Source organism: Oppia nitens, unplaced genomic scaffold, assembly GCF_028296485.1.
Source record: "Oppia nitens isolate AA-2021 unplaced genomic scaffold, nextdenovo-longstitch-racon4-pilon3 scaffold33_pilon_pilon_pilon, whole genome shotgun sequence".
Taxonomy (NCBI): domain Eukaryota; kingdom Metazoa; phylum Arthropoda; class Arachnida; order Sarcoptiformes; family Oppiidae; genus Oppia; species Oppia nitens.
The window spans coordinates 829,000-892,498 of record NW_026533214.1 but is presented as its reverse complement, the minus strand read 5'-3'; the positions used below and the strand labels follow the sequence as shown (position 1 = coordinate 892,498).

The window sequence follows — 63,499 nt, the reverse complement described above, 5'->3', positions numbered from 1 at the left end:
ATAGTTTCAGACTCAACAGTTTAATCAGTACCGGTATTATGCATAGCATAGCTGTTATAACTGCTACTGAAATACCGGTACGTGTTTCTGCGTCTATCGCTATACATATTGATGATTGCGTTCACTGGATCAATAGGTCGACAATTTGTCGGCCATTCAATAATAGGGTCAATGGTAAATGCAGTCATGGTTTGTATAATATATGTCATATGAGCGCAGGTATGCAATAGTTGTAGAAATTTATATTTATGTCTGTAGTATTTTAGTAGTTTAATATTATTAAATAAAGTATCCAGTATCTTTATCAAATAGCATAATACTATTTAACATTATTGTTAATAAACATAGTATGTTTATTATTAGCCTGATACATTTATATAAAGTTGATGATGTATTATTGTCATTATTTTGATTATTATTATTTATGGTTATATAATAAACCAAAGTAGACGGATTACAAGTATATTGAATGTATTTACTGTAAAGTATTAGGTTAATCCATTAGATTAGACATATAATTATTGATTAATGCAATAATTTCATTATTAAATTATCTAATAATTACCTCTAACTAACTAAAAAAATGTATTTATTAATAAATGTTTTATAAGTTAAATACATATAGAAATATTATATATAAATAGAAAAATAGATTAATAAAATACAGTAAATTAATATAAATGGGTTAGTTTTGTCACAATAAATATAACATACAATTCAATATAAAAAATAATTCAAATTTTTTACCGACAAATTACTAATAAAACTAAGTTTTCTGTTTAATTGAAAATATTTTATTAAGTAATAAATCATTTTTTTATAAAGATATTTGTATTATATAAAAATAATCAACAATAATATTAATAAATAACAATTATAATGATTATTGAAAATAATATATAAAATTTATATACAATATAATAATTGACATTGACATATTACATTGTCAATTAATAATAATAATAATAACAAATTTTAATAAAAATAAATAATAACAATTTATATAATAATATTAATAATTTTTAATTTAACCAAAAAATAACTAGTTAATTAATTATTTTAATTATATATATAGTTTGTTAATGCTTGAACTAGTACAATCCGATTCAAATGAAAAGTGCCAAGTTGATAATAATAAAATTAATTTAAATTAGCATGCTGATTAGTTTGTGTAAATAGTCTATTATCAATATTAACAACTTGATTTTGATTTATAAATACCACATTATTATTATTTTGTTGATGATGATATTAAATATTTGAACCAGATAATTATTAATAACTAAATTTACATTGGTCAAAATTTTTTCGATAATATTTGAAAATTGATAAATAGTATAGCCATAGTATAGGCTCAATAAGCTGGCAATCATAACAAAATACTCGTCAAAATATAAACGATAATTAGTTTCATATAATAGTTCAGATTCGTGTGAAAATATTACGTTAATTGAAAAACTATTATTATTTTGATTATTATATCTCATTTCATGTGGTATCTTATATTTATATCTAATATAATCGTTAATATATTTACAATTGTTTCTACAAACATCATTAATATTATTATCATAACTATTATTACCAAACTTAAGCATATGTTTATAAAGTGTTAAATTATGCCATAAATATTGACGTGGATAAGTATTATATTTTTGATAATGTTTAATAGTATAGCACTGATGATAACAATTTTTATTTGAAATTAATTTATTATTATAATAATTGTTAATAGTATTATTTATCATTATTGTTCTCTTATAATAAATTAATAAATTATTATTATTATTATTATTATATATCTCAATATTTGCTCTATCGAAATTTGAGTATAATGTTTTATCACGATCAAAAACTATAATTGTAATTAAGTTATTATTAATTAATAAATTATTTAAAAATTTAAATATTATGGATGGATAAAAGTTATTGTTAGTTGTCTTAAAATTATTATCATTATCATTTTTATTATTAAAAATTAAAATACAAAATTTATCCTTATCTATTTTGTAGTCATATTTAGCTAATTTATCACAATTCGTATTATTTTCTTTTAGTTTACACGATATCATTGAATCTATTGGTATAAATTTTGTAATTTGTTTACTAATAGTATAGTCATTATTAAATTTTTCGTAATTAAAATAGCCAATTGTTTTATTTGTTATCATATATTGTTTGCTTACTGTTTGATTAACAACACTTGATTTATTTAAACAAATAGCAATTGCTGGCAAATCAATAATTATTGTAGAGATAAAATCAATTTTTGTTGTAGTTTCGTATAGAAAATATATATAACTTATTTTGTATGATTGATATAATAATCCACAAACAACTAAAATGTTTAAAAAATAAATTTTATAATTAATTTCCATTTTTATAAGTATATAGAATCTAATAGATTATTTAAAAATATATATTTATAATTTCTATTAGTAGTAGTTTTTTATATTATTTTTAATTTCATGGAGTTTGATTAAAATAATAAACAATACTAGTTTAAATAAAATTATTGTATAAAAAGTTTTATAAACATAATAATTATTATCATAAAAAATTTTTACATAATAAATATTTTTATGATAATAATATTTCATATTTATAATAATAATAATAAATGCATTAAAAATATTAAATTTTGATTTATTTTTAATATATAAATATACAATGTATATAATATAAACAATATTTAATAAAAATTTACATATTTTTTCAATTAATCAAATTAAATGTCAGATTATTTTGACATTAATATTAATAATAAAAATAAAATAAGATTTTATTTAAATCACAATAAAATTAAAATATCATTATTGATTAATTTACTAATAAAAATTAATAAAAATATATATTCAATCAAAAACATTTATTAAATAATTGATGACTTTATAATTAACTATATTATAATTAAAAAAAAATATTAAATTTTTTTAGTTAATATATATTGCAAATCAATTATATTATTTGAGAAAAATTTTAGTAATTTTATGTATAATTTATTCAATACTAGTACTGAATCCAGAAATAACAAGAGTTTTCATTGATAGCGATCATCTTATTGTCAAACCTAACATTAAGGGGGGGGGGGGGGGGGGGGGGGGGGGGGGGGGGGGGGGGGGGGGGGGGGGGGGGGGGGGGGGGGGGGAAATTATATATAATATCATATTTAATTTCTTATTGTAGATTGTTATCCATTATATCCAGTGTATCCATGATTACCAGCATCCATTTCCTCAATTTGTGTAGGAGAATAGTAAGCTTTAACTTTACTTGATACTATTTTTTAAAAAAAATATAAATAAATATAATTAAAATAAAAATATTATAAACACAATCTATAATATAATTTTTTATACTTACGTATGGCAACGATAATGACGGCCATTGCAAACAATACTATAAAGCGATTCATTTTATTTTTAAATTTTTTTAAGATATGAATAGAAATTTTGATTTTTTAATTGTGTTTTTTTTTTAAAAAATAACATTAATAATTGACAATCAATTCTAACAGTATATAAGTCGGATATTTATATAAATTATTTTTTTTGTATCCATCTGTTTATTGACGCAATTACTTAAAAATTATAATTTTGTTGTTGTAAATTAAAACTTAAGTAAATTTAATACATTAAAACTTTTACCTAAGCGTTTACCTAAACAAACTTTTAGTAAGTTTTAGTAATATTTTTTTTATTAAACTTACAGATAAAAACCAGTTAAGAATGTTAGAAAGCATTTCCATACGATCTCCTAATCCGAATTAAAAATTAAATTAAAATATGATTAAATATGACAAAATAAACACACTCTAGTTATGTTGGGTATCAAATGATTCAGTATGACAAAATAAATTCAATCATAGTCATGTTGGGTATCAAATGATTCAGTATGACAAAATAAATTCAACCATAGTCATGTGGGATATCAAATGATTCAGTATGATAAAATGAATTCAACCATAGTCATGTGGGGTATCAAATAATTCAGTATGACAAAATAAATTCAAACATAGTCATGTGGGGTATCAAATGATTCAGTATAACTATATAAATTACATATAATTTTTAATACTTTTGTCGCCATTTTTCCTAAAATTAATCCTGATTTATTATACCTTATTTTTGATGCTTAATCCAAATCTGAAGTCAAAATTTAAAAATTTAATCAAATGCGGTGGAAAGGAAGGAAGGAAGTAAGGACATATAGAATTCAGATACGTACTCCTTTCAGGAGTTCGTGAAAACAAATTTTCAGTTTTCAGTTTGACCATGTTGACCTGATGAGATAGATCATTTTTTGATGAAACTTTTTTTAAATACATTATTAGTATTTTAAAATTTTGAAAAAAATTAAAAACAAACTCAATAAATACTCGTACTCGTAGATTTCAGTAAACTTTTTCAAGTTTATTTTATTCAAAATGCTATATTTTAAAAATAATTAATTAATTTTGTTTGATTACAACTAACTAACTCTATTTAAAAAAAATCATAAATTCTATACGTAATTCAAAAACTAAAATAATTGCGTCAATAAACAGATGGAAAACCGTTAAACGATATCCTAATTCATATTGAATTAATGTTAAGCAATATATTTGAATTTATAGGGCCGGGGGTATATGGGGTGGGTATATATATATATTGGGATAACATTTATACATATATATATACATATATATATATATATTGATTAAAAATAAGCGATATTATAATCAACAAAAAAAATATTGATTATTTAAAATTAGTAATTTGTATTCATGAATATATTGATATATATTTAAATATTTTTTTAAAAAAAAATTGGGAAATAACTAATTATTTATATTAAAATTAATATCTAAATAATGTAAAATAGTTTTTTTTTATTAAAATCAATTAATAATAATTGATAATTAAATTGTTTAGATAATTGACACAATAGTTTATTCATCAACACTAAAATATCATTAAATTTTATAAAATCATAAAAAAATAATAATTATTAATAAATATCTGTTTTTTAATGTTGTTGTTTTTGTTGTAAATCAATTAGATATGTAATACAAAACTACTGTAGAATAATTGACAAAATAATTATTAAAGAAAAAATTATTAAAAAATTTTATATTTATAAATATATCAAATAAATTAAATGACACTAAATTGTTTAAAATTAATAAAAAGAGATTACATATTTATTTATTATATTGTAAAAATTAATTTTCAATTAATTGTGTTTTATATATTATTTACCCATAAATCTAATTAAATTATATACTATTTTTTATTTTATTTATTTATATAAAATGAAATATACTGTATGTAAAAAAAATATTTCATAAAACAGTAATAAATTTACTAATAAAAATATTTTTTAATTATACTAATAAATGTTGTTATATAAAATAAGTGAATATAATTTTTTATAATTTAGATAATTAAATGTCTATTTATTGTTAATTTGTAATAAATATTACAAATATATTTAAAGTCTTTTAAAGTAATTTAAAGTAATTATTAATTTTTGTGTTTCTTATTTAACTTTCTATAATAAGTTTTATTTTCAAAACATTTTAACTATTATTTATTATTATTATCTTAATTATAATTATAATCAATTGAAATCAATGTCCCAGTGATATATGTTTTATGGCTTACAGTTTGTATGCAATTAGAAAAAAATCAATTGTTTACTAAATTGTAATTTAACACTAATTTATAAACTATTTTTATCTCTAAATATATTTATTATAATATAAATATTGTTATCATTTTTTTTATACATAAATAAATTTAAAAAACATTTAAAAATTAATCATAAATATCCAATTACTTTCATTTACAAAACATTATAACTAATAATAAAAATAATAATATACAAATAAATTTATAAATATATAAATTATTTATTTATAAAACTAAAATTATAAATTATGTCGAAAATAAATTATTTAAAAAAAATTTTTATACTAATAAAATAAACTAGTTAATTATAAAATCAAATAATTTATTATCATTATTTTTTTTTAAAAAAATTATTGAAAAAAAATTTATACACCTAAAAAATAATACTTTTATTTATTTTGTGCACTAATGTAAATATATTTTAACATTATTATACAGTATTTAAAAAAAAAAATTATATAAATATTAATTTTAATTTGCACTAAAAATGTACTAAACATTTAATATTCATATTTTAATGGAGAGAGAGAGAGAGAGAGAGAGAGAGAGAGAGAGAGAGAGAGAGAGAGAGAGAGAGAGAGAGAGAGAGAGAGAGAGAGAGAGAGAGAGAGAGAGTGCATATATGTATAAAACAATTATATTATATACAGTATATACATGTATAGCGCATATATTAAATGCTTATATTATAAATGCTATTATTATTATTATTAACGGTATTATACTGTAGTCCATCTATAGCTGTAATCAAGGTTAGACTGTAGTTTATTTCTAGTTGTTCAATTAATTTTATTATATATATATATATATATATTGTGTAATTGCGCACATGTAGCTTATATTTTTGTCATGGAAACTCCCAGTACCGGCATATTTTTAGGGTATATCTTTAAAAATACTAACTACTAACCTACTAAAACAAACACAAATGTTAACCATATAAATATTATTATTATTATTATTATTATTATCAACATCATCATCATCAATATCACCCAATGATAAGTTTATCATCAATAGATATATTTTTTTGTTTTAAATTACAGGTAAAAATACTTTATATATATAACCACAAAAAATAATAAAAATAAATAGTTTATATAATATATATATAATTTTTTCTTAATATAGTATACTAAAAATTATATATTATATTATATATCTATATATAATTTATCTATATTTTTGATTGTCATTGTGATTGCACTGAAAAAAATATGGGACATTAAACTAATCAATATTATTTGAACCCAACTATTATTTTTTAATGTGTGTGTGTGTGTGTTATTTGCACAGTTGTATGTTAATGAGTGAGTGAGTGAGTGAGTGAGAGAGAGAGAGAGAGAGAGAGAGAGAGAGAGAGAGAGAGAGAGAGAGAGAGAGAGAGAGAGAGAGAGAGAGAGAGAGAGAGAGAGAGAGAAATAAGTGATCATTAAATTTCAAGGATAGGAATAATTATTAATAATTTTTTTAAAAATTTTATTTATATAGCTTTATATATTTATTTATCACTCTATCTATCTATTTATCAATCAATAAATTATATACTGTATTATTTATCTATTAATATTTTTTAGTGTTTAATAAATTAAAATATATTATATATATATAATTTATATATACAGACAGACAGACACAATGAAAATCAATATTTATATAATATTATATATAAACTATTGTTATATTTATATATAATGTTTAGTGTATGGCATGAATTGCATGAATTACGGATGTGTTAAACAAAATAATATATATATATATATATATATATATATATATATATATATATATATATATATGTTAATATAATAACTAAAATAATTTTTTTTTATAAATCCTAAATAAAAGTTAGTGTATTTACAAAATAAAATCCTCATTAATTTTTATTTTTATTTTTTGTACTTAAAACTAATAACAACCAAATGAAAGTACAATACATTTTATTATATACATTGAATATTATATATATATATATATATATATAGTATATTTTACATATATATATATTGTTAATAATTATTAATATATACTGTAATTCAATCAATTATATTAAGTAACTAAATTATAATTTATGCAACTTTATATATATATATATATATTTTTATTACATAAATTCAATTGAAATATTATATATATATATACAGTATATTAAACTTTTAAAATATTCAACAATTGTTTTAATAAAAAGCATAATATTCATACAGTGTGTGTGTGTGTGTGTATGTGTGTGTATGTATGTGTGTGTATGTGTGAATGTATGTATGTTTGTGTGTATGTGTGAATGTATGTATGTTTGTGTGTATGTGTGAATGTATGTATGTTTGTGTGTATGTGTGAATGTATGTGTTTGTGTGTATGTGTGAATGTATGTATGTTTGTGTGTATGTGTGAATGTATGTATGTTTGTGTGTATGTGTGAATGTATGTATGTTTGTGTGTATGTGTGAATGTATGTATGTTTGTGTGTATGTGTGAATGTATGTATGTATGTGTGAATGTATGTATGTTTGTGTGTATGTGTGAATGTATGTATGTTTGTGTGTATGTGTGAATGTATGTATGTTTGTGTGTATGTGTGAATGTATGTATGTTTGTGTGTATGTGTGAATGTATGTATGTTTGTGTGTATGTGTGAATGTATGTATGTATGTGTGAATGTATGTATGTTTGTGTGTATGTGTGAATGTATGTATGTTTGTGTGTATGTGTGAATGTATGTATGTTTGTGTGTGTGTGTGTCCTTCAAAAGACATTACCGCCAGTTATAATAACCAGTGAATGAGTGAGTGAGTGAGTGAGTGAGTGAGTGAGTGAGTGAGTGAGTGAGTGAGTGAGTGAGTGAGTGAGTGAGTGAGTGAGTGAGTGAGTGAGTGAGTGAGTGAGTGAGAGAGAGAGAGAGTAATAGGAGTGGGAAATTGAGTTAAAATATACAGTATTATTAGTATTATAAGTATTATTATGTGACTATGGGTGCAATCATATTTAAGTTTCAAATAATATATATTTATATATATATAGTATATAATTACTATCACTATTAATAATAATTGAAATAATAATATAATAAGTAATAAAATAAAATAAAAATCACTGAATTTTGTTTTATCCTCATATAAATTATTATTATTATTTATATATACAGTATATACAGTCAACGTTGATGTCGATGATGATAATTATTGCCATTTTTTTTATTGCTGTCTATTTATTGTGTATATGTGTGTGTGAATAATGTGTAGTATATTATAATATTTATTATTGTTATTATTTTTATTATTATTTAATAAAATTATTTATTAAATTGGTATACAATATACTATTAGAGTGCAGTATATTTTGTATGTGTTTTGTTTTAGTTTTTTAGTACAAAAAATAAAATGTGATAATGAAAATAAAATATTATTAATAATAATATAATAATTAAATAAAAAGTTTTGCCCACATATATATATAAATATAAATATCTATATCTTAATTATTATTATTGTAGACAATTTTAATTATATATATATATATATATATATATAATAATTAATTGTATATTTATATATTTGTAAAAAAAATTGTTTATCACAAAAATATTTTTATAWATTATTACTWMTATATTTAAATAATAATTATTATTATCATTTTTTTGAAAACTTATATTAACTAGATGTATTATAATAATTTTTAATTTATTATCATTAATTAATAATAAAGTGAAATAAAAGTGAAAACAATATATTTATTTAAACTATAAATTGTGTTTTATTTTTTTGTAAACTTAATAATTAAATAAAAACTGAGTAAAAATTTATTATTAATAGTTTTATTTTTTTATAATTTAAAATTTTGTATATAAATAAATAATCATCATTTTTTAAAAAAAATACTATTTAAATAATAATATATACTAAAATATACTAGTAGTTATMAAAAAAAATTAAATAATTTAGCTAGCAACAAAACTCAAACAAATTGTGCAAATGTGATTTTTGTTTTTTTAATAATAAATAATAATATTTGTATTTTTAAAAAATACAAAAATAAAAAACGTGTTTTTTTTCGGATAATCAATTGATAAATTATTTACAATTTTTTAAAAACTTAAAACATTTTTAATTATGACTGTTATAACAACATTGGATCCTATTTGTGATTCACCATTATGGGTTTGTATATAAATATTATTATTATTATTTATAAAAATAAACTAGCTCAATTATAATTATTATTATTATTAGAATACAAAAAATATTGAATATTGATTTTATAATAATTTTTATTTTTCTAATTTTTGTTATTACATTATTTTTTTTTAAAAAAAACTTTATACATATATTTTTTAAAGTTTAATTATAAGTTAGTAATTAAAAATTATTTATTATGAAAAAATATAGATACTAAACAGTACTTAATGTACTTAAATCTATATATATATATATATATATATATATATATATATAATATAATAAATAAATTTATGATTTAACCAACAATAATAATAATAATTATTATTATTATTGTTTTATTATATGATTGATATAAATAAAAAAAGAAGCATGCTAATAAATATTTTTTTTTAATAATTTTTATAACAKTTTTTATTGTAATTTTTTATTAAATGATACAMTWTAAGTGCATTTTGTTAAATTTAAAAATAAAAACGTTAAATAAATTTTTTTTTTTTTAAATTTATAATGTTAGGTGCATTTTTTTTGTCAAACTTAACCTTAATATAATTTTTATAATAGCAATAAAAAACAAATTAGTGCAGTTAATAAAAAAATTATTAATAATAATAATAAAAGTAGTGATGATATATATATATTTGTTTAATGATTTAATTAGATAATTTATTTGATGATACAAGCAAATTTTTTTTGAGGATACTACTACTACTACTACTACTACTAAAAATAATAATAATAATAAGCATAATTAAAGTGTATAGAAATATTTTTTTTTAAATATATTTTTTGTTATTAAAATATTTATATATATGTATATTTAGTATTACAAAAATAAAATTTGAATTAAACTAMTTAATCATATTTGTTATTTTTATAGTTTAAAATTATTAATTAATTTTTAAAACAAAAATCAAATAACATAACTAATACTGTCTACTAAATTACACTAATTATTACAATAAAAATTATTTACAGTAAATTACATTTTTTTAAGAAAAGATAGATTATATTTATTTATTAAAAATATTTATTAAAAAAAATCATAAATTAAATTTTTTTATATCACATTACAAAAAAACAATAATTTTTTGAAGTAATCCAATAATAAATAATAATAATATCTATTTATATATATATATAGGACAGCGACCAGAGCTGGAATACAACMTCACCACGACTGTCCTCATGTCTATTAGAAACTGTATTTGTTTGGCTACCATCCGGTTTTCTATGGCTATGCCTGCCCTACATAATCATCGATGCCTACCGTTCCCGTAAAGCGGCCATACCGTGGAACATCTACAATACATGCAGACTGGCCATTGCCCTGATCCTGGCACTGGTAACTGTTGGCGATTTCATAGCCTGTATGATCCGACAGTTCAGCAACTATGCCGACGATCAGCCAACAGTTGCCCACTCGATGGCCGCRGCTATCTATACGGTCAGTCGTGTAATACTGGTTCTGGTCTACTATGTTCATCGGGTATCGGGTATACACTGTTCGGGTAGTATATGGTTTTATTTGTTAGCCGAAACCCTGTTTATGACACTATCGACGGCCAGCTATTCGCTGGCCGCCGACRACGAGTCCGGACCGATGAGACTGACCTACGAGTACGGCCTATATCTGGTTGAATACTCGCTAACYATAATGTTGTTCCTATTGAGTTCGTTTGCCGACCGATACCCGCCATCATCGGGTAGTAGTGTTGTTGTTGTCGCCGATGATGTTGGCGTAGCCTATGATAAACTGAATGGCAAAGTCAACGGTATCGGTGATGAAAAACCAGTGACAGCACCGGCAGTATCTGCTAGTATAGCACCGTTAGGTTCGCGTATTTGTCCCAAAGAAACCGTATCGTTTCCGTCGAAACTKGTATTTGAATGGATGACCGGTTTGGTAGTRAAAGGTTGGCGAAGTCCGCTGACCAACGATGATCTGTGGGATGTCCGACGCGAAGATAAATGTCGTACAGTTTACAGACAGTTCAACAGGTATTGGACGACTACTACTGGCGGCGATCATAAAAGTCTGGCTACCGGTGCTGATACTGTCGATGGCCGCGGCGGCGATGATGATGATGACGATGATGATCATCGGGTAGTCAGCGAGCTATCGGGTAAAGGAGATATCAAGTATCAGTCGATCAAAAATTTGGATCAAAAAATGCCGACAAAATCGATGCCAGAGTTGGCCACTACTACCGGTACTACCGGTGCCGCCGGAAACAAGAAACTAATGTCGGTTATAGCCCGGACTTTTTGGTTTTATTTTCTAACACCCAGTGTACTGAAACTGGTAGCCGATACTATACAACTGGCCAATCCAATGATCATGAAGTATGTATACCCTATATACTGTATATATATGATATGATATACAAACAACAATAGTARYASTYTYAATGGGAACAGGTAGTTTTTTTTCTAATTGCTATTTATTATACTGTAGGTRYAAYCCTAATTAATTTTGTTTRATTAGCTATAATAYAGTAGTTATACTGTATATTAATTATGTGCTTGTWTAATTATACAAAAAAWAATTTAGCKCCCCATTTAAAAGTTAATMATTTTWATTTCAATATTATTATTATTGTGTTTTTCTATATTAAAAAAATTAYATKTAGTCTATAATTATGTTTTTGTTTTTTTTWATTATCTAAATTAATTAATATATATTAATTAACTAATTGTATTTATATATCATTATATACAAGTTTATGTAAATTATTATGCCTAAATATTTTATCAGTTTATATATTATTTTCAAAAAATATATAATTAGTATTTATTGATAGATATATACAGTATATAAAAATATATTGTACTTACTTATCAGTAAAGTATCATAAATAARTTTAATTAAAACATATAAACTTAGCCAGCACCCAGTTTTATAGTTTAATAATAATAAGTTTWATAAATTTAAATTTTCTATATATATATAATAATTAATTTTTTACATTTACTAGAATTTTTTTAAATTTTATTATCATTGTTGTTATGTATTATTTATTTTCACTTATTAATACTAACATGTAATCAATAAAAATTAATTTATCAAATCAATCAAACAGATTGCTAATAGGTTTTACCACTGACCTAACTGAGCCCCTATGGCACGGCTACTTTTATGCGGCACTGTTTGTCATAACCAATGTCTTCCAGAGCCTAATCAATGGCTATCAACAGCAACGTATGGCCGTATTAGGTAAGGGGTGTTTGATATACCTTATATAAACTATACATGTTTTTTATATAAATAAATTAAATTGTATATTAATTGTTTGTTGGGGTGGATGGATGGGGACAGGTATGCGTATCAGGACATGCCTAATATCGGCCGTCTATCGTAAATCCCTGGTACTGGCCAATCACTCGAAACGTGACACCACTACCGGCGAGATAGTCAACCTGATGGCCGTCGACTCCCAACGGTTTGTCGATATGTTACCGTTTCTCAGTTTCCTATGGACAGCACCCGTCCAGATCGGTATATCCTTGTATTTGCTATACAACGAAATGGGTGTGGCCACTATGGCCGGCCTGGTATTGATGATTATATTCATACCCGTCAACTATTGGGTCAGCTCAAGGGTCAAGACTATACAGACACAACAAATGAGGCTAAAAGATGAACGCCTACGCGGTATGAATGAAATACTCGGCGGAATCAAAGTTTTGAAAGTAATTATTAATTATTAATTAATTAATTATTTAATTATTATTATTATTAGTTTTATAATTATAAATAGATTTTTGGTTGGTTGGTTGATATGTAATAATAATTAGTTAGGTAGTTATAATTAATAGTTAGTTATAATTAGTTAGTTATAGTTAGTTAGTTAGTTAGTTATAATTAGTTAGTTATAATTAGTTAGTTATAATTAGTTAGTTATAATTAGTTAGTTGTAATTAATAGTTACTTTTTATTGAGTTTTTTTCTTAATTACAGTGTATTATAAATTTTTTAAGCTGTTTAAATGTTATAGTTAAAAATTTAATAGTTAAATATGTTTTTATAAAAATAATTAATTATAATTAATGTTTTTTTGTGTGATTATAGTTACATTGATACTAATAATACTTATAATATTTTTTCTAATCAATGTCTAATTTTTATTTTTTTTTGTTATTGAAATTATTATTAGTACTTTTTAGATACTTAAAAATAATCTATTTATTTTTTATAATCAATTTATTAAAGTAGATAGTAGTAATAGTATTAATTTTATTTTAATGTAAAAATACATTAAAAAATAGATACATAGAAACTAGACTAACTTTTCTAAAAAAAAATACTGTATAAATATTAATTTTCTTTAAAAAATTATAATTTACTAAATATTTTTCTGAAAAAAATTATATATATTTTATTTAAAAAACAAACAGTTATACGGTTGGGAGGAAGCATTCGTACAGTCCATACTGGGTATACGTAAACGTGAACTATATTATATACGTAAATCGGGTTTTATAACATCGGTGATGGTCGTCCTATCGAGTTGTACACCGTTTTTTGTAGCACTGGTAACATTTGCCTGTTATATCATATTGGATGGTCAACTGAGTGCGGAAAAAGCATTTGTATCGATTGCATTGTTCAATCTGTTACGTATACCTCTGACAATGGTTCCCAATATGGTTACCAGTTTGATATTGGTAAGTACCCCCTCCCCTCCACCCAATCCCTACCAATACACCCCACCCCACCACACACATACACACAAAACAGTTAGCAATTTTATTATTGATATATGATTTGTTTTAGTTAGTTAGTTATTATTAATTTATTATTTTAAGTATATGTTTGTTTGTTTTGTTTTAGAATATTCTGTAATTTAATTAGTTATTTATTTAACAAAAAAAAAGTTTATAATAGTTTATATGTGTATTAGATATATAACAGAATATTCTGTAAACTTAATGTTTATTTATATTTTAAGTTTATAATAGTTTCTATGTGTTAGAGATAGTTATAGTCAGTTATAGTTATAGATTTATATATCAATATATATATATAACAAAATTATATTCTCAACTAAGATAAAATTTATTTAATTTTTAAAAAATTATATTTTTTAATTTAAAACTTAAAATATATATCAATATTATAGACAATGGTTTCGGTAAAACGTTTGGGAAAATTTCTAAACTTTGCCGAACTAACCAATTATGTTGGCCACGACCGACATAACCCGAACGAAATGGTACGCATAGAAAACGGATCGTTTACTTGGGACAGGGCCGAGGATGTCCTAACCGGGTCGGTAAAACCGACACTCGACCGGATCAACTTGAAAGTAATGAAAGGCAAATTTGTGGCCATCGTTGGCAATGTTGGTTCCGGTAAAAGTAGTCTACTCTATGCACTGTTAGGCGAAATGGAAAAATGTTCAGGATCAGTTAACATAAACGGTGATTTGGGCAACCGTTTAGCTTATGTACCCCAGCAGGCATGGATACAAAATGCTACCCTAAGGGATAATATATTGTTTGGCAGGGATTATGATCATAAAAAATACCGACGCGTATTGCGTGCCTGTGCCCTGAAACAGGATCTCCTAACACTGGCCGGCGGCGATATGACCGAAATCGGCGAAAAAGGTATCAATCTGTCGGGTGGCCAAAAACAACGTGTCAGTCTGGCCCGTGCTGTCTATTCCGACTCGGATTTGCTACTAATGGACGACCCGTTGTCGGCAGTGGACAGTCACGTTGGGAAACATATTCTGGACGAAGTTCTCAGTTCACGTACGGGACTATTGCATAATAAAACACGTCTATTGGTTACCAATAGTTTGTTTGTGTTGCCCGATGTCGACTATATTGTTGTCCTCAAGAATGGCCAGATTACCGACTACGGTACCTACGATGAACTGATGGCACAGAAGGGCGATTTTGCCGAACTAATTGGCCAGTACTCGACCAATAATAATAATAATAATACCGACGACGACACCAATAGTTCACATTCATCCTCGACGGATGACCTGCGAATGGGTCCCCGATCGCATCGGGCGTCCACATTGATGGCTCAGGTCAGTGTCGAGTCGACGGGTAGCGGTGCGGCCGGCACTGCCGCTGCCGACGGTACTGATATGTCCAAACTGGTCGAAGCCGAAACATCGGAAACCGGTAGCGTCAAGTTTACGGTATGTGTCCACTAATTAAATATATAATGTATATATACAGTAATTATTTATGTGGGTGTGTTAGCTAACTGTCCTCATCCTCTTTAATCATACCAATAGATATATAAAAAGTTTGCCAAATCTATGTCCCTGTTCTGGACGTTCAGCATATTGATCGGCTACGCGGCTACCAATGCCTGCAACAGTGGCTCTAGTTTTTGGCTATCCTATTGGACGGCAACCAATGATAGCAGCACCGGTAGCCAAAGTGACAGTAGTAATCATGGTACTTGGTTTTATTTGGGTATCTATGCCCTCATCGGACTAAGTCAAGCCGTATTTGTTTGGTACGGTTATGTATCGATAGTATCCGGTACACTGTTGGCCTCCCGTACCCTACACTATAGTCTATTGATGAAAATCATGCATGCACCCATGCATTTTTTTGATACCACACCCATCGGACGTATTATCAATAGGTTTAGCAAAGATATTGATATATTGGACACTATGATGCAGATGACTATCAGGTTAGGGATCTAACTAACTAACTAACTGTCCAATTATTATTGTAGTCTTTTTTTAAATAAAATGTATTATTTTGTTCAATAGAGTCCTAATGAGTACGGCTTTCCAAACATTGGCCATTTTGGTGACCATTTCCGTACAGACACCGCTATTTATAGCCATTTTTATACCCGTAATGATTATCTACTATTTTATACAGGTAACTTTTTTTAATTAAAAATAAAATAAATAATTAACATGATTATTTTATTTTTGTTTTATATATTTTTAATTAATCTAACTATTGTATTTTTATAAATTATAGAAATTTTATGTAGCAACATCACGTCAATTAAAACGGTATGTATAGTTTGATGATGTGATTATAATAAATGCAACAAATGTTATATTAGCTATAATCCCGCCCACCCGCTCCACCCCCATAAATATATATATATATATACAGCATTTATATATGAAAACATATCTGTGCCTATACACTTAACCCCCCCCCCCAAACACGCACCCCATATAACTTACCATAATTTTTTCCAACTAAATATATTTGTTTGTTTGTCGCTTATGTAGGCTAGAATCGGTTAGCCGATCGCCAATCTATACACACTTTTCGGAAACATTGAACGGTGCATCGACCATACGAGCCTACAGTGCCAACGATCGGTTTGTACGGGTATCCGATCGGCGGGTCGACTCCAACTTGAAGTGTTCCTATCCGTCAGCACTGGCCAACTGTTGGCTAACCATGCGTTTGGAATTCCTGTCTAATTGTATCATATTTTTTGCTGCCCTCCTATCGGTTGTCTCCAGGGAAGGCCTTAATGGTGGCCAAATAGGACTGTCCATATCGTACGCACTGAATATAACACTGGCACTCAATTGGGGTGTCCGCATGTTTGCCGAAATGGAGAACAATGTCGTAGCCGTCGAACGTATCGAAGAGTATGCAAATGTTGAGTCGGAGGCCGACTGGTATTCACCGAATACACCGCCGACAGAGTGGCCACACGAAGGTCGGGTCGAGTTTGTCGACTACGGGACCCGATATCGACATGGTTTGGATCTTGTGCTCAAAGGTGTCGACATTAGTGTCAAAAAAGGCGAAAAGGTTTTGTTGTTGAATTGATTTTGTAATCCTATTTACCGATACTATATTAAAACCCACTATTTATATTAGATCGGTATTGTTGGCCGTACCGGTGCCGGTAAATCCTCTCTAACATTAGCATTGTTTAGGCTAATTGAGTCGGCATTTGGACGTATAGTTATAGATGACATAGATATCAGCAAAATAGGACTTATGGTATGCAAACATAAACAAACAAACAAATGTTTAACTATAAAGTTGTCTTAATTATGATTATGCTTATTATGATTACAGGAGTTGCGTTCAAAGCTGACAATCATACCGCAAGATCCGGTACTGTTTGCCGGAACTATAAGATCAAATTTGGATCCGTTTGGCAAATATAATGATGAGGAGGTGTGGCGTGCATTAGAGCACTCGCATCTCAGAGAGTTTGTTAAGAGTACTGATATGGGTATCAATCATAAGGTGTCGGAAGGCGGCGATAATCTCAGGTATGACTGACTGACTGATCTCTATGTGTATGTGTATGTGTATGTGTATGTGTATGTGTATGTGTATGTGTATGTGTATGTGTATGTGTATGTGTATGTGTATGTGTATGTGTATGTGTATGTGTATGTGTATGTGTATGTGTATGTGTATGTGTATGTGTATGTGTATGTGTATGTGTATGTGTATGTGTATGTGTATGTGTATGTGTATGTGTATGTGTATGTGTATGTGTATGTGTATGTGTATGTGTATGTGTATGTGTATGTGTATGTGTATGTGTATGTGTATGTGTATGTGTATGTGTATGTGTATGTGTATGTGTATGTGTATGTGTATGTGTATGTGTATGTGTATGTGTATGTGTATGTGTATGTGTATGTGTATGTGTATGTGTATGTGTATGTGTATGTGTATGTGTATGTGTATGTGTATGTGTATGTGTATGTGTATGTGTATGTGTATGTGTATGTGTATGTGTATGTGTATGTGTATGTGTATGTGTATGTGTATGTGTATGTGTATGTGTATGTGTATGTGTATGTGTATGTGTATGTGTATGTGTATGTGTATGTGTATGTGTATGTGTATGTGTATGTGTATGTGTATGTGTATGTGTATGTGTATGTGTATGTGTATGTGTATGTGTATGTGTATGTGTATGTGTATGTGTATGTGTATGTGTATGTGTATGTGTATGTGTATGTGTATGTGTATGTGTATGTGTATGTGTATGTGTATGTGTATGTGTATGTGTATGTGTATGTGTATGTGTATGTGTATGTGTATGTGTATGTGTATGTGTATGTCCTAAATAAAAACTTACCAAACAATTTTAACACCTACCTGTGTTCACCACCAGTGTTGGTCAACGACAGCTAATGTGTTTGGCTCGGGCACTGTTACGCAACACAAACATACTGATCCTCGACGAGGCTACCGCTGCCGTCGATCTGGAAACGGATGCCCTGATTCAGACAACTATACGCCAGGCATTCACCCGTTGCACTATATTGACAATAGCTCATCGATTGAATACAATTATGGACTCGGATCGGGTACTGGTGCTCGACTATGGACGGGTAGCCGAATATGATTCACCACAAAAGCTACTCGAAAACGAACGGTCCATATTCTATTCGTTAGCCAAAGATGCCGGTCTAGTATAGTAGTAGAAAACGGTCGGATCGGATCTCCCGGTGCTGATTGTCTACCCCTTACACCTCCCCCCCGAGGGGATGGGGTACAATATTAATAGTATTATCATTATTAGCATGTTAAAAAAATTTATATGCATTCTATTTTTATAATATAATATTTATATATATTTTTTTATAAAATATAAAATTTAAAACTAATTGTAAACTATAATTAAAAAAACAACATTTTTTTGTATTTAAAATATTTATTTCATTTGAGATTATATTCAATATATATATATATTCAATACAACATAAAAAACTATATAAATTTGTTTATTATTATTATTATTATTTGTTTTTAAATAAAATAAATGATTGAAAATAATTTATATATATTGGTTTTTTAATATTATTATTTATTATATATATTTTTATAACATACAATATAATATATTGATATTTCATTTGAAGTCAATTAAACAATTAATTTTTTATATTAATAAAATAATGAGTTAATAAACTTATTAATAATTTATGATAAACGTAAACTAATAAAATTAAAGTCAAATTTTTTTTTATACAGTATATTTATAAAGTATAATATTTTAGTATAATAATGACTAAAAAATTTATTAGTTCACTGATTTTATTTTAAAAAAAATATAATTAATTAGTTTATTAATTCAATAAATAATTAATTAATATTAATAGGTTTAAAGACATTGAATATATTTTTTATTATTATTTATTATATTAAATGATTTTACATATATATATATATATATATATATACAAAATAATAATTTAAAAATTAAGTTAAAAAAATAACTTTGTTTTTTAATTATAGTTTACAATTAGTTTAAAATTTTATATTTTATAAAAAAATACATATAAATATTATATTATAAAAATAGAATGCATATAAGTTTTTTTAACATGCTAAGGTATATAGTTTATTTGTATATTGTTGTATAAATGATATATATTTACACGTATTTATTAATTATATTCAGTATTTTATAAATAATAAATAATAGTTCAACAAAATAATAAATATAAATGTTGTAATTATAAATTAGATTTATTTAGAAATTATTTATGAATATTACCTTGCATAATTTTCACATACTATATATATATACAGTATTTTGTATGTGTGTGTAGATATATATACAGTATATAAAGTTATATGTATTAAGTAATTAGGTGTAGTTTACTTTTTTTATTAATAATATAATTAATAAAATTTTGTTTATTTTTTTATATTTAATAAAATAAAAAATGAACAACAAGTTTAATATTATGTTTATTCTAAGTGTATTGATTGTGATAACAATAAGTAAGTATTAATTTTCAATTATAAATTTATATTATATATATATATATATAAACTATAATTACTATATTACACAAAGTTAATTTTTTTAAATTTAATTTTTAATTTTTAAATTATTATTTTTGTATATATATATATAGTACATTTTGGTAATATTGCTGGCAATGATAATGATGATTATTACGAACATAATTGTAAATCTAATGAAATATATTGCGAACAAAAGGGTTTGTATAGAAATTATTGTTGTCCTAATACACTATGGAATTGTCCACGATTTCAAAACTTGAGACAATTGGGTGGCGTACTAAACGATTGTCGTAGAATTAATCAAAGAAAACCTAAAAAAAAAATTAATTGACATTTGTAATATTAAAAAATTATTTATATATTATATACTATCTAAATATATAACTTACATTGTTTACATATAATGTTTTCATTGATTATGAATATAATAATACTAATAAAAAGTTTATTTTAAATCGAATTGTAGAGTTTATGATTAAAATTATTACCAGGAATTTTCTTTTTTGTAAATAGTTGTTTTATGATGATGATGTTTATTTTTAATAATAACTTGTGCATTTATTGTTATACTGTTATAATTTATATAATTTAGTATATTATAAATATAATTAGTACATTTTTCATTTAAACAATTTAAAATTATGTTTCCGATATTTGAAAATTGATATATTGTATAACCATAGTATAGACTCAATAGACTGGCAATCATTACAAAATATTCATCAAAATATAATCGATAAACTGTTTCGTAAATATACTCCATTTAGTTTGAAAAAATTATATTAAATTCAAAAATATTGTCTAAATTTTTATCATAACTAACTAATCGGTTTGTTAATGTATATTTATAGACATTATAATCAATTATCGATGAACACTTTTCCAAACAAATATTTTGAATAAATATATCATAATGATTTGTGTCAAAATAATCCATATTATTATATAATGTTAAATTGTGCCAAATAATATAAGATGGATATTTATTATATTTATAATAAAAGTTAACAATATAACATTGATGATAACAATTTTGTAATGATAAAATATTATTATTAGTAGTAGTAGTAGTAACTGTTTTATTAATCTTAGTTAAACGTTTATAGTTAATTAGCAAATTACTTGTAGTTTTATTTAAATTTAAATTAACATTATTATATTCATGGCCATTATATAGTAGTTCATGTCTATCAAAAAATATAATGTTAATTAAATTATTGTTATTAATTAGTGATTTATTTAAAAATTTAAATGTCAATGATGAATCATACAAATTGTTTTTAATTTTATAATTTTCATCATTAATGTTTGATTTATCCCATAGTGAAAATAATATAATACAAAATTGTTCATGATCAATTTGATATTTATACGGTGCAATTTTTGAACAACTAGTATTATTATCATATAAATTACACGCTATAAGTGAATCCAATGATATAAATGTTGAATATTGTTGTTTAATAGTAAAATCGTTGTTAAATTTTTCAATGTCAAAATATTTACTACTATTATTATTATTATTTGTTTTTGTTAAAAAAATATTGATTACGTACCGATTGATTAATCAAATTACTTTTATCCATACAAATAGCAATACCTGGTAAGTCAATCAATATAGTTGATTGAAAATCAACCTTGGTTATTGTTTCGTATAAAAAATATATATTTGTTATTTTATACGATTGATATATTAATCCAGAAAAAATTATTAGATTTTTTCAAATAACTACTAAAATTAGTAATCATTTTTTTAAAAATAATATTTAATAAACACTTTATATTTAGAAAACTTTATTTTTAGAAAAATTTTATATTAGTTTTATTACTTCTATTAATTTTCAACAATAAACATATATATCATAATATGTTATATAAAATAATATAAACTATATTTTACTTATATATTAATATTATATATTAAAAAATATATTGTTTACAAAATAATTAATACAATTTTTTTTAAATGTAATTATCTATTTCTAATTGATTTGCATTAATTACTCTACTGTAGTAATAATACTATTTGGTTACCTAGGTAAAAATATTAAATAACTAAATAAAAAACAAAACAAACATGTTATTTATAAACAAAATAATTAAATAAAATTTATATATAATATATATAAATAAAAATAAAATTAATTGAAATAATTATTTTATAAATACATTGATATTGTTTATACAGTTATAATAATAATAATAATAATATTTATATAACAAACACTAAATACATTTTAAACGTTAAACTGATAATATTTTTTTTAAACAATCAATAAATAATTAAATTTGCTAATAAATTTAAAATATAAAAATATAACAAAATAATAAACTATTTAGTAACTATATATTAGCAAAAAAAATTTAATAAATTTTTTGTTATTATATTTAATTTTTAAAACAATTATACAATCTATTTTATCTATTAGTATAAATTATTTTATCATAATATCTTAATATTTATTTATTACATTTATTTTGTCATAATTGAAATTTTTGTTTAAAAAATTAAAAAATTAAATTAAATATACTTAATATCTATTAATTTTACTAAAAATTATATTTTATTAAATATTAATTATACTAAAATTTTTGACTATCAATTAAATAAATATTTTTTTTATAGATTTTACAAATAATAATCTTTTAATAATATTAATATAATTTATAACAAAAATGTTAAATAAAAATAAATTAACTAATGTTTTGATATTTACATTATATTATATTTTTATATATATATAAATAGAAAAAGATAAATTATTTTAAAAATGTTTTATTATTTACATTAACACTTGTTTACATAAAATAAATATATTTATTATTATTATACAGTAGTTATTATACATAAATTGTGTAAAAAATGTTTTTAATAAATTAAAAATAAATTTTATATATTAGTTATATTAGTTCAAAACTAATAGTATAACAAAACATAAATATTTTTAATAATTTTTAAATAAGAAATTACAATAAATTTATTTATAATTATGTATATATCTCGTGGACTAAATATATTAATAAAATTTTTTCAATACACTGGTAATCCTTATTTTGGTTATCATATTAGTACTAATAATAATAATAATAATAACAATTGCAATAAATTGTCAAAATATTTTAGACTAATTCTAAGTTTAATATTTTTATCAATAATATTGTTCAGCTATTTAAAAGAAATATTTGAAAATTTTATTGTTTATAATAATAATAATAATATTAATAAAATATTAGTCAATAGAGACTATAAGTATAAGTTATTACAGATATTGTATACAAGTGTTCGTATGGTATATACAGTACAGACATTTAGTTCAGTCGGAACTATACTATGGAATGGCCGACAAATCATAGACCTAATGGTCGCCAGAGATCATCAATACGTTGACGACACGCGCGAAACACGTGTCGGCTATTCAGTGGCTATTATTACGCTAATGTTGGCAATCGGTTTACAATTTGGTTACATAATTGGTTTAATACTAATCCATTATTATTTTAATGTATATGAAATTTTTATGTCAATTATTTATATATTTGCCATCAATTATAAGCTAATAATACCGGCATTAATAGCCTATAAATCCCATATAATTGCCCAACAATTACAGTATATAAGCAATAATTTTGATAGATTTACATTAGATTACATTTATAACTATTGTATTGAATTGAAACAATTTGTTAGAAAATTTGATAAATTAATTTCAGTTAATAATTTTATCATGGTAACAATTTTATCGATTCGTATGATTTTAAGTTTTATTAATTTATTTTTTCATAATTTCAATAGCCTACCAATTACATTAGTTATATTGATTGATGAGCTAGTACAGTTTACCTATTTGATATATGCATGCAATATTATACCAAATAGTTTTGAGCAATTTGTTGATAAATTAGAAAATCAAATTCAACATGATAATAATAAATCAATCAAAAATGTTAGTAATGTAAAAAAATTATTAAAACATCATAGAATTACATTGATAACAATTAATTCATTAAAATCATTGTCACGTGATATRTGTTTTACTGCATTTGATTTTTTTGTTATCAATAGACAACTATTTCTAACGAGTCTATCGCTAATAGTATCCTATTCTGTAATTATAATACAATCAAACATTTAATAATAATAATTATTATTAATAATATTTTTTATAACAAAAAAAATCTAAAACATTATAATAGTTGTAAACACGTTTATCATTAATCTGTAATAATAATACAATACACACACACACACATAAACATTTTATAATTTATTTATTAATCAATCAATTATAATATATAATAATAAAATCAATAATTGATAATTTATTGTTTGTTTGTAATCATTTAAATAATTTTTTGTTTTATATATATATAAATAATTTATTAGTATTTATTAATAACTTGTTTAAAAAAATATAGTTTTAATCAGTGATTATTTTTTTTAACTACTTTATCAATATTTTATCACTAATTACCTTTTATGTAATTTGTAATACAAACTAATATTTAACTAATAATTTTCAAATATTTAATAATTTTTATAGATTATAATTATATATTTGGCTATTAATAAAAATCAATAAAAAAACAATAATAAAAATTTATTGATTTAACAGTTATTACTCTGTTTACTAATATTGAAATTATTTTTTTACAAACAATATATTATGTTATCTAAAAAAATAATAATAATTAACTAATGTATTGATAATTAAAGTATTTTTTTTTTAATTTTTCAAAAATATAAATATATTAATAATTTTTACAAAATGTTATATTATTTATATTAACACTTTTATATATATATCATTAAATAAATAATATCATAATTTATTAACAATTTTTTTGTTATCAATAGACAACTATTTCTAACGAGTCTATCATTAATAGTATAGTTATTCTGTGATTATAATACAATCAAACATTTAAAATAATTAATTATAAAATCTATAATAATAATTATTATCATTATTTTTTTTATAAAAAAAATCTAAAACATTGTATTAGTTATAAAATATTTTTAGCATTAATATGAAATAATAACACAAAAAAAACATTTAAATAATTTATTTATTAATCAATCAATTATCTTATAATAAAATTAATTATTCATAATTTTTGTTTGTTTGTTTGTAATCATTAAAAATTATTTATTTTATTAATGTTTTAAGTTTTATCTAATAAATAATTTGAATAATTAATAATTATTATAGATTATAATTATATATATATAGCTATTAATAAATTTTTTTTATTGATTTAACACATATACTCCGTTTATTAACATAAAAATATATTTTTTACAAACAATACCGTATATTATGTTACCTTAAAAAAATAAAATAATTAACTAATGTATTGATATTTACAGTAGTTTTTTTACTTTTTTTTAAAAATATAAATATAATAATAATTTTTACAAAGTGTTGTTTTATTTATATTAACACTTTTTTTTGCAAATATATATTGTTAAATAAATAATATAAAATAGTTATTATAATTATTAAACATTGAGTTATTAAAAAATTTAAATAAAATGTTTTTAGTAGATTAAATTTCCGTGTTTAATATAAATATTATTTAACATATAAAATATTGTAATTAAAGTTACTATAGTTAGAAAAACTAATAGTATATCAAATTACATATTAAATATTTTAGTAATTCATATATAAGTTTTTTAATAATAATAATTATGTATAAATCTCGTGGTTTGAATATATTAATCAAATTTATTCAATACACTGGTAATCCTTATTTTGGTTATCATATTAACACTAATAATAATAATAATAATTGCAATAAAGTGGCAAAATATTTAAGACTAATACTAAGTTTAATATTTTTATTTTTAATATTGTTTGGCTATTTAAGAGAAATAGTTGAAAATTTTTTTGCATATAATAATAATAATAATACTAATAATATAAATAGTAATAAAATATTAGTCAATAGAGACTATAAGTATAAGTTATTACAGATATTCTATACAAGTGTTCGTATGGTATATACAGTACAGACATGTAGTTCAGTCGGAACTATACTATGGAATGGCCGACAAATTATAGACCTAATGGTCGCCAGAGATCATCAATACGTTGACAACACACGCGAAACACGTGTCGGGTATTCAGTGGCTATTATTACGATAATGTTGGCAATCAGTATACAATTTGGTTACATAATTGGTTTAATACTAATCCATTATAATTTTAATTTATACGAAATTATTTTGTCAATAGTTTATATATTTGCCATCAATTGTAAGCTAATAATACCGGCATTGATAGCCTATAAATCATTGATAATTGCCCATCAATTGCAGTATATTAGCAACAATTTTGATAGATTTACACTACAATTTGTTTATAACTATTGTATTGAATTGAAACACTATGTTAGAAAATTTGATAAATTAATATCAGTTAATAATTTTATCATGGTAACAATTTTATCTATTCGATTGATTTTAAGTTTAATTAATTTATTTTTTCACAATTTTAATAGCGTACCGATTACAATAGCTAAATTAATTGATGAGCTAGTACAGTTTACCTATTTGATATATGCATGCAATATTATACCAAATAGTTATGAAAAATTTGTAGATAAATTAGAAAATAAAATTCAACATGATAATTTTAAGAATATTAATAGTAATAATGTGCAAAATGTTAACAATGTAAAAATATTATTAAAACATCATAAAATTTCATTGATAACAATTAATTCATTAAAATCATTGTCACGTGATATATGTTTTACTGCATTTGATTTTTTTGTTATCAATAGACAACTATTTCTAACGAGTCTATCACTAATAGTATCCTATTCTGTAATTATAATACAATCAAACATTTAAAATAATTAATAATTTAATTGTATTTATTGATTATTATTTATTGATGATTATTATTTTATCAAATATACTTTTAATCAGTAATTATTTTGATTTATTTATCAATATTTTATTACAGTATATATATAAATAAATAATACAAATATGATTTCAAAAAAGTTTCAATTATAATCAATAATAATATTTTATTATAATTTATTTACTTTATATACTATATAAAATATTTACTATTTGTAATAATTTTACATTTAATTTGTCTTAATGAAAAATAGTTGAATAAATCAATTTAAAAAAATAAAGTAATCATTGTTTATAAATAATTATATTTAGAAATTTGTTTATTATAATTATGAAATAAATTAATAGTTACAAATGTTTTGACAAATAAAAAAAGCAAAATTATTTAAAAATTTAAAAATTAATTTTATTTATAAAAATCATTATAAAGCTAAATATTAATTGAGTTTACAGTTTATGATTATAATAATACTAATTAAATTCTAATTAAACAATAATAAATTATAATAATTAAAAACAATAATAAATTATAATTAGTAAAAATAATAATAATAATAATAATAATCATCATTATTAATGTACTAAATATTAGTTTGTATTAGTATAACAACATATGACAGTATTAATGCTAAACATTTTATAAACAATTTTCTATTAATTACGAAAAAATCATATCCAGTAAAACACATATCACTGGACATTGATTTTAATGCTAGAATTGTATTAATATTATTATCATTGAAATGATTATGATAACAATTATTTTCAAGTTTATCAACTAACCTATGATAACTATAAGGTATAATATTGCATGAATAAATTAGACTAATAAATTGTACTAGCTCATCCAATATAACTAGACAACTTAAAAATATCCTAATTGGTTTGCTATCATTGTTTAGAAAAAATAAATTAGTCAAATCAAATATCAATCGTATAGTCAACAATGTTAGCGTAATAAAATTGTTTAGCTTGATCAATTTGTCAAATTTTTGTACATATTGTTTCAATTCTATACAATATTGATGGATATATTTTACGGTAAATTTATCCAAATTATTGCTTATGTAATGTAATTGTTGACAAATTATCGATGATTTATAGCCTATAAGTGTCGACACCAGTAGCTTATCGCTGACAGCACAGGTAAGTATAATGCCTAATAGGAATTCACTGATTGTTACCTCATAGCCACATAGTTTCAGACCCAACAGTCCAATCATATTCAGTATTATGCATAGCATAGCCGTTATAACTACTACTGCAATACCGGTACGTGTTTCCCGTCTATCGCTAACATATTGATGATCGCGACCACTGATCAATAGGTCGACAATTTGTCGTCCATTCAACAATAGGGTCAACAATGAACTCACGGTTTGTATAATATATGTCATATGAGCGCAGGTATGCAATAGTTGTAGAAATTGATATTTATGTCCAGTATTTTTAGTATTAATACTGGTAGCATTAATATTATTGAATAAAGTATCCAGTATGTTTTTCAAATAGATTAATACAATTGCTACTAAACATATAATGTTTATTAGTAGCCTGATACATTTATTGATAGTTGATGATAGTGATTTATTATTATTATTATTATTGATATGATAACCAAAGTAGGGATTACCAGTGTATTGAATGTATTTAATTAATATTAATAATCCCTGAGATTTAGACATTTTTAGATATTTTTTAAATAAAATTTATATAAAACAATAAACTTAAAAATTTTGATTTAAAATATATGTCAAAAAGCTATATGTTGAAATAATAAAATAATAACTTAAATACATTAACGTAACAAAAAAATTTTAATAATATTAATAGATATTATGTTTTGTATATATAAATTATTTACATAAAACTATTAATATTCTATTAAAATATTAATATTTTTATGTAAATAATTTATATATATATATATATATATATATATAAAATCACTAATACAAATATTAAATAGTATTTACATATTTTTTAGTAACATTTTGTTATTTTGTATAATTTATTTTTCTAAAAATAAAACCTATAAAATCGATAAATAAACAATTTTATTAATTAGTAAATTAATTAAATTATTTAATAACATGAAAAAAATTGAATAAAAGTAATAAAATAACTAAAAAAAAGTTAATATTTTTAATCTATTAGTTAGTTAATTATATAATATTATTATAAATTTTTTTGTATATTTTAAATCAAATTTTTTATTTATAAATAAACATTTTATAGAAAACTTCATAAATATGATAATAATAAAAATAATACACATTTTTTTTTAAATTTGATTAAAATGTTTGACAACATTTTTTTTTTAAATTATATAAATATTATAAATAATTTTTTTATACAATAATCATTTTATTAACATTAATATAATTAAAAATTTATCAATAACAAAAAAATATAATCTAACTTAAATATTAGTTTGTATGAGTATAACAACATAGGATAAAATTAATGAAAAACAATTTAAAGATAATTGTCTATTAATTGGGAAAAAATTAAAAGCAGTAAAACACATATCACTAGACATTGATTTTAATGCAAGTAATGTATTAACTATTTTATTATTATTATTATCATCATCATAATTATTATTAATTTTATTTTCTAATTTATCTAGTAAATTATGATAGCTACTAGGTATAATATTGCATGCATAAATTAAGCTAGTAAATTGAACTAGTTCATCTAATATATCTGATAAACTTAGTATCAATGAATCAAATTTGTTATATTTAATGAAAAATAAATTAGTAAAATCAAATATCATTCGAATTGTCAAAATTGTCAAGGTAATAAAATTTGTAACCCGGACCAATTTATCAAATTTTTGAACATATTGTTTCAATTCTATACAATAACGATAGATATATTTTACGTTAAATTTATCTAAATTATTGCTTATGTATAGTAATTGTTGGCTAATTATTGAGGATTTATAGCCTATAAGTGCCGACACCATTAGCTCATCGTTGATAGCACAGGTAAATACAATGGTTAACATGTATTTACTAAATGTCAGTTGAAAGCCATATAGTATCACACCTAACAGTTCAATAAGCAGTGGTATTATGGATAGCATAGCCGTTATAACTACTACTGCAATACCGATACGTGTTTCGCGTCTATCGCTAACATATTGATGATTGTGTCCACTGATCAATAGGTCGACAATTTGTCGTCCATTCAACAATAGGGTCAACAGTGCAGTCATGGTTTGTATAACATATACTATATGAATACATGTTTGCAATAGTTGTAGAAATTCATATTTACGACTAATTTGTTTTCCAGTATTACTATTATTATTATTATTATCGGTATAATTATCTGATAAAATTATCATGATGCTTTTTGAATAGCATAATAGTATTGTCATCAAACATATTATGTTTACTAGTAGCCTGATACATCTATTAATTTTTGTTGATAAACTGTTATTATAATTATTAGTATTATTAATATGATAACCAAAATATGGATTACCAGTGTATTGAATGTATTTAATTAATATTAATAATCCACGAGATTTAGACATTATTTTTTTTTATTATTATTTAATTAAAATATTTATACTTTTTATTTATAATTTTTATATTATTGTATAAATAAAATTATACATAAAATGTTTTTTAAAAAAAATAATATTTCATTAACATTTTTAAAACTATTATTATTATTTAAATTTTGATTTTAATATTTTTAATTGACAAACTAATATATATATACATTAAATATTATTATTTTTTTTAAATTAGTCATAAACAATTATTTTTTTATTTAATTGAATTATTATATTAAATATTGTACAATTAAATACTGTAACAAATAATCATTTTTTATTTAATCCTAGTAATTGATACTATTTTTACTAACATAAATATAATTTAGTACAACTATAATATATTATGTTATTTCAAAAAAATAAATTAATTTAATTAAATTATTTTTTTATTATATATTTTATTTACCAAAATGTAGTCTTATTTACATTAATATTGTTATATAAATTAAATTATTATTTACAAAAATTTACAATAAAATAGAAATACTGTTTCTTTTAGTATCAATTAATCAATAAAAATATTTTAACATAATTTATATAAATTTATATTTATAAATAAAATTGTTTGCTATAGATCGATATTTGAAATATAAATTTAATATATTGTAAATATATTATTTAAATGCTATTAGCAAAAATAATATATTAGTATTATTATGCTATTATAAATTTTAATGATATTTAATACAACAAAAATTATTAAAAAATTAATTTTTTTTAAATATACTACCAATTGTTATTTATTTATAAATTTTTGATTTATTATAATTATTACATTTTCTAAAAAAACATTAATTTTTTAAATATTATACATATATTATCTAGTAGTTTAAACATATTAAATATTTTATTCAATATATTTTTTAAAATTTTAATAATTAATATTTTTGTAAAAAAATTTTTAATTTTTATAGAAAAAATATCTATAATAAATTGACTAATATTTTAATTATATATATATATTTATTTATTTAAAATCAAAATTTTTTAACTGTATTAAGCAATTGTATAAAATGTTTAAATAAAGATATTTTTTTTTTAAATTAATCAAAAATTATATATACTGTAAATGTATTTGAAATTAATATCAAAAAATAAATTCTAATTCATAGTAAATATTCATTTAATTAAAAAAACTGCCATTTTTTACAATACATTTAATTAATTAGTATTTTTATCATAACTTAAGTACATTATTAGTATTAATATTTTTGTTTCTAGTAATGTATTAAAACAAACCAAAAAATATGTCAAAATTTACTGTATTTTTCATAATTGTTATTACATTGTTAGGTAAGAAAACTTATTTAATTGAAAAAACAATATATATATACCGTATATATACATAGAGTCTAAATTACTTATTAATTATAAGTCAAATATTATATATATATTTTTTAAATTTAATAAATAATATTTATATATATATATATATATATATATGTATATTAATTAATTAAATATAGCATATTGAATTAAATAGCTTATTGCATAATTATATTTATTGTTATACTGTATATATATATATATATAGTTATAATAAATATTTTTGTTATAATTTTTGCTTGGTTTTAATATTATATAAGTTGTAATAAATGTTCATGGTCAAGTTAATTTTGGAAAACAACTTTATCAACAAGCTGTTAAAAATAAAAATACAAGTAATCATTTTTTTAAAAAATTATATTTTTATTAGATAAATTACTAAAAAATTATTTTTTTTTAAATTTATTTAATTATTATAAATAACTTTTATATTAATTTTATATATATATATATATATATATAGAATTATTAACCAAAATGTGCAAGCCAAAACTTGATAAATGTCAACAAAAAGATAAATGTTTACAATATTATTGTCAACATTTGTTTGATAGTTGTATGACTGGCCAGAAAACATCAATGGATCCGATAATGTGTACCAAAAAATCAGGTATAAAAATAAATAAATATATTTAATAATACTATTTATAATATATATATATATATATAAAATTTAGACAAAAAAATTATAATATAATAGCATTCTATAAAAAATATCTATAATTTAATTAATTTAGTTATATTATAGATTTTAATTTGTTTTTTTAATTAATTATTATTTATATTTTATATTATATTTTAATTTGTTTTTTTAATTAATTATTATTTATATTATATATATATATATATATATTAATTATTTATTTTATTTTATTTGTTTTTTTTGTGTTTAGTGCAAAAATTTTTAGATAATGGTGGATTAGGCTATGATATTAGCCTAGATAGTGATCAATGAATATCTGTAATTAATTATTCAACAGTTAACTAATATAAACATATTAACAATTATATAATTATTATTTTCTAAAATTAAATAATTTTCAAAAAAAAATAAAAATCTAAACTATTTTATTAAATTTAATACAAAATAAAAAAATAATTTTTAATAAACTGTATTGATTGATTTTTATTTATATTTTTTTTTATTTAAACAATTTAGACATTAAATTATTATTATAAAATATACATTAATAAAAATTTTAAACAATCATGTTTGTTGTTAAACATTTTAATAAAACAATTTTATAAATAAATTATATAACAAATATATAATTAATAATATATATATATATATATGTATGCTTTAATTAACATTGCTAATTCATTTATTATATTAAATATTTAATTGAATATAATTAATAAAATAAAGTAAATACAATTATAATTATAAAAGTGATATCAATTTTATTTGACATAGAGTAATAAATATATTTAAAATATGTAAATGTTTTATAAATAAATAAAATTAATTGAATTTTAATACAATAAACACAAAAAAATTTTAGTTATTTTTAGATAAAAAAACTAATTGTAATAACTATTAAAATTTTTCTGAAATAATTAAATGAAGTAATTAATAAAATATTTTTATTATTAAAAAAGCCAAAATTATTAATCATAATTAATATTAATTGAATTATAAGTTTGACAATTTTTATGATTACAATAATAATAATATTATTTATAATAATTAAAACAATAATTAATTATAATAAATAATTAATGATTACTAAATATTAGTTTGTATAAGTATAACAACATAGGATAAAATCAATGATAAACATTTGAAAAACAATTGTCTATTGATTGTGAAAAAATTAAAACCAGTAAAACAAATATGACTAGTCATTGATTTTAATGCAAGTAATGTATTAACTATTTTTTTATTATTATTATTATCATTATTATTATTAATTTTGTTTTCTAATTTATCTAGTAAACTTTCATAGCTACTAGGTATAATATTGCATGCATAAATTAAACTAGCAAATTGTACTAGTTCATCTAATATTTCTGAGAAACTTAATACTATTGTAACTGGTTTATTATAGTTGGTTAAAAATAAATTAGTTAAATCAAATATCATTCGAATTGTCAAAATTGTCAAGGTAATAAAATTATTAACCCGGACCAATTTGTCAAATTTTTTAACATATTGTTTCAATTCGATACAATATTGATGGATATATTTTACGGTAAATTTATCTAAATTATTGCTTATATAATGTAATTGTTGACTAATTATATAGGATTTATAGCCTATCAGTGCCGACACCAGTAGCTTATCAGAGACACCAATAGTAAATACAACGGTTAATAGGTATTCAATTAGTGTCAGTTGATGGCCATATAGATTCAGACCTAACAGTGCAATCAGGTTTGGTATTATGCATAGCATTGCCGTTATAACTGCTACTGAAATACCGGTCAGTGTTTCGCGTCTATCGGTAACATATTGATGATCGCGTCCATCGATCAATAGGTCGACAATTTGTCGGCCATTCAATAATAGGGTCAACAATGAACTCACGGTTTGTACAATATATGTCATATGAGCGCAGGTATGCAATAGTTGTAGAAATCTGTATTTATGTCCAGTATTTTTAGTAGTAATATTTGTAGCGGTAGTACTATTAAATAATGTATCCAGTATGTATTTCAAATAACATAATAGTATTGTCATCAAACATATTATGTTTAGAATTAGCTTGATACATTTATTAATTGTTGATGATAATTTATTATTATTATTATTTTGATTATTATTATTAATATGATAACCAAAATATGGATTACCAGTGTATTGAATGTATTTAATTAATATTAATAATCCCTGAGATTTAAACATAATTTTTGATTTTTTTTAAAAATTATATTATAAATTAAATTTTCATAGTATAAAGTTATAACATAAATTTACTTGATAACATGTTTTTTTGGTTTCAATTTAAATAATTATTTATCTAACAATCAATAATAATAACAAATATCATATAACAAAATTTTTTAATAATAAGATTATTTAACATTTAGATATTTTATTCACAAATACTATTTAAATTATTTAATAAACTACAGTATTATAAACAAATTTTAAATAAACAAATTTTTGTTTCTGATTAATTGAATAGATTTTAGTAATAAAACAATTTTTTTAATTAAGTAATTATTTTGAAAATATTGACAAATAAATAAGTTTAATCTAATAATACAAATATAATACCATATATTTTATTATTATGTCTATTTAAATATGCACTTTCATAAACTAAATAAATTAATATAATTAAATTTATTTTTTTATAAAAAATGATAAAAAAAGAAAAATAAATTCATAATTTTCATAAAATGTTAAATTATTTACATTAAAATTGTTTCTTTTTTAATTTAAATACTGTAACTAATATTAGTTTTTTATATTAATGTTTATTTAATTAATGAAAATAAAATAAACAAATGAAACATTTTACACAATATAACACAATATATTTTATTATGATTAATATAATTAAAAAAAATTACAACAATTTATCAACAATAAAAAAAATTTAATTAAACTAAATGTTAGTTTGTATGATTATAGGAAAATAAATCAATGATAAAAACAATTATTACTTTTAAAAAACAATTGTCTAGTATTTGTAGTCTAGTTATTATTGAGATTGTATTAATTAATAAAACAAATATTATTAGTTAAATATACAATACTATATAATAATAATAATAAATATTTAAAAATAATATAGTTAACAAATAATCTTCAAAATTCAAAATTATTTTTCAAAGTTTTAAACATTGAAATAGTAAGTAAATAATTACATATAAATATACAATATTAACAAAAATATTATTTTTTATTATTATTGATCTAACATTTTGATGTTTGAACTAAAATGTTTGACAAAATAAAATTATTAAAAAAAAAATATTTATATATATAAAATAATGATATAAATAAACAAATATTTATACAGTAGTCATATTATTTAAAATACAATATTATAATAAAAATAATTAAACTAAATGTTAGTTTGTATGAGTATAACAACATAGGATAAAATAAATGATAAACATTTTAAAAACAATTGTCTATTGATTGGGAAAAAATTAAAACCAGTAAAACACATATTATTTGAAATTGATTTTAATGCAAGTAATGTATTAACTATTTTATTATTATTATCATCGTTATTATTAATTTTATTTTCTAATTTATCTAGTAAATTTTCATAGCTACTAGGTATAATATTGCATGCATAAATTAAAAAAGTAAATTGTACTAGTTCATCTAATATATCGGAAAAACTTAGTATTATTCTAATTGGTTTATTATAATTGGTTAAAAATAAATTAGTAAAATCAAATATCATTCGAATCGTCAAAATTGTCAAGGTAATAAAATTATTAACCCGGACCAATTTGTCAAATTTTTGAACATATTGTTTCAATTCTATACAATATCGATAGATATATTTTAGGGTAAATTTATCTAAATTATTGCTTATGTAATGTAATTGTTGGCTAATTATTGAGGATTTATAGCCTATAAGTGCCGACACCAGTAGCTTATCGTTGACAGCGAAAGTAAATACAATGGTCAACATGTAGTCAATTAGTGTCAACTGATAACCATATAGTATCAGACCTAACAGTTCAATCAGTGTTGGTATTATGCATAGCATTGCCGTTATAACTACTACTGCAAAACCGGTACGTGTTTCGCGTCTATCGGTAACATATTGATGATCGCGTCCACTGATCAATAGGTCAACAATTTGTCGTCCATTCAACAATAGGGTCAACAATGAACTCATGGTTTGTATAATATATGTCATATGAGCGCAGGTATGCAATAGTTGTAGAAATTGATATTTATGTCCAGTATTTTTGCCAGTATTACTAGTTGCTGTAAAATTATCTGTTAATGTATCCAGTATGTTTTTAAAATAACATAATAGTATTGTAATAAAACATATTATGTGCAGTATTAGCCTGATACATTTATTAATTGTTGATGATAATTTATTATTATTGTTATTATGATAATTATTATTAATATGATAACCAAAATATGGATTACCAGTGTATTGAATGTATTTAATTAATATTAATAATCCATTAAACTTATACATTATTTTTAAAAAATAAAATAAAAATATATACTAATATTAATTATAAATTTTATTAATATATCAATTTCTAATTTCAACTTCAACTCAATAACTAAAATAAAAATAACATATTTTAATTAATTTATGTAAAACTATTAAGATATTAATATTTTTTTATAAATATTTATATTATTTATTTATTAACAAAAAGTATAACAAACTTTTTATATATATAATAACAAAACATTTTCATTTAATAATTATTAAAAGCTTTTATTATTATTAAAAAATATAAATACTTTATTTAAAAATAAACAAAATTTTAGTTGAAATTTTTTTTTATTTATTTGTTTAATATTAAATAATACATAAAAAACAAAAAAAAACAAACAAATTGCTTTTAGTAAAATTGACAAATCAATACAATAAAAATAAAGTATATATTATTGTTTAAAATAAACAATATTAATATATTTATTTCAAATATTTATTCTATAAATATAAAAATTTAATTATTATTTATAATAATAATAAAGTTATAATCAATAATTATACTAAATATAAGTATTACAAAAATATATGATAAAATCAATGATTAATACTTTTTAAATAAACAATTGTTTAATTATAATTATTGATAATAATACTACTGCTAATAAACATATTATGTTTATAATTAGCCTGATACATTTATTTAAAGTTGACGATGAATTATTATTATTATTATTAATATGATAACCAATGTAGGGATTACCAGTATATTGAATGTATTTAATAAGTATTACTAATCCATTTGATTTAGACATAATTATTGATAATAATTTTTTGTTTAAATTTTCAGATAATTATCTCTAACTAATAAATATATATATATATATATAGATATTTATTAGTAAGCTTATTTTATTCAAGTTGATTTACAAAAATTATATTTATAGAAAAATTTATATTTAACTATAGTTACTAAAGCTGTTTAGATAGTAATAAAATACAGTAAATAAATATAAATATATTAGTTTTGTCACAATTTAATATAATTAAATTATAAAAATAATTTTATTTACTGACAAAATATAACTGATTAATTGAAATGATTTTATTAATTTATAAAACATATTATTTTTTTTAAAGAAATTATTATATATAAAATTATACAACAATATTATTAACAAATAACAATTTTATTGTTTATTGAAAATAATAATAATAATAATAATATATATTATAATTTACTACAATCATCTTATGTTAAAAATTAATTAACTATAGTAATTGAATTTTATTTATTTTTATTGAAAGTATTGAAGTTATCAAAAAAAAATAATAAAAATAATTAAACTAAATATTAGTTTGTATGAGTATTATAACATAGTATAAAATCAATGATAAACATTTTTAAAAACAATTGTCTATTAATTGCAAAGAAATTATATCTAGTAAAACACATATATTGAAAATTATAAAATAATTTATTTTATTATTATTATTATTATTATTATTTTAGATTATTTATAATAAACACGTTTACAATTAGTAGTGTAATAATAATAATAATAATATTTATTAATTAATTAATACAATAATAAAGTATAATAATAAATAATTATATATTAAATAAAATTAGTAATATTAATTCTAAAAGAAAATCAATATTAAAAGTAAAAAAAAAATATTAACATAAAGTAGTTTACAATTTATATATTGACAATAATTTTTAATAAACTAAAATGTTTGACAAAACAAAATGTTTTTTAAAAAATATATAATTTTAATAAATAAATAAATTTTTATACAAGAATCATTTTATTTAAATTAATATAATTAAAAAAATATACAACAATTTATCTACAATAAAAAAAATTAATAAATTAAATGTTAGTTTGTATGAGTATTACAACATATGATAAAATAAATGATAAACATTTTAAAAACAATTGTCTATTGATTGGAAAAAAATTAAAACCAGTAAAACACATATTACTTGACATTGATTTTAATGCAAGTAATGTATTAACTATTTTATTATTGTGATCATCGATATTATTAAATTTATTTTCTAATTTATCTAGTAAATTTTCATAGCTACTAGGTATAATATTACATGCATAAATTAAACTAGTAAATTGTACTAGTTCATCTAATATTTCTGATAAACTTAGCACTATTGTAACTGGTTTATTAAAATTTGTTAAAAATAAATTAGTAAAATCAAATATCATTCGAATTGTCAAAATAGTTATCATGATAAAATTATTAACCCGGACAAATTTGTCAAAATTTTGTACATATTGTTTCAATTCTATACAATAACTATAGATATATTTTACGGTAAATTTATCTAAATTATTGCTTAGATATTGTAATTGTTGGCCAATTATATAGGATTGATAGCCTATCAGTGCCGACACCACTAGCTTATCGTTGACAGCACAGGTAAGTACAATGGTTATCATGTATTCACTAAGTGTCAGCTGATAGCCATATAGTATCAAACCTAACAGTTCAATCAGCATTGGTATTATACATAGCATTGCCGTTATAACTACTACTGAAATACCGATACGTGTTTCGCGTCTATCGGTAACATATTGATGATTGCGTCCACTGATCAATAGGTCGACAATTTGTCGTCCATTCAACAATAGGGTCAACAATGAACTCATGGTTTGTATAATATATGTCATATGAGCGCAGGTATGCAATAGTTGTAGAAATTGATATTTATGTCCAGTATTTTTGCCAGTATTATTATTTGATGTAAAATTATCTGATAGGGTATCCAGTATGTTTTTTAAATAACATAATACTACTGTCATTAAACATATTATGTTTAAAATTAGCCTGATAATTTTATTATAAGTTGATTTATTATTATTATTATTATTTTGATGATTATTATTTATATGATAACCAAAATATGGATTACCAGTGTATTGAATGTATTTAATTAATAGTAATAATCCCTGAGATTTAAACATAATTATTGTTTTTTTTTGTTTACTGTATTTACAATCTATTAATTTTTTGAATAGATTTTATTAATAAAACAATTTTATTTATTAAATAATTATTTTTTTAAATATTCTTTGATATATATTATCTACAAGTTTATAATGATATAATAAAAATATTTTATTTAATATAACTCTAATAACATGTATTTATTATTTGTTATTATGTCTATTTAAATATGATATTAAATTAAAATAAATAAATTAATGTAATTATATTTATTTATTTATAAAAGATTTAATTAACATTAAATAAATCTATTATATATAAATATACAGGTAAATAATTATTTAATATTTATATATCTACTAATTTATTTTATTTACAAATACTATATACAGTATTATAATTTTGAAATATTATATAACTATAATAACATGTATTTATTATTTTTTATTATGTCTATTTAAATATGCAATTTCATAAACTAAATAAATTAATGTAATTAAATTTATTTGTTTATATAAAAAAAAAAGTTTTATTATAATTATAATTATGAAAAAATGATAAATAAATTATTAATTTTCATAAATTGCATTAAATTATTTACATTAAAATTGTTTTTTTTAATTAAATAACAATTAATAGTTTTTTATATTACTGTTTAATTAATTAGCGATAAAAACAAACAAATTAATTAATTAAATAAAACATTTTTAATTTATATAATTCAATTTAGATAATTTATTAATTAACTGAAAATTCAATTTAGTTTTCAAAAGTTTGTATAAATAATGATATATATATATATAAATATAAAATTATAAATGCAAATCTTTATAAATAAAATAAAAATTTAATAATATTTTATAATTAATATATTGAGTTATAATAATAATTTTGATAATGATAATAATTATTATTATTATAGCTAAACGATTAGATAATAACAAAATCAAATGCTGTAAAACACATATCAATAATAATTTATAGTTAAAACATATTTTTAAAAATTAATTATTATAATTATTAACTATCAATAGTTTATTTTAGACAAAATTATGATATGATATGATTATTGATAAACATTTTCAAGAAAAAAACAATTGCTTATTAATTAGAATATTATTAAAACCAGAAAAACACATTAAATTACAAAATTAAACAAAAAATAATATGTAATACAACTAATACAATGTTAATAACAAAAATATTTATATTAATAATAATAATAGATTTTAATAATTTATTTATTTTTAAATGTTTGATTGTATTATAATTACAGAATAGGATACTATTAGCGATAGACTCGTTAGAAATAGTTGTCTATTGATAACAAAAAAATCAAATGCAGTAAAACATATATCATGTGACAATGATTTTAATGAATTAATTGTTATCAATGAAATTTTATGATGTTTTAATAATAATTTTTCATTGTTAACATTTTTGATTGAATTATTATCATGTTGAATTTTATTTTCTAATTTATCTACAAATTGTTGAAAACTATTTGGTATAATATTACATGCATATATCAAATAGGTAAACTGTACTAGCTCATCAATTAAAGCAGCTATTGTAATTGGTAAACTATTAAAATTATGAAAAAATAAATTAATAAAACTTAAAATCATTCGAATCGATAGAATTGTTACCATGATAAAATTATTAACTGATATTAATTTATCAAATTTTCTAACAAATTGTTTCAATTCAATACAATAGTTATAAACAAATTCTAGTGTAAATCTATCAAAATTGTTGCTAATATACTGTAATTGATAGGCAATTATCAGGGATTTATAGGCTATTAATGCCGATATTATTAGCTTATAATTGATAGCAAATACATAAGCAATAGACATAAATATATCGTAAAAATTGTTTAATTGATAACCAGTTAGTTGTAAACCAATTGTGTAACCAATTTCAATAATAATTGCTAACAATATGGTAATACTAGACACTAGATAAGCGGCACGTTTTTCGCGCGTGTTGTCAACGTATTGATGATCCCATGAAACCAATAGGTCTAGGATTTGTCGGCCATTCCATAGTATAGTTCCCATTGAACTACATGTCTGTATTGTATATACCATACGAGTACAGGTATATAATATTTGTAGTAAATTATGTTTATAATAATTATTGACTAGTATTTTATTTTTAATATTTTTAATATCATTATTATTATTGTTATTATTGTAAGCAAAATAATTATCAACAGTTTCTTTCAAATAGCCAAACAATATTATGGATAAAAATATTAATGTTATAATTAGTTTTAAATATTTTGCTAATTTATTAGTATTAGTATTATTATTATTATTATTATTATTATTATTTGTACTAATATGATAACCAAAATGAGGATTACCAGTGTATTGAATAAATTTTATTAATATGTTTAAACCACTTGTAATAAACATCATATATAAATTAGATAATTAATCAAAAAAAATTATTATTATTATTATTCGATTTATTATTTATATATTATTTTATTTTAGAAATTTTTGCATTTATGATGTTATAATTTTTTTATATATCATTATTTATACAAAATTTTATACAAAACTAAATTGAATTTTCAGTTAATTTAATAAATTAAATGAATTGAATTAAATAAATAAAATTTAATTTATTTGTTTGTTTTTTTCGCTAATATAACAGTAATATAAAAAAAACTATTATTAAATATTTAAATAAATAAAAACAATTTTAATGTAAATAATACAACATTTTAGGAAAATTAATAATTTATTAATTTTTTGTTTCATATTTATACTTAAAATAAACTATTTATTTAAATAGACATAATAACAGATAAAAATACATTAAATTACATTTTTTTATATCTATAAATCATATATAAAATTGTTTATTTTTTAATAATCAATAAAATGGTTATTTGTTAAACAGTATTATTGTGAAATTTATTTAATAAAAAAATTATTTTATTACTAAAAACTTTTCAATTATTCAACAAAAAATAATTATTAAAATTGAATAAAACATAGATTATTGTTATAAAAAAAATTAAAATATTGTAAATACAGTAAATGAAAATTTGAATAATTATGTTTAAATCTCAGGGATTATTAATATTAATTAAATACATTCAATACACTGGTAATCCATATTTTGGTTATCATATTAATAATTATCAAAACAATAATAATAGTAATAATAATAAATCAACTTTTAATAAATTTATCAGGCTAATTCTAAACATAATATGTTTAATGACAATAGTATTATGTTATTTGAAAAACATACTGGATACTTTATCAAATAATTTTACATCAACTAGTAATACTGGCAAAAATACTGGACATAAATATCAATTTCTACAACTATTGCATACCTGCGCTCATATGACATATATTATACAAACCATGACTGCATTGTTGACCCTATTATTGAATGGCCGACAAATAGTCGACCTATTGATCAGTGGACGCGATCATCAATATGTTAGCGATAGACGCGAAACACTGACCGGTATTGCAGTAGTAGTTATAACGGCAATGCTATGTATAATATCAAATCTGATTGAACTGTTAGGTTTGATACTAAATGGCTATCAACTGACACTTAGTGAATACATGTTAACCATTGTATTTACCTGTGCTGACAATGATAAGCTAGTGGTGTCGGCACTGATAGGCTATAAATCCTCAATAATTAGCCAACAATTACATTACATAAGCAATAATTTAGATAAATTTACCGTAAAATATATCTATCGATATTGTATAGAATTGAAACAATATGTTCAAAAATTTGACAAATTGGTCCGGGTTAATAATTTTATTATGCTAACATTGTTGATAATTAGAATGATATTTGATTTAACAAATTTATTTTTAACTAATTATAATAAACCAGTTAGAATAGTACTAAGTTTTTCCTATATATTAGATGAACTAGTACAATTTACTTGTTTAATTTATGCATGCAATATAATACCTAGTAGCTATCAAAATTTACTAGATAAATTAGAAAATAAAATCAACAATAACGATGATCATAATAATAATAAAATAAATAATACATTACTTGCATTAAAATCAATGTCTAATGATATATCTTTTACAGCATTTAATTTTTTTCCAATCAATAGACAATTGTTTTTAAAATGTTTATCATTGATTTTATCATATGTTGTAATACTCATACAAACTAACATTTAGTTTAATTATTTTTATTATTTATTTTTTTGATAAATTGTTGTAAATTATATTTATCTTAATAAAATGTAAATTTTTTTTTATTTATAACATAATTACATAGTATAGTTGTATTAAATTATTATTATTTTCAATAATCATTAAAATTGTTATTTGTTAATAATATTATTGTATATTTTTATATATATATAAATTCTTTATACAAAAAATGTATATTTTATTAATTAATCAGAAATCTTAACCAAATTATAATAAATCAATTACAATAATATTAAAGTTTATTTGAATTTCCAGATGAACTAGTACAATTATTTTTATTTAAATTTATGCATGCAATATTTTATATCTAGTAGTTTTCTAAATTTTACGACAATTTAAACAATATTATAAATAAAAATATTTTAATGTTATAATTAGTTTTAAACATTTATTATTATTATTATTATAATTGATGCTAATATGATAACCAAAATAAAGATTATCAGTGTATTGAATAAATTTATAATCAATATGTTTAAACCATTTGTACTAAACATTATATATATTAGATAATTAATTAAAAAAAAATATTATTATTATTATTACTCGATTTATTATTTATAATAAACTATTAGTGTTATTTTATTTTAGAAATTTTGCAATTATAATTTTATAATTTTTTTATATATCATTATTTATACAAATTTTTTGAGATCTAAATTAAATTTTCAGTTATTTAATAAATTATTTGAATTGAATTAAATAAATAAAAATGTTTCATTTAATTTATTTGTTTGTTTGTTTTCACTAATTAAACAAAACAGTAATATAAAAAAACTATTATTAGTTATTTAATAAAAAAAACAATTTTAATGTAAATAATACAACATTTTATGAAAATTAATAATTTATTTATCTTTTTTTTCATATTTATAACTATTACTTTTTTTTACATTAATTTATTTAGTTCATGAAATTGCATATTTAAGTGAACATAATAACAAAATATATGATTTTTTTAATTAAATTATATTTTTATTATATCATTATAAACTTGTTTATTTGTCAATAACATTATGAAAAATAATTACTTAATAAAAAATTGATTTATTAGTAAAATCTATTCAATTAATCAGAAAAATAACAATTTTTTAATTCAAAATTTCTTCAAAGTTTATTAAATACTGTACAGTAAAATATAGATATATAAATGTTAAATAACTATTTACCTATATATTGATATATACTAGTATATATATAATTTTATTTTTGTATAATATTTATTATTATTAATGACTGTTAGATAAATAATTATTTAAATTGATCCCAAAAAAATTAAAACATTTTATCAACTAGATTTATATGTTATAATTTTATACTAGCAACAAATTTATTTATAAAATAATTTAAAAAGAAATTAATAGATTGTAAATACAGTAAAAAACAACAATAATTATGTTTAAATCTCGGGGATTATTAATATTAATTAAATACATTCAATACACTGGTAATCCATATTTTGGTTATCATATTAATAATAATCAAAATAATAATAATAATAATAAAAAATTATCATCAATTATTTGTAAATGTATCAGGCTACTACTAAATATAATATGTTTGATGACAATACTATTATGTTATTTGAAAAACATACTGGATACTTTATCAGATAATTTTAAAGTAACTAGTAATACTAGCAAAAATACTGGACATAAATATCAATTTCTACAACTATTGCATACCTGCGCTCATATGACATATATTATACAAACCATGACTGCATTGTTAACCCTATTGTTGAATGGCCGACAAATTGTCGACCTATTGATCAGTGGACGCAATCATCAATATGTTAGCGATAGACGCGAAACACGTACCGGTATTTCAGTAGTAGTTATAACGGCTATGCTATGTATAATACCAAACCTGATTGAACTGTTAGGTTTGATACTATATGGCCATCAACTGACACTTAGTGAATACATGTTAACCATTGTATTTACCTGTGCTGTCAATGATAAGCTACTGGTGTCGGCACTGATTGGTTATAAATCCTATATAATTAGCCAACAATTACTATACATAAGCAATAATTTAGAAAAATATACACTAAAATATATTTATCGTTATTGTATAGAATTGAAACAATATGTGCAAAAATTTGACAAATTGGTCCGGGTTAATAATTTTATTAGATAATTATCTGAAAATTTATAATAATAAAAAAAATTATTGCATTTATCAATAATTATGTTGTCAATAAAAAAAATTAAATAATTTTTATATTGGATTGTATTTTATTGTAATTATATTTACAGGTAATTACTGTATTTTATTTACTGTAAATTTATTTTTTATATATATAATTTTTGTAAATCAATTTTATAATATTATGTGACAAAACTAATATTTTTATTTATTATTTACTGTATTTTATTACTATTCAAAATTTAAACATTAAAAAAATTAATTAAATATCTTATCTGAAAATTATTAAACAATAAATTATTGCATTAATCAATAATTATGTCTAAAACTAATGGATTATTAATACTTATTAAATACATTCAATATACTGGTAATCCCTACTTTGGTTATAATATAAATAATAATATTAAAAATAATTATAAAAATAACAACAATAATTCATCATCATCAACTTTAAACAATGTATCATATGTTTATTAGCAATAGTATTAATCTATTTGAAAAACATACTGGATACTTTATCTAATAATAATACTACTAACAGTATTACTACTAAAAATACTGGACATAAATATCAATTTCTACAACTATTGCATACCTGCGCTCATATGACATATATTGTACAAACCATGACTGCATTGTTGACCCTATTATTGAATGGCCGACAAATTGTCGACCTATTGATCAGTGGACGCGATCATCAATATGTTAGCGATAGACGCGAAACACGTACCGGTATTTCAGTAGCAGTTATAACGGCAATGCTATGTACAATACAAAACCTGATTGAACTGTTGGGTCTGAAACTATGTGGCCATCAGCTGACACTTAGTGAATACATGTTAACCATTGTATTTACCTGTGCTGTCAATGATAAGCTACTGGTGTCGGCACTGATTGGTTATAAATCCTATATAATTAGCCAACAATTACTATACATAAGCAATAATTTAGATAAATATACACTAAAATATATTTATCGTTATTGTATAGAATTGAAACAATATGTGCAAAAATTTGACAAATTGGTCCGGGTTAATAATTTTATTACCTTGACAATTTTGACAATTAGAATGATATTTGATTTAACTAATTTATTTTTAACCAATTATAATAAACAAGTAATAATAGTGCTAAGTTTATCGGAAATATTAGATGAACTAGTACAATTTACTAGTTTAATTTATGCATGCAATATAATACCTAGTAGTTATCAATGTTTACTAGATAAATTAGAAAATAAAATCAACAATAATGATAATTATGATAAAATGTTTAATACATTACTAACATTAAAATCAATGTCCAATAATATGTGTTTTACTGGATTTAATTTTTTCTAATCAATAGACAATTGTTTTTAAAATGTTTATCATTTATTTTATCCTATGTTGTAATACTCATACAAACTAACATTTAGTTTATTTATTTATTTTTTACTGTTGTATATTAACTTGATGTATATTTTTAATTATATTAATTTAAATAAAAACGATTATTGTATAAAATTAAATTTATTTATAATATTTATATATTTTTTTTTTTGAAAATCATTTTGTTTTGTCAAACATTTTATTTTTTATAAAAAGATTGTAAACTAATTTCACTTTTAATATTGATTATGTTTTATACTTAATATATATATAATATAAAATTCATTGACTATAGTTAATTAGTTTTTAACATAATATTTAAATACTAAATTATTTTTATTATATATAATATTCAATAATCATTAAAATTGTTATTTATTAATATTATTGTTGTATATTTTTATATATAATATAATAATTTTTTTATAAAAAAATAAAATAATTAAATAATTAATTAAATCTTTTCAATTAATAAAAAAACTAAGTTTTATTTTGTCAGTAAATTTTTTTTATATATTGTATTGTATGTTATATTGTGTGACAAAACTAATAATTATATTTTTATTATTCACTGTATTTTATTGTATATCTAAACTGCTTAAAAGCGACAATGATTTAATTTATTTTTCTATATATATATATATAATTTTTATCAATCAATTTAACTCAAAATAAAAAAAATTTATTTTACGAATAGGAGATAATTATCTGAAAATTTATAATAATAAAAAAAATTATTGCATTTATCAATAATTATGTTGTCAATAAAAAAAATTAAATAATTTTTATATTGGATTGTATTTTATTGTAATTATATTTACAGGTATTTACTGTATTTTATTTACTGTAAATTTATTTTTTATATATATAATTTTTGTAAGTCAATTTTATAATATTATGTGACAAAACTAATATTTTTATTTATTATTTACTGTATTTTATTACTATTCAAAATTTAAACATTAAAAAAATTAATTAAATATCTTATCTGAAAATTCTTAAACAACAAATTATTGCATTAATCAATAATTATGTCTAAATCTAATGGATTAGTAATACTTATTAAATACATTCAATATACTGGTAATCCCTACTTTGGTTATCATATAAATAATAATATAAATAATAATAATAATAAAAATAACAACAATAATACATTATCATCAACTTTAAATAAATGTATCAGGCTAATAATAAACATCATATGTTTATTAGCAATAGTATTAATCTATTTGAAAAACATACTGGATACTTTATCTAATAATAATACTACTAACAGTATTACTACTAAAAATACTGGACATAAATATCAATTTCTACAACTATTGCATACTTGCGCTCATATGACATATATTATACAAACCATGAGTTCATTGTTGACCCTATTATTGAATGGCCGACAAATTGTCGACCTATTGATCAGTGGACGCGATCATCAATATGTTAGCGATAGACGCGAAACACGTACCGGTATTTCAGTAGCAGTTATAACGGCAATGCTATGTACAATACAAAACCTGATTGAACTGTTGGGTCTGAAACTATGTGGCCATCAGCTGACACTTAGTGAATACATGTTAACCATTGTATTTACCTGTGCTGTCAACGATAAGCTAATGGTGTCGGCACTGATTGGTTATAAATCCTATATAATTAGCCAACAATTGCATTACATAAGCAATAATTTAGATAAATTTACCCTAAAATATATCTATCAATATTGTATAGAATTGAAACAATATGTCCGAAAATTTGACAAATTGGTTCGGGTTAATAATTTTATCATGCTAACATTGTTGACAATTAGAATGATATTTGATTTAACTAATTTATTTTTAACCAATTATAATAAACCAATTACATTAGTAGTAAGTTTATTTGATATATTAGATGAACTAGTACAATTTGCTAGTTTAATTTATGTATGCAATATTATACCTAGTAGTTATCAACGTTTACTAGATAAATTAGAAAATAAAATTAACAATAATGATAATTATGATAATACAATAGTTAATACATTACTTGCATTAAAATCAATGTCAAATAATATATGTTTTACTGGATTTAATTTTTTCCCAATTAATAGACAAATGTTTTTAAAATGTCTATCATTAATACTATCCTATGTTGTTATACTCATACAAACTAACATTTAAATTAAATTAATTATTATTTTTTGCTGTTGATAAATGATTTTTAATTATATTAATTTAAATAAAGTGATTATTGTATAAAAAAAGTATTGTATAATATTTATATATTTTTTTAAAAAATAATTTTGTTTTGTCAAACATTTTAGTTTATATTTTAAATATTATACTTTTAATATAAATAATATAGCATTTTTTCTCTCTAAAAAATAATATTAAAGATTAATCGATTCATATTAATAATTATAATTGTAAATAAAAAAATAAAATATAATTCAAGGTCATAAATTAATTAATTTTTTTTAAACATAATATACTTTTTTTAGTAAATTATTTCTATTATATTGAAAAGTTTTCATTTTTATTTTGTCAATAATCAATAGACAAAAAAAATTGTTATTTAGTAACAGTATTATTGTGAAAAATATTTATATATTTTTATAAATGTATAAATGTTTATCAATTAATAAAAAAATTTTCAATCAATCATAAAAAATTTGTCAATATAAAAAAATTTTACAACATAATTTAATGATAAATATAATGTTATTATTATTATTATAGTGAAAATAAAACATTTTGATAAATTTGAATAATATTATAATAAATTATTTTTTTATCAAATTGTTGTCAAAACTATATTCGTGTTATTGAAAAAATTTTAATGATTTTTGTGATCTATATATTAAACATTTTTTCAACTAAACGTATAATAAATTTTAGCAAATATAATTTTATTAAATAATTATAAATTAATATATTGTAATTATTTTTTTTTAAATCAATAATTATGTCTAAATCTAATGGATTAATAATACTAATTAAATACATTCAATATACTGGTAATCCCTACTTTGGTTATCATATTAATAATAACAATAATAATAATAATAATTGTCAAAATAACAACAATAATACATCATCATCAACATTAAATAAATGTATCAGGCTACTAATAAACATCATATGTTTATTAGCAGTAGTATTATGCTATTTGAAAAATATACTGGATACTTTATTCAATAATAATACTACTAACAGTATTACTACTAAAAATACTGGACATAAATATCTATTTCTACAACTATTGCATACCTGCGCTCATATGACATATATTATACAAACCATGAGTTCATTGTTGACCTTATTGTTGAATGGTCGACAAATTGTCGACCTATTGATCGATGGACGCGATCATCAATATGTTACCGATAGACGCGAAACACGTACCGGTATTTTAGTAGCAATTATAGCGGCAATGATATGTGTAGTGCCGTATTTGGTCGGATTGTTAGCACTGAAACTAACTGGCCATCAGATAACCATTATTGACTACATGTTAACCATTGTATTTACCTGTGCTGTCAACGATAAGGTCATAATATCGGCACTGATTGGCTATAAATCGTCAATAATTAGCCAACAATTACTATACTTAAGCAATAATTTAGATAAATTTACCGTAAAATATATCCATCAATATTGTATAGAATTGAAACAATATGTCCGAAAATTTGATAAATTGGTCCGGGTTACAAATTTTATTACCTTGACAATTTTGACAATTCGAATGATATTTGATTTAACTAATTTATTTCTAACCACTAATAATAATCGTAAGCCTGCTAGAATAATTATAGGTTTATATGATTTATTTGATGAGCTAGTACAATTTACTTGTCTAATTTATGCATGCAATATTATACCTAATAGTTATCATAAGTTAGTTGATAAACTAGAAAATAATTATTATCATAATCAAGATAATGATAATAATGTTAATACATTATTGGCATTAAAATCAATGTCCAGTGATATGTGTTTTACTGGATATGATTTTTTCCTAATTAATCGAAAATTGTTTATAAAATGTTTAGCATTAATACTATCATATGTTGTTATACTAATACAAACTAATATTTAGTAACATTAATAATACTGTAATTATTAATTATTATTATTATATATTATACTTTATTATTGTATTAATTAAATAAATTAAAATGAAAACCATTAATATTATTAAAATGTTTTATTACTTTATCATAATTTATTTATTACTAAATATTTTATTATTACTAAATAAATAAAATATTTATACATTAATGTAAATAAAAAATTCTAAAAAAAATTAAATAAAATTAAAAAAATTAAATTTCAATGTTTTTTTTTTGTTATACAATATAATATAAAACATTTTCAATAATATATGACTATAAAGTATATTACAAATTTATATATATATATATTAATAAAATTTATAAATTTTGTTTACTATAATTGATTTCAAAACTATTATATTTATATAACAATAACATTAATAAATATTTTTGATGTAATAAAGTATTTATATTATTATATTATGTAAATATTGTGAATAAAAACTTATAAATGAAACAATATGTCCGAAAATTTGACTAATTGGTCCGGGTTAATAATTTTATCATGCTAACATTGTTGACAATTAGAATGATATTTGATTTAACTAATTTATTTTTTAACAAATTATAATAAACCAGTTACAATAGTGCTAAGTTTATCGGAAATATTAGATGAACTAGTACAATTTACTTGTTTAATTTATGTATGCAATATTATACCTAGTATCTATCAATGTTTACTAGATAAATTAGAAAATAAAATTAATAATAACGATGATAATAATAATAAAATAGTTAATACATTACTTGCATTAAAATCAATGTCTAGTCATATTTGTTTTACTGGTTTTAATTTTTTCACAATCAATAGACAATTGTTTTTCAAATGTTTTTCATTGATTTTATCCTATGTTGTTATACTCATACAAACTAACATTTAGTTTAATTAATTAATTATTTTTATGCTAGTTTTTTTACTTTTAATATTGATTATGTTTTATTCATAATATATTATTATTATTATTAATTGTAAGCATGTTTATTATCATTAATTTGAGATAATAATAATATAATAAATCATTATAATTATTTATTTATTTTTTGTTGTTAATAAATTGCTATAAATTATATTAATCTTAATAAAATGAAAAATGTTAATCTAGCACTAATACTATCATATGTTGTAATATTAATACAAACTAATATTTAATACATTAATAATATTGTAATTATTATTATTATTATTTATAATACTTTATTATTGTATTAATTAACTAATATTATTATTATTACTTTTTAAATATATTATTATTATTAATATTATTACAATAATAATTGTAAACATGTTTATTATTGTTAATCTAAAATAATAATAATAATACAATACAATACAATGCAAATAAATTATTTTATAATTCTCTATATAAAAATAAATTGAAATAATATTAATTTTTTCTAAACATATATTATTTAATTTGCATATTTAGTTTTAAAAAAATAAAACTCATTAATTACAATAATAATAATTATATTTATTTGAATTTTGTTTGATTTTTTTGTTGTCAATTAATCAATATAATAATATCATATTTAATGTTATTATTATTAATAATATTTAGATATACAGTATATAATCATTTATATTTACATAAACTTGTTTTTATTTTAAATACAAATATTATACATATATAAAAGCCAATCGATTTACTAATAGTTTTTTTCATAATATTTATAAAAACATTTTTTGCTTATTAATCATATGATATGATTCATATAATATGTTGTAATACTAATAAAAAACTAATATATTATATTTAATATTTTTTAAATAATAAAACATAATTAATTTTACATAAATCTATACTGTAGTTGAAATAAAAATATTATTTAATAATTTTTTTTAAATAATGTCTAAATCTCGGGGTTTATTAATATTAATTAAATACATTCAATACACTGGTAATCCCTACTTTGGTTATCATATTTATAATAATAATTACAATAATAATATTAATAATATTAATCGCAATAATAATCATAATAAATCATCAACAATTAATAAATGTATCAGGCTACTACTAAACATAATATGTATATTACTAATTGTATTATGCTATATGAAAAATATTCTAGATACTTTTTTAAATAATAACAATACTAATAATACCAATAATAATAACAATAGTACTAATAATACTAATAATAATAATGATTATTTTACAATACTAAATGAACAGCATAGTAAATATGAATTCCTACAACTATTACATACCTGTGCTCATATGACATATATAGTACATACTAGTACTACATTGTTAACACTAATTATCAATGGTCGCCAAATTGTCGACCTATTGATCGATGGTTACAATCATAATCATCATTCACAGCATCAGTACATTACCGCTAAACGTGAAACATATACAGCTATTATTGTAATATCAATAACAGTAACGGTATGTCTAATACCGTTTCTGATTGAACTGTTAGGACTGATACTAAACGGTTATCCTCTAACACAGGGTGAACTATTGATGTCGATTGTATTTACCATAGCTATCAACGATAAACTACTGGTATCGGCACTTATAGGCTATAAATCCTATATATTAGGCCAACAATTACTGTATATAAGCAATAATTTAGATCAGTTTACATTGAAATATATTTATCTAAATTGTATACAATTGAAACAATATGTTAAAAAATTTGATAAATTAGTTCAATTTAATAATTTTATTACCTTGTCCATTTTGATAATACGTATAATTTTTGATTTAACTAATTTATTTTTTCAAACTAAACCATTGAATCGTATACTAAATGTTGCCGATATATTAGATGAGCTAGTACAATTTACAATATTAATATATGTATGCAATATTATACCTAGTAGCTATCAATGTTTACTAGATAAATTAGAAAATAATATTAATTATAATGATAATGATAATTATGATAAAATTTTTAATACATTATTAGGATTAAAATCAATGTCCAATGATATGTGTTTTACTGGTTTTAATTTTTTCCCAATTAATAGAAAATTGATATTAAAATGTTTTTCACTAATACTATCCTATGTTGTTATACTAATACAAACTAATATTTAGTATAATAATAATAATTATTATTATTGAATAATAATTTTAATTTATTTAAAGATTAATTTTATAGACTTTAAAGAAAGGTGAAAAAAATTATAATTATATATTTTTTTAGACTTATTAATTTTTTTTAAATGTGAAAAAATAATTTATTTATTTTATTGATTTATCTATTGTTTTGACAATTATAGCAAAAACAAAAAAATAATTTGTTTGTTATACAGTACATGTATATTAAATAAATAACAAAATTAAATAATAATTTTTATTTTATTTATTTTGTTTTGACTAAAAATTGATTTCTAAACTTTAATATATAGTATATTATTATATATAAAAGTTTTCAAAATTAATAACATTAAATAGTTTTTTTAAATGATAAAGTATTTATATTTTTTATGTAAATAAATTAAAATMAAAACCATTAATATTATTAAAATTGTTTATTATTTTAACATAGACTTCAAAGCAATTGATTTATTACTAAATATTTTATTATTACTAAATAAACAAAATATTAGTACTTTAATGTAAATCAAAATTTTTTAAAACATCACATTTTTTTGTTGTTATACAATATAATATAAAGCATTTTTCAATAATATATGATTTATAAAGTCTATTACAAATTGTTATTTATATTAATAAAATTTATAAATTGATTTGTATGTAAAAACTAAAATTGATTTCAAAAAACTATTATATTTATATAACAATAACATTAATAAATATTTTTTTATGTAATAAACTATTTATATTATTATTGTAAATATTGTGAATAAAAACTTTTAATATTATTAATAAATAAAAAAGTTTAGTTACTTTATAATGACTGATAGATTTATAAGTTAATATTTTTTATTATTATTATCAAATAAATAAAATTCAATTACTTTAATATAAATAATTTCTATTTTTTAATAGTAAATCAATTATAATAATAAAATAGTTTTTTTGTTGTTGTGGTTTGTATCTAATATAAATCATATTCAATAATATTTATAACTTATAAATTTTAGATACAAATTAATATTGTAAGGGAAGTGGGGTTATCACGGGTATATTTTTACTTGTGAACACTCTATGAGTGTTCATCAACCCGTGATGTAAACCCTACTATTGCTTAAGACTAAGCCCTTACTGTGCCTTGTACGTACCAGCATTATCATCTCTATCGGTGTGTGGCTTAAGGAGCGAGCGGATCTCCTATCACTGGTTGTGTACAAAGCTATGTGTTGTTTTGTGTAGTATTTAGTCGACCGACTGTTTTAGTTTATGCTGTTCCTTGCATAAACTATCCGTATAATACTACCGTACGGATATCCAACTGATTGGTACAAAGTCTAGTTTAAGGTCTGTTTTGGTAAACATGTTTTCCTTGATATCTCCATAACCATTTGTCCTACTGATCTCCAACAAGTACCATTGACATCAGTACATAAAACCCGATTTCCAGTTCTCGATGACCTTGACCTTGTATAGGTGACCTTGACCTTGGAAATGTGACCTTGACCTTGGACGTGTGACCTTGACCTTGGACGTGTGACCTTGACCTTGGACGTGTGACCTTGACTTTTGACATGTGACCTTGACCTTGGACATGTGACCTTGACCTTGGACGTGTGACCTTGACTTTGAACATGTGACCTTGACCTTGGACATGTGACCTTGACCTAGGGTCAGTAGGCCAGTTGTAGGCCAGTTGTAGGCCAGTAGTAGACCAGTTGTAGGTCAGTTGTAGGCCAGTTGTAGGCCAGTTGTAGGCCAGTTGTAGGCCAGTTGTAGGCCAGTAGTAGACCAGTTGTAGGCCAGTTGTAGGCCAGTAGGTCAGTGTGACAGTAGACTAATGTGTCTAGTCACTTATTACTATATCTGAGCTAACCTATCATTGCGCTTACTTTTGCATACCATATAATAGGTTACCCAATAATAAGGTTTACTCAACGTCGTCACGTGTCAACACTAGTCTTTGGTCGGACCGGTCAGATCCTACCGTGTAGCGGACACAGTACCGGAGTTCCCCTCTAAATAGTATTCGCTTACGTAATTAGTGGTCGACTTCCATCGGCGCGGCGTTCGATAGCTGTCCATTATGTTAACTGTAGCCTGTAGAACCGTTGGGCCTGTAGTGAACCCATATGTGATCCATAATGTCATCCGCGACGTAATCCATGGTTTATTTCCATGACTCAATCCATAATTTTATCCATGATGTAATCGTGGTCAGCTTCCATCAGTATAACATCTATAATGTAATTCATGATGCAATCCAAGTCCACCAGCCGCGACGAGTAAGTAATAGACACAAAGTAATATGCAAATACTTTATTTCTTCTTAGAGTCAGTTATACACTGTAGCACTCCAAGAGAACTCTCGGGAGAGAACTCTCGAAAGAGATCTCCAAAGAGAACTCCGAAGAGAACTGATTTTGATGTCTGAGAGACACCACTATTTATACTAAAGTGTACGTGAGAAATAATTAGGTCGTATTGAGTCAGCTTTAATCCCTAGGCGTAAACTATTCACTTTTCTGTATAACATTTTAATACATTATTTTAACTGTGAAATATAGAGTAAAAATAAAATAAAACTTTGCTAAAATGTAGGAGTATACTATTCACTGTTTTGTATAACATTTCAAATCATTATTTTAATAGAGAAATACTAAGTAAAAATAAAATAAAACTTTACTTAAAAGTAGGTGTTTACTATTCACTTCTCTGTGTAACATTTCAATGCATTTTTAAAAGTGAATTCTAGAATTTAGTATTAAGCAAATATAATTATTTAAATAAAAATAAAACAGCGTTGTGTTAAATTCACTTTAGTAAATTTAAACACAAACAAAAATCACTTTTGTATTGAAATAATTATAGCATTAAAACACCAATCAGTATAGCATTGAAATGGCAGTGACTACCTATAACACTTCCACCCCTTCAAGTCTGCATCTGTCCTCAGATGCGTAATTAAGAAATTACGTCTGGTTCATAACTACCCCTCATGTACACAATAGTTTACAATTAATTTTTATCAACTAATTACAAATTTCAAAATTTCAAGCATTACATAAATAAATTTAAGCTATTTTATTTAATGACGTACATGCTGTCCGTTTGTTTGTTATCGTTGCCTCTTTCATTATTCATTTTATTTATAATTTCTAGTCAACATCTTCATACCCATTACCAACCAATATAATATTCGATTTCTTACTCAGCTTCGTATCGGTTTATTCATTTTATAATAAACCAACTATATTTGATAAATTCACCAATGTCATCTTTCTTTTTCTTATTTATAATAAACTTGTTTTTCATTTGATTCCTTAAATTATCCTTCAATCAGTTTATAAAAGTGGACTATGTTGATAAATTATTTTGTAGTTGTCTTCGTATCGTTATTCATAATAAATTGACTCTATATTCGGTATTTAATACCAATTTCTTTCAATTGCGAATGTCTTGAAATAATATTGCAGTCATCTTCAAGTCAGTGATTATTAAATATTCACCAGTTTATTTTTCAGAATTTATTATAATTATAAAATCCTAATCCAATTATTTTACGAATTTTCAATTTTCAAATATCCATTAACATATATTCTTGGATTATTAAACTTCATTTTAGTTGCTTTAAATGGTTTAGCCAAATAACAGAAATCATCTGTAATACGATTTTGAATTAAGCGTTGGCTTCTTGTGCTTGATTCTTGACCCATATTTGCCAAAGGTGTCGTTTGGTTGACCATTATTATTTTTTATTATTTCTTAATAACATTTTTTAATTAACAACTAATGTTAACAATTATCTCTTTATCTCTAACTTTAAATTTAATTATTAATAATCTAAATTTAATTTTTACTGATCACGTTATAGTTTTAACAAATCAAATAGTTTAAAGTTGTGTACGATTATACATTTTACTAGGCCTAGAAATGTATTAATGTACTGACTTCTCTAACAAATGATTCCTATAACAAATTCATTTTCATAACATTTTTAACTCATCTTATATAACTTAGAATTCTAAATAGTGATCACTTGTTTATTCTCATTATATCTCATTGAATTGCCTCTATCGGCGATCTATTCTCTCAATGTTATGTAATTTCATTGCAAAACTCGACGAGTGAAATTAACTTATTTTCTTAATCATCATCATGGTCTCTAAGCCATGTGAAATCTATATCTTATTGAATTGCCTCTATCGGCGATCTATTTTCTCACTGTTTTGTTATTCCATTTCAAGTCTCGTCGAACAACACAATTATTTTTACAATTGTCATTTTTATCACGTGAAAGTTAAATCTCATTGAATTGCCTCTATCGGCGATCTATTTTTCTCAATGATTTGTAATTGCATTGTAAAACTCGTCGATCGACACAATTACATTTTTTCTTAATTGTCATCTCGATGGTGTATAAATTTGCCGCTTCTTAATCATGTATGGGCCTACCAATTGGTTCCATAAATGGGTATTAAGACCCTACTCCGAAGGATTGTGTAGAGACACCAAATCTACTCCTTGTGTGTAACATCGCGATGTCAGCGCTATAACGGGATTTATCATCGTTAAACGCATTCATTATATTTCTTTGAACCAATTATCTTCCATCCTCCAAATAATAATACCAAAAGCAAATACACGCGGACTTTATTAAAATACGTCTATTGGTACTAGTCTTCACATCCATATATCGATAAAATTGCGATGTACAGTTTCAAATTTTTTTCCGCAAATTTATTTTACTGTTGATTATATGGTGTATGCAAATGGAGGAACTAAGATCTGACCAACTTTATTTCGTTATGGCGCCATATCACGTCAGAACTTCATCAACAAACCATTTTACTTTACTAGGTTTGCACTCTTTCTCACTATGTCTTCATTTTTAATAAATTAGGTCAATCATTAAAATCTTTTATTTTGAAATTCTATTTCGGAGGAACGGCCCAATATGTCAGCTCCGATTATTTCAAATAATAAGTGGTATCCATCAGCTGCAGCAGTTCTTCATTTAACTGACATGACTCAGTTATTTAATAACTTATGATTGTCTACACAGTGAGTTCAAAACTTTTTAATTTTCCATGTCATAAAATCCTAATTGAGTTCCGGATTGCTCATTGTCATGTTAATCTTTTAGGATTTGTCTTTTAAAATCTCTTAATAATCATGATTATCTTCTTCTATTAAATCTCGTCTGATGAAGCTTCTTTTATTTCACTTTTGAATCCCATTCATTGTATTCTGAATGTTTTTTCGTGTTTTGATCCCCAAAGAAATGTAAAACTTTCTTTGTTAATGCTGTAAAATGTTTAGCTTTTTTCTTTAATGTTAGTTTTTCTTCACGTATCTTAGTATCTAATATGTCAGCAGATATTCATTATGGTTTTCATGTGTGCCAAAATCTGTTAAGTCGTCTGAACCATTTCGATATGCCAGTAACCCCAAGTCACATCAAGTGTTTTAAAATAACGAGCGCCTTAAGGCGGTCTAACACTTCAGTGATTCGTCATCCGCAATTTGTCATCTATAGCAATATCGTTGTCTTCTATAATTTATGCTTAATTGTTCTCCACCGTCTTTCTTTGATACCATAATAACCAGGAAAGCATACTGGCTATTCTTAATTTTACGTCCTTTGCCTTCTCTCGAATCATTTTTACAATCACGTCGTATTCATTTTAATGTCAGCGGTAAGGACTGAGTCAAATTGCGAAACCGTAATAATCTTGTGCTTAACAACTAGAATTCTTCAAATGTCTGTGTCGTGCTGTGTGAAAACACGTCTATGTTTACATAATGCGAGCGGTAACGTTACGACTGCTGAAGTTTACAGTTAAACCAAGTCGTATACCAACATCAAGTCCAAATAAGAGCAGGTCCAAATTAACTAGTACGTGAAATGTAGTTTGCGTTGATGTACCAGTAGATGGCTTCGTAGCATTCGTGTTTACATTTACTATTCTCATGACAAGTTGTATGGTATCGTTATCGTCAGCCATTATTAAAATAATTACTTATGTTTTAACGTAGTGTGGTTGTTAGGTGTTGGCTTCATCTTGATGCTCATGCGTTTAAATGAGCATTGTGTACATAAAATGGTTTATCAGTTCAGTATAATGTATTGAATATAAGCAGTGATACATGTATACACAGCGCTATCGGCCACTACAATAGAGTTCTATAGTTTATGATTACTTTGCTTTGTATTTTGGGAGTGCAATAGAACTATGCCTCACGTCCCATAGACTAGCGTTTTGTCATAAACTATGTGTCCGATAACATACGTGAATGTATAACCGATATACCAAATGTATAGCTATACTGATTTAACCAAATTATGTAAACGGTTTAATAATTACCAATGTGCTTTAATCAGTATATTCGATCCACGACGAAAGGTTGAAATTCAATGTATGTATATACCAGCTACGCCCAAAGCCATATGGCTCGGACTCAGCGCCAGTCTGGTTATGTTAATCTCTTTTATTCAAATTCTTTAGTACTGTCACCAAATGCGAGTGACTTTTGGTTTATACGTCTCTAGTAATTACGTATTATTCGGATATTTGGTTAGTTCATTTCAGTAGTTTGTATAACATATCGGTGAATCCATCAATTTGTATTTTGTGGAAATTTGCATCCTCCACTGCTTCCACCAAATGTAAGCAACATTAGGTTAAAACGTATTTTGTTTCTTTTAGGATTTCGTATCCTCCAACGATGTAACCAAGTGTAAGGAACATGTGGTTAAGCGTGTTATGTTTTTTGTGGAATATCGCATCCTCCACTGCTGCCACCAAATGTACGGGACGTTTGGTTAATTTTTTGTGGCAATTCATATCCACCATCGCTGCCACCAAATGTAAGGAACATTTGGTTTATACGTCTTTAGTTTAATGAAATTCGTATCCTTCAACGTTGCCAACAAATGTAAGTCATTTGGTTTATTTTTGTGGTGATTCGTATCCACCATCGCTGCCACCAAATGTAAGGAACAGTTGGTTATGCGTGTTATGTTTTTTGAGGAATATCGTATCCTCCACATTTCCACCGAATGTAAGGCACATTTGGTTTATTCAATTTTAGTTTATTTTTAAAATTTCGTATCTTCCACTGCTTCCACCAAATTTGGTATATACGTATTAAGTTTCTTTTGGGTATTCGAAATCCTCCAACGCTGCCACCAAATGTAAGGGAAGTGGGGTTATCACGGGTATATTTTTACTTGTGAACACTCTATGAGTGTTCATCAACCCGTGATGTAAACCCTACTATTGCTTAAGACTAAGCCCTTACTGTGCCTTGTACGTACCAGCATTATCATCTCTATCGGTGTGTGGCTTAAGGAGCGAGCGGATCTCCTATCACTGGTTGTGTACAAAGCTATGTGTTGTTTTGTGTAGTATTTAGTCGACCGACTGTTTTAGTTTATGCTGTTCCTTGCATAAACTATCCGTATAATACTACCGTACGGATATCCAACTGATTGGTACAAAGTCTAGTTTAAGGTCTGTTTTGGTAAACATGTTTTCCTTGATATCTCCATAACCATTTGTCCTACTGATCTCCAACAAGTACCATTGACATCAGTACATAAAACCCGATTTCCAGTTCTCGATGACCTTGACCTTGTATAGGTGACCTTGACCTTGGAAATGTGACCTTGACCTTGGACGTGTGACCTTGACCTTGGACGTGTGACCTTGACCTTGGACGTGTGACCTTGACTTTTGACATGTGACCTTGACCTTGGACATGTGACCTTGACCTTGGACGTGTGACCTTGACTTTGAACATGTGACCTTGACCTTGGACATGTGACCTTGACCTAGGGTCAGTAGGCCAGTTGTAGGCCAGTTGTAGGCCAGTAGTAGACCAGTTGTAGGTCAGTTGTAGGCCAGTTGTAGGCCAGTTGTAGGCCAGTTGTAGGCCAGTTGTAGGCCAGTAGTAGACCAGTTGTAGGCCAGTTGTAGGCCAGTAGGTCAGTGTGACAGTAGACTAATGTGTCTAGTCACTTATTACTATATCTGAGCTAACCTATCATTGCGCTTACTTTTGCATACCATATAATAGGTTACCCAATAATAAGGTTTACTCAACGTCGTCACGTGTCAACACTAGTCTTTGGTCGGACCGGTCAGATCCTACC

The 63,499-nt window shown here is 22.2% G+C and overlaps 1 protein-coding gene and 1 long non-coding RNA gene across 2 annotated transcripts; both read left to right on the top strand.

Moving 5' to 3' along the window:
• Positions 1-9,774: 9,774 nt before the first annotated feature.
• On the top strand, positions 9,775-19,294 carry LOC128956929 (multidrug resistance-associated protein 1-like). Its single transcript, XM_054302641.1, has 13 exons — positions 9,775-9,826; positions 10,989-12,190; positions 12,928-13,061; positions 13,164-13,537; positions 14,243-14,512; positions 14,968-16,005; positions 16,105-16,514; positions 16,597-16,711; positions 16,817-16,851; positions 17,080-17,617; positions 17,687-17,812; positions 17,891-18,090; positions 18,951-19,294. The coding sequence occupies exons 1-13, from the start codon at positions 9,779-9,781 to the stop codon at positions 19,255-19,257; spliced, it is 4,797 nt and encodes a 1,598-aa protein (XP_054158616.1). The 5' UTR covers positions 9,775-9,778; the 3' UTR covers positions 19,258-19,294.
• Positions 19,295-32,283: 12,989 nt separating this feature from the next.
• LOC128956931 (uncharacterized) lies at positions 32,284-33,293 on the top strand. The gene is made up of 4 exons (XR_008484537.1): positions 32,284-32,340; positions 32,634-32,708; positions 32,837-32,983; positions 33,267-33,293. It is a non-coding gene; the product is annotated as an uncharacterized LOC128956931 (long non-coding RNA).
• Positions 33,294-63,499: the final 30,206 nt, after the last annotated feature.